Source organism: Phyllostomus discolor, chromosome 12, assembly GCF_004126475.2.
Source record: "Phyllostomus discolor isolate MPI-MPIP mPhyDis1 chromosome 12, mPhyDis1.pri.v3, whole genome shotgun sequence".
NCBI lineage: Eukaryota > Metazoa > Chordata > Mammalia > Chiroptera > Phyllostomidae > Phyllostomus > Phyllostomus discolor.
The window spans coordinates 67,335,571-67,407,659 of NC_040914.2; positions in this window are offsets into that span (position 1 = coordinate 67,335,571).

The window sequence follows — 72,089 nt, forward strand, 5'->3', positions numbered from 1 at the left end:
AACAACTGATTTTGCTACTGATAACCATGTAATGAAAGTTGCACCTGTGAGAGTAAAAACCTTGCCACCATCCTCAAGCTTAAGACTCCATGGGTGACACCAAGTGCTTTCTCAGAGGTTACCCATCCAGTTCCTTGTGACAACTCTCTACCGTTAGCAGGATATTCTCGTTTTCCTTCTACAGATCAGTACAATGGGGCTCAAAGTCAGTTAACAGGCCTGAATGATTTCATACGGAGATAACATAGCAAGGAGTAAGACCCAGGCCTGCCAAAGCCAAATGCACGGTTGTTTATTCTAATTCCTCCCTGCCTCTGCAACAAAATAACCAACCTTGCTGGAAACCTTTCATCCAAGAAAACGCTCAGTGAGCACCCAAAAAACGCAGGAAACAAAATGAGATCAGTGAGTGTTTCAAAATCTTTTTAGAGAAGCATCATAGATAAAACGGAATAAACCCAGATAATTACTTCTAAAGGCTAACGGTGACCAAGCAAGTTTTACAACCTCAGTGTGTTTGGGAAAGGCTGCCAACATGAGTACTTTCGTAGCTTCAGTGATTTATGATTATTATTATTACCATTTGCCTCTTATCTTCTTACTTCAGGCTAGAAATGTTTTAAATTGGTTCCCTAGTTTTTCCAACTCATGCCTGTCTTCCTGGGCAGCTCTTGCCCTGCTCTTCGACATTCTGTCAGGCTTTCAATCACACAAAGATTCATTATGTCCTCACTGCGTAATTATTCACTGTGCAATTTGTGTTGTCGGTGGCTGTTCTGAAGTATCTGCAATACATGTACTGTTTCCCCTGGATAACAGATCTCAATCAGAGCACATTCTGATTAGGGTATCACTCAAGTTCATCGTACGCCGAATAGATGTTGAGCACCAAGTAGCACTTTGCACGGGGGCATGGTTAATAAAATGCCATAAAGCCTCTGACTTCAGAAAAACAAGGCAAGCCATAACATAGAAGATTAAGCACTTATTTATTTAAAAAGCACTAATGTAGCAGCTACCAAAGGACTTACCATAATAATGCATTGACTATACATCAATGACACACTTTTTGACACTTCATCACAAGCCAAAAAAGGCAAGTGTACAAGACAAGTTGTTGCGTGTATCCTCTGTGCCAGGCACTGTGAACAGAACATGAGAAACAAAAGCATACAATCCAATAGAATGTCATCCCTGTCTTTGACAAATGTACCGCCAAATTGGGGCCAAACACACAAGAAGAGAGTATTTCAATATAACACCGCCATTGCTCTGATGGGGATAAATAAGGATGCTTTGGATGTGGAGTGAGGAGTAGTCCAGGAAAGCTTCCTGGAGTGGATGACACTCAAACCGAAATTGTAAGAGTGAGTGAGGATAGACGAATAGCAGTGGTCATTCCACAGGCATTCCACAGGTCATTCCTCTTCATTTCCTCTATGAAGAAAAAATTCTTCATAGATTTACTCTATGAAGGTTCTAGACATTTTTTGCTTCTAATGTCAAGTTAAGAATGCCTATTTCCTCACACTCAAACATATACACACAGATACACGCATATACATATACAAACCCAAACTGGGTACTTCTAAAAAATTAAAGTTGTCATATGAAAATGCTATCTCATTTGGGTTTTTAGAAATTTTTATTTTATTTTAATTGTTGTTCAAGTACTGTTTTCTGCCTTTTACCCCCATCTCAGCCCACCCCCCAGCCCTCCCCACCTCCCTCCCATTTCCACCCCCCTTGTTTTTGTCCATGTGTCTTTTATATTTGTTCTTGTAAACCCTTCCCCCTTTCCCTTGAAATTCCCTCCCTTCTCCCCTCTGGTCACTGTCAGCCTGTTCTCAATTTCAGTGTCTTTGGTCAATATTTTGCTTGCTTGTTTGTTTTGTTGATTAGGTTCCTGTTAAAGGTGAGATCATATGGTATTTGTCTTTCACTGCGTGGCTTATTTCGCTTAGCATAATATTTTCCAGCTCCATCCACGCTGTTGCAAAGGGTAGGAGCTCCTTCTTTCTTTCTGCTGCATAGAATTCTGTTGTGTAAATGTACCATAGTGTTTTGATCCGTTCATTTACTGATGGGCACCTAGGTTGCTCCCAGCACTTGGCTATTGCAAATTGTGCCGCTATGAACATTGGGTTGCATAGGTTCTTTTGGATTGGTGTTTCAGCGTTCTTAGGATATAATCCAAGCAGTGGAAATGCTGGGTCAAAAGGCAGATCCATTTTTAGTTTTCTGAGAAAATTTCATACTGTTTTCCATAGTGGCTGTACCAGTCTGCAGTCCCACCAACAGTGCACTAGGGATCCCTTTTCTCCACAACTTCTCCAACACTTGTTTGTTGCTTTGCTTATGATGGCCATTCTGACCAGTGTGAAGTGGTATCTCACTGTGGTTTTACTTTGCATCTCTCTGATAGCTAGCGATACTGAGCATCTTTTCATGTGTCTCTGCATCCTCTGTATGTCCTCCTTGGAGAAGTGTCTGTTCAAGTCCTTTGCCTGTTTTTTAATTGGGTTGCTTGTCTTTTTAGAGTGGAGTCATGTAAGTTTTTTATATATTTTGGAGATTGAACCCTTGTCTGAGGTATCATTGGCAAATATGTTTTCCCATATAGTTGGTTCTCTTTTTATTTTAATACTGTTTTCTTTAGCTGTGCAGAATCTTTTTATTTTGATGAGGTCCCATTTGTTTATTCCTTCCTTTATGTTCCTTGCTCTAGGGGACATATCAGTGAAAATATTGCTGCGTGAAATATCTGAGATTTTTCTACCTATGTCCTCCTCTAGGACTTTAATGGTGTCACAACTCATATTTAAGTCTTTTATCCACCTTGAATTTATTTTTGTGTGTGGTGTAAGTTGGTGCTCAAGTTTCATTTTTTGGCATGTAGCTGTCCAGCTCTCCCAACACCATTTGTTGAAGAGGCTATTCTTACTCCAGTTTATGCTGCTGCCCCCTTTGTCAAATACTCATTGACCATAGAGACTTGGCTTTATTTCTGGGCTCTCTTTTCTGTTCCATTGGTCTATCTGTCTGTTTTTATGCCATTACCAGGCTGTTTTGATTACAGTGGCCTTGTAATACAGTTTGGTATCGGGTATTGTGATCCCTCCTACTTTGCTCTTCTTTAACTTACTTCCAGTTTTGAGGGAGATGTTGGGATTGTTGAGAAGAATGGCTTGGTACCTGTCCATTCTTCCAGCGGTGAGCCACGTATTTCCCTTTTGCTCCAGCAGGCTCAACACTTGCAGGACACATAACTGGTACATGCTGTCCCAAGGAAAACTTTTTTAGCTTCCTGCAAGAGCTTATAGGTGGCTGCCACTCTCAAGCAGGCTGGCTACTCCTGGAAAGTGTGACCTAATTTCCTCGACAATAATGTGATGGGCTGCAAATGTTACAAAGCATTTGGGTGAGGAATCCTAGTGCACTGCCCTGTGTCTCACACACATGTCATTGAAAGGGCTTCAGTAGGTTTGAAAGCCCCAAGGCTGGTGCAGAAGCCAGGTGCACCTTTAGGGATTCAAAAGCCTGAGTGCACTCCTTTGTCCATTCTAAAGGGCTATCTATATTCAGAGCCTCAGACAGTGGTTTAGCAACAAGCCCAAAGTTTGGAATTCAAATGCAACAGTCTCTTGCCATCCCCAGGAATCTCCTTAACTATTTCCTGGTGTTGGGAGGGGTCCTCTGTGGACTTTTGTCATAAGGCCTGCACCATGGTCAGACTTTTCTGCTCAGGGATGCCTTTCCCCATTCCCTCAAGGAGGCATCTTTTATAATGCTCTAAGAGAGGAAGGCCATCCCCATTAGCGTCCTGGTTGAGCTCTGTTAGAGGTATTGCCCTGGGAAGGCCCAGAGCCCCATCTGGATCTTCTTGGTGTAACCACACCCCACAGCCTTTCATTTGCCTTATCCAACACCAGCCTCTGCTCACCCTCGTTATTGAAGCAAAGAATCTAATAAGGGCTGTATATCTGCCCAATAATAGCCAGCAGGCTGGCCCTCTGGCCCTACTCCCACTGAAAGTCTCGGAAAGGGATATTGCCCTGCCCCGTAGGGGCTTTTCCTCTACCAAATTTAGTTCCTTGACCAATTTATGACAGTGATGCCAGTTTAGATGCACTTTCCCCATTTCACTGGCTCATCATCAGAGTGGATCCCCTGGGGCTGCGGGTCATTTGGGTTTTAATATGCAAATACAGAACTCTGAACTTTATCGATTGCATTACTTTAGGCGAGTTAGAGGAAAGCTAAGGCTGTAATCACTAGGAAAGCAGATTATAACTGTATGGAGGCTGGCAGCCAAGGAGCAAGGGATCTGAGAATGTTCTTTCCAAATCCAACATCTTACACAAGTCTGGGGCTTAACCTTACCCATCAAAGGGTGGCGAAGTGGATCTAATAATGAGCTTTCCCTAAAAAAAATGAAAGATTTTTCATAGCAAGCTAAATATCAAAACTGCAGATTTTATAAACTTAAAAATGTTTATTTTAGGCTGAAGAATTATATATACATCTATATTCTAATATAATTGTGCTATTTGAAAAATTAGATTTTCACAAACCTATATTCAGTAATAAGACACGTTTATAATGATGGAGTGATAAACATCATTTCATAGTAGAGGATTTGAATATTATTAATTCACTTGATTATCACTTTAATCTTCCTGAAATTCTTTAGTCATATTCTGTGAATTAAAAAATCAGACTTTATCAGTATAATCAATTCTAGGTTTACATAGATTATCACAATCAGTGAGTTCAAGTTCATTGTGCAAGTATTGACTCTACTACAAATAGTGTAATATTGCTGAAAACTCTGAGGGTAAGTATATGAATTGGTAATATATTAGGCTGGAAAGGTAGATAAAGGCCTGATCCTGGAGAGCCCATGGAATCAGACTCTATCCTCAAGGCAGAGTGGAACCAAAGCAAAGTGGGCCAGGAGTGGGATAAGATTTCAGATCGGTGTGTTAGAATGACTGACCTCATTGCAACCTGGAGAATGGGCTAGACAGAGTAAGAAAATCCAAGAGCGAGACAGACTATTTCATCCATGAGAGTAGCAGTAAGAATAGAAGGGAGGGTAACTCAAGAGACCAAAGGTGAAAAACTGAAGGGATTAAGGAAGGAATCGAGGGGAAAGATCAAGAAGGCCACTGTGTTTCTGCTTGACCTCCTTGGGCAATGAAAATGCCATCCACCAGACGTCCTTTCACGAGGCTGTTGACATTACATCCAGGTCTTAAAGGCCGAGGACGGACTGCACATGTGGAAATGAGGAAGATGACAGAGAGATGAAGAGAATAGTCCCTAGAAGGTGCAATAGAATGGAAGAAACGCAGTCTTCTGATGACTGATACGTAGCTAGATTTGAGAACCATCCATAAGCCTCTTAACTCAATTACTTTGGACAAGACACTAAAATCCAAGCTCTCAGAACACTCCACTGTGAAAGAAAGGGTTGACAAGATGCTCTCTCAGGCCCCACGCAGCATTCACCCTGTACCTATGCTGCTACCTGACTGTTCCCTAAGTCTTTTTTCAATTGGGAAGTCAAAATTGACAGCCCATCAAGACAGCCACAAGGATGAATTCCACTGAACTCAATTATGAAGGACTATGAAACCAAATGTGGGGACTGTTACTGCGCAAGGGAGAAACAGCGGCACTTAGACAAACAGAAAAGATTTGGTTCCTAGAAACTACAGAGACATAAGAACTTTGAAGATGAACACAGTCTCCTGTGAAGAAGTGCTCTTACAATTAGTCATGTGAAATTGCCAAGGTACATTTTCAGCAGGAGCCCACAGCTGCCCCATCGCAGCTCCAGGGAATGTTATTTTTATTCTTACAGTTACAGCAAGATTCTAATTACCGAAACTGCCGATGTCACCTTAATTACAGTTTTATTTAATGATCACATTGGGCACTGCTGTATGATGGGGAATTTTTTAAAGTAAAATATGGCAGAGAAGTGGAGGAGGAGTGCTTAGCTCCCAGTTTATTGTTACGCAGCTCACTGGGGGGCAGTCTTAAGAGAGGTTGACAAAAAGCTCCAATTTACAAGGAGTGTTAAAATTTAAATTTGTTATGTGTTATTAGAAGGGTAAAAAATAGTGTGTTTAAAAAATGCAAGTTCATACTTTTCCAGCAAGGAATTATTGGAAATAATAATCATTGATATTTCATATTTCTCAGTACACAGAACTCTATTAGAACACAACCAAATTATGTGGGGAGGTCTTACCCGTGCTAATGGTTTGCACATCCCCTGAGTGCCCACTGTTCTGGGCAAACTCCAGAAGCCTATAATTTAGTAGTGGGAGTAAGTGACAAAGACATACATTAACTGCACATAAACAGCTGGGTGCTAAGCAATCTCTGAAACAATGTGAGTGACTAGTGATTGTAGCTGGTGCAGTTAATCAAAAATAGATTTCCTATTGTAATGGGAATAGTAAAAAGCTCAATATGGAATCCACCTTAGAAAATATCTCTTTCATCTTCTTCATTCTATTGGCCAGGAGAGAGGCTCCCGGCTGTCAGGGCTTTCCCACACTGCGCAGGAAACCGGTGCCAGAGCTGATGTGGTGACCTAGGGGCTCTGAGACTCAGCGCTGCCCAGGGTCAAGTTCTGATCAGTCTTCAGAAGAAGCAAATGGAGAGGAAGTGTGTGTGTGTGTGTGTGTGTGTGTGCGCGCGCGCACACGCACGCACTGGAGATGGTAAATGCAGGGATATCCTTTTGCAACTACTATCTCCAACATGTCCGAAGACAGAGGCTTGAGTGTGTGTCACCATTTGTCATGTAAACAGGAGAGTGACACAGGGGATGGGAGAAAATAGACAATTAGGATGGTAAGGGAAGTGGACTAGGGACAGTTCATGGAAAACCACATCCAGGGAACTTCATTTCAAGAAATAATTGGAAGCCATTTCAGAATTTCCCCCCCAAAACTAATCAAAACATATTTTGTTGATAAATCTTGCTTCTGCAACTAGGGCAGATTAAAGACGGGAGCAGCAAGGAAGCCAGAAATAGGGCTGTCACTGTTGACTGGGAATCAACTAACTGTCTCACTGCGAAACGGGAGGGAGGCAGGAACCATATGGGCATCCGGGCGGGGGAATCAATGAGTGCAGCTTGGGGAGTTTACTCAATATTCAAGGACAAAGCAGTATTTTTTAAAAATCTAGAAATACAAGTTTGTGAGTCAAATAAAACATCAATAGTGAATATGTGGATTTTGGAAGAAGAAAATAAACTCCATCTTTCCTGTACTTTATTTAAGATGGCAGTAGGTCTCCCGGGTGGGAATATCACATAAAGAAGGAGAAACAAAAATCCAATTATAACATTAACAGCCAGGGCCAGATACAGAAATGTGAGGAATAGCCATATACTGGGGAAAAAATTCTCTTCAAAAGCCTGAATTCCTCTATCCATTAAAAATATAGATGGTCAAAGCTTAACTTGTCAAATAGAGAAGAAGTATTTAGGTCAAAGTATAATTTATTTTACACTGGTAGCTTTTAAAAATTGGAAAATAAAACAAGCCTTTCCTACACTAATCTGATCCTAAGGAATCATCCTCAAGATGATCCGATATCGCCTGTAGCTCCATGAGGCTAATGTTCTGTTTATGGGACATAAAGCTGCCTTAGCATCAGGCTTATTACAGAAGGCAGCTTGAAGAGACATATTTGCCCTGCTTAAGCTTTTAAAAACTTATAAAAATAGCAAGCGCATCTCATCTGGCTCTACTGAAATAACATCCCTGAGAAGAAAAAGCATTTCAACGAGTCTGAAAAACAAGTGCCTCCCCAGAGACCTGGCCTCTCTTGGCAGAGACTTTTTGTCAAAGCTCTTGGGTAGTTTTATGTAGAACCAGATGGGGCAAATTTTTTCTTTTATTGTCTTAGCCTCTAATTGATGGGTATCCAGAGAGAGCCTGTCTCATAAAGTGCATGAAGCCATCTTTATCCACACATCCTTAAGTTCCTTTCAAGAGGTTTATTTTCCGGAAGTCTACCCCATTGACAAGAGTGGGGTAGACTGCAATTAAAACGAACAAATCACCTTGCAAATCACCACCTCTATTTTCTGCAATGAGCCACCTCTTAAAATCCAAGAGGGTGTTTACCGCAGTCTACTTTTCTCCATGGAATTCAAATTGCTGCAAATTTGTGAAAGTTTAGATAAAAGTTGGAGACAAATCCGGCCATTAGGATCAATGAGTGAAATTACCCTTAAAGTCCAACCTTTGTCTCCAAATCCTACCTTCAAGGACAAATGCTGCCTATTTCATTGTCCTTCCTCCCTATCACCGGTCACAGTGGCCTGATTTGTAATGTACTTCCCCTCATCCTCATTGTTCAACTCAACCTGTAGAGGAGATGTAAATAGGAAACCGCCACGTGAACATGGAAACATGGAGACAGGGCAAATGCGGTCTGTGGCCAGCTCTTCTCCTCGGCACCTGCCACTGCAGCACCTGCTGAAGGCATCCCATTGCGCTCGGCCCCTGCAGGGAAGACTAAATGAAGGTGTTGGGAAAGCAAGGGTGGAAGGGAGTTGGAGGATAAATATCTCATCTTCATGGTTCCTTGGCTGGATAATTCTGAGGTCCGGCACTGACTCCCAGAGGTTACTGACAGGACTCAGCCTTGGTGGCAAGTCACTCCATAAATGCAGCCTTTATTGGCTTCCTTTCCTTCCCTGTCTCACTTCCTCGCACCCCATCCATGCTTCCTGGAATTACCTTCCAAATACACATTGGCATTTAAAGTCTGATTTGGTCAACTGAAATAGATCATTACAGTGTAAATACATGGAAGCTTAGTTGATGAATAGATCAGGGAATACAGAGCCTACAGCACCTCTAATAACTCCTCTGGCAGTGGAATCCTAAATAGGCAAGAAGCAATCCAGAATGTGATAGCCCATGAATATGTGTGCTGGCCAATTAACTTTCTCCGTTATCCAAAGAATCCAAAGAGGATTCTTGGGAGCATGGTCTGGAATTTCCTTTGTCCATTCCTTCCTCTGGTCCGGGTGTCCCAGGTAATCAAAAGCGGGCTGTGAGAGTGTTTTCACACAAATCAAAGCCAAGCCAAGTGTTTTTGCATGATAGCATCTTCTTATGGGAGATATTTTCTTTGTGACACAGTGTAAACTTCAGATGTGATCCTCAAATCATCCCATTTTCCTGGGACTTGTCTTACCAACTTTCATAGTAACTTGATGCTAAATAAGATAATTTGAAAACTTACCTTAGCTGCCATTTTATATTTGCACATACAAGCCAAAGTGTGTGTAAACATCTAAGCAATACCCTTTGCAAGTTTCAAAGCAAATGAGTTCAAAGCACAGAAACTTCATCAGAAGTTAACATGAAACTAGAAATATATATAAGCCAGTCTTCCTTATAGAGGTGAGTTTTTGGAGCATTGTTTCCCATCGCCATCTGGATATTTACCATTTGTCACAAAAATGAGACTGCTTTCTAGCTGCTGGTCAACAGAACGGACCGCGGAGTAATTCCAGTCCTAGTGCCTGATGATGTGCTCGTCCTCAACAAGGAACTTGGATGCTCATGGCTATGGCTTCTTCCTCCAGCTCTTTTCCCCTCTGGCTAAACTTGACAATCAAAGTAAAATGTATCTGCTTAATTTAATACCTGCTTTGCTCAATTCATTTATCAAACTTTGGCTGATTTCTTTCCAAGTGGCAGATATTTGGGCGTAAATATTTTCTATTTCACATGTAATATGTGGCCTGGGGTAACTTGCATCAGAGATGGCATTAAGCTGTGTGAAATGATGGACTGTTTTCCTTCGCATTACCTTCCTCCAGGTATACTACCTCGTAGATTAGTAACAGGTTTTCCTTGATTTATTTTTGAAGGTTACTCCATATTCCTTTACACAATACTTTTCTATGAATTATGCATGCTGTTAAGGTCCAACACCCAGCAAAGGCTGTGGACTGTAATTTCTCCTCTTGTAATATACATTATACCACCAGAAATGACTTAAGCTTCTAAATTTTTCATTCAGAAGATAGATCTTGATACTCAAATGGGAGATTTTGGAGTTCTACCTGATAATATTGCCGTTTAGAACTATTAATTTTGTTTCAAAATTGGTTATTTCTGTATGTTTTATTATAAATCTGATATGCAAACCAAATATAAACATGTAAAACCTGCACTGACCCCAAAATATAATATATCTAAAAGAAGAGCATTGTAGGCATACCTTGGAGATACTGTGGGTTTGGTTCCAGACCCCCGCAATAAGACGAGTACAGAAATAAAGTGAGTTTTAATCTATTTGCTGGTGGAGTTTCTTGCCTTCAATATGTAAAATGCAACATCTGCACAGTGCAATAATGCAAAGCACAATAAAACGAAGTATGTCAGTGTTTATTTCTTTTCTATCTGAAGCAATAAGGCGAGCTGAGAACAAAAAAGGAGATATGAATGGAAAAATGAAAGGGAAGAAAAGAATCTGAATGCTAGAGATGTTCGTTTTCATCATCATAAGTTGTCCTGTTTTATCAGTCGCATCTAGATATTGTTTTGTTCAACTTTTATCTCCTTTATTGCTTCAGTGAATTTTGTTTTAGGTTATTTCCCATGTTTCTCGCTGTGCATGTAATTGTCTCCTTTAGTTCTTAAAACTGTAGCCTAAAAGAACAGGAAGACCTTGGAGAACCCCAACTTCTGACCAGCGCCATTAGCATTGCTCCTCCCCTCCATCCTCAAAACTCTCAGGGTGGGAAACGTCTTTGTAATCAGTCCTCCAGGGGAGTGTGACGTGTGTCCCTTTGCCATTTCCCCAGAGTAATTCCATCCTGGGCACCACCTCACGCTGTCCCCGCTCATCTGTTCCACCAGCAACTGCTTGCAGGGCAACTGCTTCCTACAAGTGCCACCTGGCAACACCTTGCCTCAGCTGCCCTATTCGTGTTTTGCTTTCCTCCTGAGCTCCAGCCACGTGGGATGTCTTTAAAGACCAGCTTATTCTTTAGATTCCCACAACATGCTGTCTGTATATGGGGCTGGTTAACATCCCATTGGGCAGCCTCTGACGGGTGCAGATGAGAGGTGGCAGACATTTCTGCTCTTGCCCCTTAGATGGAAGTTCTGCGGCACATGCTAAATGCTCCCCATAAAGTGGTGGCCAGCTCAGAGGGAGACCTTTTACTGGTCCATCCTCTTTCCTTGTTTAACAGCCCCATCTGTCTCCCCCTTCCCTAAGATCACTTCCCAAAACAAACAGCTTACACATGTAGCAGGGTGGAGGAAATCTAGCCTAAGAAGTCAACTCTCTTATTTTAAAGATGGAAGAACTGAATGTTGCTGGTGTTCCTGTTTAGGTGAGCCTACCAGAAAGAACTAGAAAGTTTTTTGGAGAGAAGGAAGAGAGCCCCATAGCTTCCACTGCAGAGATTTGGATTGGTTGTGCTTTTGCGGTCTTATCACTTCTCAGGGAAAGAGTTGGTTTAAAGTGAGCGCTGCATTCTACAATAAAGCAAGTAGAGAATTGGGTATAATTCCAAGTACATCAGTCTTTAGCAGTTACTGGGATATTTGTGCACTGATCTATAAAAAAGCTGAATCTTTCCACATTTCAGCTGGCAGTAGAGGGTATCAGTAGCTGTATGGTACCATATGAGACTCACTGACTCCACGAAGCATAATTTCCAGTGTTTCGTGCACATGTGTACATGTGTGTTCAGGGGGGATGATTCTTTCTGGGGATGGAATTCACTTCCCCATCCCCAAAAAGAAAGTGAATTCCAGTAAAAATTGAACTTAACTAGGAACAGGAAAAGCTCTTGTAAATCTTGCTAATAACTAATATCACAAAATGATTTCACCTACATGTTTTGTGCCTTATTTTCTAATACTTGTGGTGTAATAATAATAATAAGCTTCCTAGAGAAAGATATATTTTTCCTTCCTGACACTTATTTTTCCCTCAATCATGAATATTGCTTCAAAATTCATATTTATATTTTATTCTATAATTTTTCCAAATACTTTTCCAACCCACCTATAATGCAAATGTTTTAAAATAAGCACAACAAAAAACATTATGTTCAAATCCATAAGCTAGTGCCACTAAAGTAATATTCTATTATTTTGCTTTTTTCATACTTATATATAAATTTTTAAAATACACACAGTATCTCTGAAAGACTCACTATTCTTGTCTTCACTTTTATGAAGACAAAGTTTTAGAACAAAGAGTAATTTTACTTCAATAAATTATACATAAATTATGCATCCCAATAAATTTAAATGTTCTCTTTTTTAATGTTTTTCATGGAAAATATTCCACTTTTTTACATGTTCTTTAAATCAGAATTAAAGGATTTAAATTGCAATTTTAAAGTTACAGGAAAATATAATCATTTAAACCTTTAATTTCTTGTTTTTTTTTAAATTAATAAAAAATATTTCCTTTCAAAGCAGCAATTTTCAGTTCACATACCACAAGAATTTGTAGAACATGCAGCAGCTGACCATGCAGTCAGGGGCACTGACCTTTTTTCCCTTAGGTTGTCAAATAAAAAACAACAATAGCCGACACAGTAGCTGTCCAGTGTGAATGAATTGAAATTACACCTAGTATTTGTTAGATCAGCAAAAATAAATACAGGAATTTTTTAGTGTGCTGCAGAATTTTAGGAATTAGTTTACGTGTGCCACAAGATGAAAATCAGCACTGTCTGGGAGGACTTCACAGTGAATTTTTAACTCAAACGATAGTCTTTGGAGGCATCACCCAAAGGTTACAGAGTGTTCTTTCTCTGTTGTATAACCACTGAATAAGTATGTGGAGTTGTGACTGAGTCTCCACTGGCAAAGAAGTTGGGAATCACTACTGACACTTGGGAGACAAATGAGGCTGGTCGTAGGCGGCTTTGTGCAGATGGGATTCAAACACGACTTTCTCATTTTCCCGGCTAGAGAAGTTCCCTTCAAGTGTAGTCAGAGGTGTCAGAATGACTCATATATATTTTATAGAAGCCAAAGAAGCCAAGTGGATGTAGAAGTTAATTATACACAGACACACAAATGTGTGTGAATATGTATCCCTTACTACTTACAAAAGCTGTTTATGAAAGTTTACTTCCATAACAAGACAAAGTTGAGTTCCTTTGTTGCCACAGATGTTATAAATCGAATCCTGTCATTTTAAAAAACATTATAATGTTGCTCAAACACCTTTGTTAAAGGTGTAGGCTTGGTACATCCATACAGTGGATACTACCAAGCTGTAAAAAAGGAAGGGACCCTTGATTCACACAACAATATGAATCAATCTTATGCATTTTGCTAAGTGAGAGAAGACAATCCCAAAAGGCCTCATACTGTATGATGACATCCCTATGACACACTGGAAAATGCAAACTCTAGGGAAGGTGAACAGATTCCAACCTGTGGCTGCCAAGGGTTGGTTGTGGAAGGAGGGGTCGTCTACAAAGTGCCTGCGCAGGGGACTTCAGGGTGTGGAACTGTTCTGCATGCTGCCTTGGTGATAGATACACAGCCTTGTGCATTTCTATGACACAAGCAATGATCTGAGCCACGTGTGGTTCTACAACAGCTCCACTGATGTACGTAACCAATACACAAAGAACTGTACCTTTTTAATGTGTATAATTTGATAAGTTTGAAGCAGGAAAATGCTCATGACACCGTCACCACAATCAAGGTAGCAGACATGTCCCACACCTCCCAAACCCAAGGAAATCAGCCTAGATATTGGGGGAATCCTCCATGGAGTGCAGATGGTGACAAATGACTCGAACTACACTTGGTAAGCAGAATCCCAAAACGGCCCCTACACGTCCTGCCCTAGTCCCAGGGGCTGTGAACATGATGAGATCTCACACCCATGACCATAGTATGTTATATGTCAAGGGGGAATTTTTCAGATATAATTAAAGTTACAAATCAGTTGACTTTCAGTAAACCCAAAGAGAGATTTTCCAGATGGGTCTAAAGAACAGTTCAAAAGCAGAGAGTTTTTTCTCCAGTTGGCAGCAGAAGTTAGGTTCTCAGCAGAAGGATTCGCTGCTGACACTGAAGCGTGAGGGAGCTTATATGAAAGGACCAGAAAGTAACTTCCAGGGGCTGAGAGTGATCCTGGCCGACCTCCAGCAAGGCAATGAAGACTTGACTCTTCCAGGTGCAAGGAACTGGCACCTTCCGAAAGCAGGAATAACCCTGAGAAGAGGGTTCTCCTCCAGAGTCTCCAGCTGAGAGCCCCACATCACCACCATCTTGACGTCTCCCCTGTGAGGCCCTAAGCACAGAGCCTGGCGGCATCTACCTGGGCTTGTGACCTATCCAACTGCGAGCGAGTAAATGAACCCTCTTTTCTGTCACTAGGCTGTGGGAAATGAACACGGTGAGGGAACGCCAACACAATGCATTACAAATGTGTGGCACATCCTCGCAGGGGATGGTGGGGAAAAGGATGAGCTGACCTACATCCCTTTGGAAAACAGTGTTTTGAGAGGACATTGAAGATTAAAGACAAAAAGAACTGCACATGAACATTGTTCTCTAATGGATAATTTTGTTTCTCACAGGAGTACAGGCCAGCCACTCTGAAATTACTTTATATGCATACTAGGATGAAACAAGGAAATAATTTTTACATCATGGGAACCAGGTTTCTTACTATCTCAGAAAGAAGTTATTCACAGAAAAGCAAGGGGGAAGGCTGGAATGTGGACTCAAGCATAGATACAAATGTCAGCTCGTGTTCACAGATGGACCCAGAAGTTAAAACAGATGTGTATGCGCACGGGAGTTATAAAGTATTTCCGAGCTCTGTTCGCTGGGTGAGCCTAGCATCAGTGATGCCCTGGTGGCAGCACTGAACACACCCGGTATGCGAACCTCTGCTTCTAAATCCACTCTCCAGGGAAAGGAACTCGGGCTCTTTGGAGAAATGGTTGATTTTGAACTGAGGCAGGCAATATATACAATGAGCCTGGAAATATAGTGCCAGAAAATAAGAAAGTGCTTAAACTAAACAAGAATTAAGGAAAAAATGGAGGAATGTCACAAGAAACAGGAGTCAACTGAAAAAAATAATCTCACAGTGGCCGAAATTGGAAAACGTCAGCAGTAAGATAAATGTAGATATTATTGGACTAAAACCTGAGTCATAAAATAAATATCCATGAGACTATACTGATATTACTAAATGATTGAACAAACACATAAATAAAGGAAAAGAAACAATCTACCTCACAGAAGAATTCTGGGTAATAAATGGAGAAGAACTGAAGAAATTAAAGAGCACCATTAGAACACCACAGTAGTAATTGCTGCAGGTAAAAATCCACGAAGAATGTGAAAATTAGTGGGTAGAACTTTTAGCAAAAGCACAGTGCATGCATGACCTCCAAGCATCTTCAATAAAATATTAATTATTGGAGTGGTTTTAACCTAAACCCACGAAATCGTTAATGCTCTTCCCTACAGGAGGTAAACCCTGATCATATCCCTGTGACTGTAGGCTGGACTTGGTGAACTGCTTCTCACAGATTATGGAAAGGAAAAAAAATAGTAAGTATAGCCGAGAAAACCGGCAGGTACCACTTTAAACGGATGATTGAGGTAATGCTATTTGTTTCTCTCACAATGATATCAAAGGCTCTGGCTCTAGTTTTCACAGAGACCTAGCCTATAATGAAAATAAAATAAGGAAGAATATTTTGAGTATCCCATGTTGACCTCCTTATTGTGATGGTTAGTTACATGTGTCAGCTTGATGGGGCTAAGGGAGCCCAGGTAGCTGGTAAAACACTACTTCTGGCTGTGTCTGTGCAGGTGTTTCATCTGATTCGGCAGACTGAGTAAGGAGGTCCACCCTCATCGAGGCGAGTGGGCATCATCCAATCTGTTAAGGGCCTGATGGAACAAAAAGGTAAAAGAAGGGCAAATGCTCTCTCCTTGTAACCTGAAGTGTCCATCTTCCCCTGCTCCTGGACATCACAGCTGCTAGTTCTTGGGCCTTTGAATGACGGGACTTACGCCATAGACACCCCTGGTCCTCAGGCCTTAAGACTGAATCATTCCAATGGCTTTGCTGGGTCTCCAGGTTTCAGAGGGCAGATTGTGGGATTTCTCAGCCTTCATAATCATGTAAGCCAATTCCTATAATAAGTCTCCTCTTGTATGTGTCTCTCTATATCCGACTGCTTCTGTTCTTCTGGAGAACCCAGTCAGATACACTTATTTTTACCTCCCACCTTGCATGGTCTTCATTTTCCTACATCCTTATAAATTTGGATCCTAGAGAAAGAGATCCACAGCTTGAGGCTGTGAAATCACAGGCATCTTGCAATTACTGTGGAAACATAAGCGTATGGGCATATTATTTCTGAAGTGAAATTTCATTCCATCTCAGTCCAGGCATCAAACCTCTCAAAATGTTAAAAAAACAGTAGTATTGAGGATAGCCATTTTTTGCTTTATTTATTGCTGTTGACAACCTGGTGTTTTTGTAAAGAAAATACTTGATGCTTATGTGGAATAAATTGCTAAATAAATGAAAGCCAGAAAGCAGTTCAATTATTTGGCCCTTTACTGAAAATGATGATTCTATCTGGATTTGAGAAATAAATGATTCTCTGATCATTGGGGCTTTCAGGTAAGGCAAAGCAACAGTAGCTACCACCAATTATGGGCAATTTATGTATAATTGAATATAGAACTTTTTTATGTATAGTTTTATCCTGGGAAAGAGTAGCCAGGTGTCTGGTTTCGCATTCGCTCTGGATTTCTTATACTTTAAAAAGGCATTATTTTAATATTTGTACTCACATGGGGCTAAGCTGGGTTTGGTAGAACTGCACCGTGTCCTCTCAGCTTCTGCCAGTGCCTGCCAGCAAAATGTCTGAGTCCCAGGTGCCAGAAAACAGCGCCTACTGAATTATGTGGTTAAATCTGCAAGACAACTGGCTATAACCTGTCTCTCTCTTCCAAGCACTTTACAGACACAAGGCAATTAACACCTCTTTCTCAAGGACAGCATGCAGGGCACTTGCTGATACAATTCAGTGCTCTGTGACAGGAGCAGCTAGGGACAGAGGGGAGAGCAGGGTACCCTGCTCCCGCTGGTCACTCAGTGTCCCAGCTAGCTGTGTGGTGGTTTGCTCCACAGGTTGGGTGGAGGGCGCAAAAAGCCACTGGGCAGATGGGGGGCAGTCGGAACACAGAAAATTAGGTTAGGCCAGAGACTTTTTCATCTCCTGGCACACATAAACTAATTACTAAAATTCTGCAACACACCAAACAATATCTTCTAATTTTTGCTGATCTGACCAAAAAAATAGGTATAATTTTGATACAGTTACACCAGATGGCTACTGTTGTGTGGGCTGTTTCATTTTTCTTTTATTTGACAACCTAAGGGAAAAGAGGTCAGTGTCCTTGACTACATAGTCAGGTGGTGCACATTTTAAAAATCCTTGTGGCACTCCCGGGTGCCTGCTCCGGCACCCCAGCTGAAAATCGCCGGGTTAGGCAATTACAAATTGGATATACGAAGTGGCTGTGCAAAGATATAATAGTCTGGTGCTCTCGCTACAGAGACTTTGTCCTTTATTGTGTGTATAAATCTATGTTATTTCATTTATGTATTTTACTGCTTTTTGTTTGGCTTATAAATATATTTGACAAAGAAAAGTATTTTATATGCAGGCAAGGAGGCAGTGTCTCTGGCAATATTTGCGCTGAAATATTTATATGTCTCAATGTGAAACAAACAGACTTGAGAACATCCTCCATTTAGCAGAATTTGCCCTGATTTTACCTGATGACTAGGCACTTATTTTTCCTCAGATTTAAAAATATGATGGTTTATGGAAAAGAGTCACTTGCACCTGCAAATACCTTCACATTTATTAACCATAAAATGCAACTTTGAAAAATGCAGGCTCTTTTGTTTTTAAAAATTTAGGTGACTTTTTAAAACAAGAAATCAGAAAATACCAGCTAGAGATAGAGCCAAGAATCAGACTAAAACACATTCCCATGAACAAAGAAACATGGTCCCACTTCCCCTTTTCAATGTTTAGGTAATTAACATAAAGTGTGTTTTTTTTGCTTACTATACATAAATGTATTATTTTCAATGTTATACAAATTGTCTTATTTAAGGAAATAGTTTGGAATAAAACAATAGATCCACAAATAAAATGACCCAAATTTGTCAGTAAATAAATAACATTAAAAATTAGATAAGCTTAACTATGTAAAACTTTTACTTTACTCTCAGAAGTATCATCCAAAAAGTTTGGGTCACCAGTTATGATGAGAATAATAACTCTACAAGAAGAACATAATAGGGATTATTATTTGTGTGACTACTTATTTACTCCCACAAAATAAGGGGAAGACCAAAAACTACTGACAGATGAGAGCTAAAATGGCAAGTAAATTTTAACTTTATTCTTCCATAATTGTGTTTCAGGATATCCCAAGTCACTCAGAACAGGGGAAGGTCAGGATTTGAGCCCAATCTATGGAGAAGCATTCAGTGAGAATTTACCATCGAAAGAGCAGCACACCATGTAAAAGAAACATGGACATTGTTTTCGATCTGCTTCATCTATTTAGAGTACAGAAAGAGAGGGGAAACAATTAAATAATATGGAAGTTCTTAGGAGATCCAAAATACCAAAATTAAAGCTACAGAACCTAGAACAATGACATACAGAATAACATAGCACTAACTGGAAAAGCCTGTGAGGAAGGTCACTGTTTGGGAAATTTCTGAGCCACATTTTGTTAAAGAAGGAGACAAGATGTCCATTCCAGAGAGTTGGGCTGGGGCATGTGGCTCGGTGGGTAACTGTGTGGATGCAAAAAGCAGGATGAGCACTTCTGTAGGAAACTGAGGGTTCATAACAACCAGAAGATCACAAGCTGCAATCACTAAGTGGAATGCTACATTTTAAAGGTTGTATTAGAGAAAATGGGAGTTTTTCAGCTTTTTAAACAGAAAAGTAAGATGAGATCAAATTTGCCTACACTTAGGAGCTTCCACTCGGCAGCAGCATTCCATTCCCTGTAGTGAGGCATTCGCTGCATTCAACCCAATGTGTACCATGCACCAGGAACTGCTCTATGCAGTGAGGACAACAATAACCAAAATCCCTGCCCTGGTGGAGAGCTAGTAGAGAAAACAAACAATGCTTTACATAAATCTTAGATAACAATACAACGTACAAACATAATGAAGAAAAGCAAGGCAAAGTATGGGGATTTGCGCAGTGGGGTACGACTTCAGATAGGGTGGCTAGGGAATAATAAAGCTAATGCTTACATACTTCACTTTGTATATGTAATAACATTTAATCCTCACTATAATTGTACAAGGTGGGTGTGCTATTATTTCCCTCATTTCACACATGCAGAAATAGACACACAAGGTGCCTTAGAAACCTGTCCAAGGGCATACAACTAGAAAGTGACATAGTTATTTCAAAGTCAGACTGTGTGGCTTGAGTCCATCTTGCTAATCATCATGTTAATACTGCTCCATGACTTTGAGGAGGTGACTTTGAGCTGAAACCTCAATTAAGCTAGTGAGGCAGCCAGGTGACGATCTGAGGAAAGCCTGCTCCGGAGGGAACAGCAGGTGCCAAAGGCCCATCAAGGGTATGCTTGGCATGCTCGAGAACAGCAAGATTGCCCACCACAGCTGAAGCTCAGGTAGCAAGAAGGAAAATGGAGTCAGATCACTGATACCATGGTCTGTTGAAAGGAAGTAGACAGTTGAGATCTAAATGTAAAATCAGAAAGACCAATTGGCATAACACTACCCAGGTGACAGGGGATGCTAAGGTGTCAATGACAGCAAAGGTCTTTTTGTCTGTCAACTTGCCTCGGCTACAGTCTTCAGTTTTCAATCAAACATGAATCGATTTCTGTAGATGTGATTAAAGTCTCTAACCTGTCCACTTTAAATAAAGGATATTAACCTAGATAAGCTGGGTGGGCCCAATTTTGCCAGTTTAAGGGCCATAAAAGCTTCCCTAAAGAAAAATAACACCCTCAGCTTCAATCATCCCTAGTGGCTGGCCCTACACATTTCCAACTTGCCTGTTCAGTCCTCACAGTAACATAAACCAATGCCTTGCAATAAATCTCTCAGTACATAGCTCCCATTTCATGGTGAAGGGGCAGACACTGGTTGGATTCAGATTACACGCTGAAGGTGGCATTAAATATTGGAGATAGTATGGGAGAAAGAGAGAAGTGCTCTCTGTCAAAAATGCAACCCTTCAATTCTGCTCTCACTGTGAGGTTAGAAAACCACAGAGTGATCACCTTTTCTTAACCCCCCCTGGCATTGTCTGCACATACTCTCATGTCTCTGGGCAAAAATGTCAACAGGAACACAGCCAGCTGCTCTGCTGCCTATTTGCATGAGCTGATCAACATTCCTAAGTTTGTTCAAAATACCTAAGTCTGTAAGTTCACATGACATTCAGAGTTCTTCCCTCAGAGTAGAGACCTACTAGATATAACAGAAAACCAAATAAATGTCCCCAAATGGCAGAATAGTTAAATAAAACTTGGCCCATCCACAAAATGTAAAATTATCAAACCATTAGAAAATGATGTTTGACAGAAAAAAATGAAAAGGCAAAACAACTATAGTATTTTACTGCTCAGGGTGATTCTATGTATTTCGGACAGTAATTCAAGCTTTTATGTAAATAAAGCTGAATTTAAATCCTGGCTTAAACCCATGTTACCAGCATACCCTTGTCTACTTGTCAAAACTCCCTGAGCCTCCATCCTCACTTTTCCAGATCAATATTGTGAAAGTGCTCCACTGCCAACAGCCAGTACAGAAGAGATCCAGTTACCTTCTGTAACAACTAGGATACCATTGTGCATTTGATGTGGTTTTTGTGCAGGTACATGTATGAAAAATAAACACTACAGTATAAATAATATAAGTATACACACACACACACACACACACACAGAACAAGGTGTTTATGTATTGTTAATTCAACTAAAAACACACAAAAGTCTTTTTCATTTTACACTGAATACAGAATGTGAATCTCTGGTTGGATATGTGAGTTCATTTTATTTAGGCAATAAATATTTACCAAGTGCCTTTATGGTCCAGGCACAAAATGCTAAGTATAGGGGAAAGAGCAGTAAATATAAGGGGTTTTTAAAATAATTGTTTTTGTTTACTTGCCAAGCTTTCTATAATGAGTTTGAAATACTTTTTAAATACATAAAATTATTTTTGAAATATGTTTTATCGATTATGCTATTACAGTTGTCCCATTTCCCCCCTTCACTCCCCTCCGCCCTGCATACCCTCTCTCACCCACATTCTCCCCCTTTAGTTCATGTCCGTGCATCAAACTTATAAGTTCTTTAGCTTCTACGTTTCCCATACTATTCTTACCCTCTCCCTATCTATTTTCTACCTACCACCTATGCTACTTATTCTCTGTACCTTTTCCCCCTCTCTCCTCCTCCCACTCCCCTGTTGCTAACCCTCCATGTGATCTCCATTTCTGTGGTTCTGTTCCTGTTCTAGTTGTTTGCTTAGTTTACTTTTGTTTTTATTTAGGTGTGATTGTTAATAATTGTGAGTTCACTGTCATTTTATTATACAAGTTTTTTATCTTCTTTTTCCTAGATAAGTCCCTTTAACATTTCATATAAGGGCTTGGTGATGATGAACTCCTTTAAGTTACCTTATCTGAGAAGCACTTTATCTGCCCTTCCATTCTAAATGAAAGCTTTGCTGGATAGAGCAATCTGGGATGTAGGTCCTTGCCTTTCATGACTTGGAATACTTCTTTCCAGCCCCTTCTTGCCTGCAAGGTCTCTTTTGAGAAATCAGCCAACAGTCTGATGAGAACTCCTTTGTAGGTAACTGTCTCCTTTTCTCTTGCTGCTTCTAGGATTCTCACCTTATTTTTAATCTTGGGTAATGTAATTTATGATGTGCCTTGGTGTGTTCCTCCTTGGATCCAACTTCTTTGGGACTCTCTGAGCTTCCTGGACTTCCTGGGAGTCTATTTTCTTTGCCAGAATGGGGAAGTTCTCCTTTATTATTTTTTCAGATAACTTTTCCACTTGTTGCTCTTCCTCTTCTCCTTCTGGCACCCCTATAATTCGGATGTTGGAACATTTAAAGATGTCCTGGAGGTTCCTAAGCTTCTCCTCATTTTTTGAAATTCTTATTTCTTAACATTCTTTTCTGGTTGAATGTTTCTTTCTTCCTTTTGGTCCACTCCATTGATTTGAATCCCAGTTTCCTTCCCATCGCTATTGGTTTCCTGTGCATTTTCCTTCATTTCGCTTAGCATAGCTTTCATCATTTCATCTAATTTGTGACCAAATTCAACCAATTCTGTGAGCATCCTTATCACCAGTGTTTTGAACTGTGCATCTGTGATCTGGGCTGTCTGTTCATCACTTAGTTGTATTTTTTCTGGAGCTTTGATCTGTTCATTCATTTGGGCCATTTTTGTTTTTGTCTCGGTTTACCTGCTACATATAAGGGGTAGAGCCTTAGGTGTTCACTAGGGCAGGGCAACCTACATCACTACGTTGTGACGCTGTATGTGGGGGAGGGGTCTGAGAGGGAACAATGGTGCTTGCTCTGCTCTCTGCTGCATTTAGTCACTTATCCTGCTACCCACAAGCAAAGTGGGCCCTTCTGGTGCTGATTCCCAAGTGGGTGCACTCATGTACATTCTAAGGCCCTGTGGATCTCTCCAACGAACTATGCTGTGAAGCTGGGAGTTCCTCCCACTGGGGCCACAACCCCCACAGGTGTTTTTAATCAGTGGTTTGAGGCTTTATTTCCGTGTGCTGGGACCTGAGGTTGCGAGGTGTGTCTCGCTCCCCAGGTGTTCCTCCCGGTTTATCTGCACATGAATATGGGACTGCCGGCTCCACAATCTGCCACCTCACTGGGTCCACCAGCCACTGCCTTGCCTGCCCTAGTCCTCTACTGCCACTTTACTGCAAGTCCCCTCTGCCCTGGCTGCCTGTCTCTGCCCCTCCTATGGTCTGGATGGATGTTTCTTCTTTAAGTCCTTGGTTGTCGGACTTCCATACAGTTCCATTTTCTGTCAGTTCTGGTTGTTTTTTTGTTTCTAAATTTTTGTTGTCCTTCTTTTGGTTGTGTGAAGAGGCAAAGTGTGTCTACCTACAACTCCATCTTGACCAGAAGTCCACATACAATTATTTTTAAGAACAGTTACTTCCCAGCTATTATAAAAAGAATGTGAAATGGATTCTATCTAGCAGTGGGTGTACAGAAAGAAAATGCCAAAAAAAAATACCTACAAGGCCCCTGGCTCCCCCCAGACAAGAAGAAGTCACCCTGAGCCTACTCCCACTATACCTGGGATGATTTTCTCCTGCTCTGCATACATGCTTAAGACTCAAACTTCCTTCCACATCCCTTGGGTGAGTCCTGCTGTCACTTCAGGGAGCTGTTATGGTTGCATCTCCTTTTACAATAGCCTTCAGAGTCTCCTGGACAGATTTCTGCTGGCCTTAAGGCTTCCTGGAAATGTCTGCCAGCAGGACTTGGCTTTACAGAAGCTGCCTCATCTGTGCTGAGAGAAAGTGTGTGTTTGGCTCAATTACCCCTTCCGCCGCTATCTGCTTCCTGGCTGAAAGAAGAATTATAGGTATATGATCTGTGCGGCTCTCCTATCACAGACACCCTCCATGTCCCCAATTTCCGTCTCTGAAAAAGGAGCACAGTAGTGGCCACCGTGCTCATTTCCCTAAATGAAATACATCAGCAGTTATTAAGTGGGTGTAGAAATGCAAACACACCATTCTGACATGAAAGCGTGGCATAAATTGTGTGACGTGACTATGAGCACGTCTCCTTCGAGCAGTTTCCTCTGGGGCACTGCTTCCACAGCTTACAGAAAGGATACTACCTGGACCAATTTCACGTAGCTATTAGAAAGAGCATCTAAAATGTTATTTTAAGCTACTGGAAAATTATCCTCCAAAAAAATGTCAGCTTTAGAGCTCGCTTATCGATAGTAATTTGAAATACACAAAATGTCAGGGTGAACTATGTACTCCTGTCCTCACAGATAAAATATACTACATGAGTTCAAAAGCATTTATTCAAATACCTCTCCTGAGAGGTTAACAGGGCTGCTGCTGCTAGAACATCGGGTGCACTGGATGCGGAAACCCCAGGGAGTCTGTGGCTCTGCTGGAAGATTAAGGACTCTCAGCTCCCTGTGTCACCGCCAGCTCCCAGCGTCCTCATCAATCTCCCCGGCAGGCTGTGGGGGTATTGCTTTCTCGCTGCAGTTTTATAAAGAGGGGGAAGTAAGCTATTGTTGCCACAAACACTCATGCTTGACTACGAAACGATAAAATACTTTAACTCATAAGCTTTAGAAAGTAAAAAATCTGGCTAAACTCCAAGAAATACAGAAATTAGGTCACTGCATACCCACAGGAATTGGTTCACAAATAATCAAGTCCCAGCTTATTTTCTAAGCCCCAGATTGCTGACTCTCCATGGTGACATCACACAGACATGAAGGGACACTTCAGAGACGGACACAAAGATTATTCATCAATAAGTATTATTTATTGTTAAAGTTAGTTTTTGATTCCACTGATGCTCTACTTCTGCTGCTTTCCTTTGTGTAGAGCATTCATGCCAGAACTAATTATTCCTCTCCCTGCGCTCTCGCAGCAGGCCGGCTGTACCGCACTCTGTCTGTGTTGTCACCAGATTGTAGCAGCTAGTCTCGATCCGTCCTGTTCCCTAACCCTAACCCACACCCCCTGGACAGTACCCCACATAAGATATGCCCCATGGGTAGATCCATGGTAGGGTATTGTGTCCACTTCAAAAGTACAGTGTTTTCAGGATTATTTTGAATCCCCTCTGATTTCATTTTCTAAAAAAATTAATAAGAGTTCACAAAATACCAGCAAGGATGGAAGAACTGAACAACACCATCAACCAAGTGGATATGATTTACATCTATAGAACATGAGGAGCAGCAGAATAAGCCTTCTTTTCAAGTATACATAGTATACTCACCAAGATAGAAGACACCTGGAGAAACCCAAAAGAACTGAAACCATAAAAAGCATTTTCTCTGACCATAAAGAAATGAATCTAGGAATTAACAGAAATATAATAGGAGAACACACAGATATTTGGAAGTTCAAACACACAAATAATCCATGTAAGAAAGGGTCAATCTCCAAAGAAATAAAAAAATATTTCAAACTGGATAAGAATGAAAATATAGCATACCTATATTTTTGGTATACAGCTAAAGCAGTCCTTGGAGGGAAATTTTTGCCATTAAATGTTTACATTAGGAAAAAAAGGTATCTAACTGATAATCCAAGAAGTTAGAAAGAACAAAATAAAGCCAGGGTAAAAAATCCCACAACTCTATAGCTGTCACTATCTTGGCACCTATACAAACTCTCCTCAAAGAACATCTCCAATGCTGGGCTTTCTGTAAAGGGAGGAGGTGTCTGGCATTTCCAGAGAAGGCACTCCAGTTGAAGTGGTGAATTTGCACAGCATTTACAGAACTCCACTGTGAGTGAGGTATTTTCCCAGGCACAGGAGGGTGAAAAAGGCGTGTTTCCTGCTCTCACATGTTTTCAAACCCATGTGAGGCCAGAAGTTAAAAGCTAAAACTGATGTTTAAAATACAGTGGGAATCATTAAATTAACATAGAGGGTAGAGTGTTGAGGTCAGGCAAGTCCATGCTGACTAGTTTTCTTGAAACTTGTTAGTCATACTATATTCTATGAATTTTTCTTCTAATAAAACTGTGTAGTTAAAGCTTATAACTCATCAATCTCCACTCACCTCTAGTGCTATTTCGACCCCCACAAGAGAATGAGGAGAGACTAGGTGGCCATTATTGGCCCTGTAAAGTCAGTGTAAACTGAAACCTGGAGGTCTTACTCATTTTCAAGATTTATTAATATTTTCAAGGACAGAGACAATCAGAGGTTTGGAGAAAACAGAGACCTGTATGGGACGCCGAGGAAGGATGCCTCCAGCCCTGCCGGGTTCTCCCTTCTCCTTAGGACGTTCCTTCTCTGGTCTAGAGAAGATGATGTCTCTGAGGTGAGTGGAATTACCTGGCTGGGGGTGGGGGATGGGGAGATGTTTAGTTATAGAGCAATTCCACTTTATCCTACCATCTACCTGATCTTTTCCAAGAAGCCATACCTCATAAAGTCATAGATTCTGGGAATATCTACCATATGCAGCACTTGACCAGCGACATCCTTGGCTGTTAAAAATAGTCAATAGATTCAGAGAGGCTAATAATTAACTACGTCACAGACACGTAACTTACTTTATTTCACTCCTGCAATGAGTATTCGAGGCAGGCTTTGTTAGACCCATTTTCAAGATGAGAGAACTCAAGTGCCAGTAACTTAAGTGATTTGCCACATAGTTTAACCCCAGGCAGGGCTAGGGACCCCAAGGCTGGCAGATTGTGTCTGTGTCACACCACAGTTTTATTATAACTGCGCAGGTCTCTGTCATCTGGCAGTGACCCCACTGGCTCTGGAGCAGGAACTGAGGCAGGTCTCCTACAGAACCGCCCCCTGACTGGCCACTGTGAGGCCTCAGAACAGGGGTGCACAGAAGTGTTACAGGAATTCGCTGTCACTCTCTCAGAACAATCTGGTGTCTGTGCCAACACAACAGTGTCAGGCCCTGTGGGCCCCTAGGAGTTAATGCATACGCATCCCACCCCCACTGAAGGTGAACAGTGAGAAAACCTGCATTAACCTCCTTTGCCCTTGAAACGCATTTTATAAATTTAAAGGAGATTCATTATAATAGTTGTCTATTAAGGTGCCAGATTCGGGCTACTAGCTTTAATTTTACTTGGTAGGTCTTGACATGAATTTTGGAATCATACTCATTCCAAAGATACAAGTAATAAAGAAAAGGTCATATGTCCTCTAGAAAAAAAAATAACAAGGCTGGGGAGAATTTTGTGATACCAGTCTTTAACAGTCTTAGAGCTATTCACTCTGTGGAAAACTCAGTGGGACTTTTTTTTCCCCCTTTTGATGTGGACCATTTCATTCCGTGCTCTTTTTTTCCAACTCAGTGTATTTTATAATGATATCCATCATGTCTGTTTGTCAGTTTATGGCAGCTTAAAAAAATTGCCTCAAGGCCAGTAATGAGAAGAAATCTTTCCCACTTCCTCTAGATTGTTTTATTTGCTTCACAGTTTTCTGCACCAAATAATAAAAAATAACGCTTTCGACACTGTCCTTTATCTTGCCATTTTTCTTCTCTTTTTTACTCCTTTATGGTTTGTTTATACTTCCTTAACTATGTTTATTCTATTGTGCTTTGGTCATAATTAACAAGACATAAAAGAGGGTATGGTCTGAATATGGAAAGTCTTTCAAAGGCCTTGTCTCAGCTAGCCTTTAATCCAGCATAAAGGAAGCCAGCTGGAGAGATAGATCGATACAGACATGGATACGGATGTAGATGTAGGTGTAGATATACAGCTATCTATCCACCCTTAACAAACAATCCAAACTTTAAGAGCTATTCATTGAAATAGGGAAATCAATATACGCCAGGGATGAGGGTGAATGCTGAGCTGAGTTCTCAAGAAACTGCTAGCTAACTTTAATACGGGAAGAAACTTTTAGTTTCCTTGGTTCAATTATATTAGCACCTGGAAGTAGACTGTGTCTTGGAAAGATCAATTGTTTCTGCTATTATTAGAAATATGTTTAGAGGATATTCCTGGGTGGCATGTCTTTTATTCAGTGTATTTTTTTTATCTTAAATCCCTGTCAATCTAAAACGTCAAGTTGTGCGGTAATTCCATGCTTGGGTTACCATTTACAGCGCTTGGCATTTCACAAAACATTATTTCCAGTGCCATTCTATTACACAGAAGCTTTTAGCTGCCTTCCGGAGCCAGTAGGCAAATAATACAATATTCTAAGACCAATATTTTCTAATAAATATTCCTGCATCTTCCCTTTACTGAGAATTGTCTATAGTTAGCATGCTTCATCAACTATTGATTCTTGATTACCCAGCATTTATCAGGGGATACCTGGAAAATCAGTCTTTCATAACTAAAAATGGTGAATAAATAAAATTTATTTTTATTTGCTTTAGAACTCAAGCTATGTTTGCTTGAAGGAATGGATGAATGAATGAATGAGTAGATCGATGGATGGATGCATAAACAGAAGGACAGATAAATTAATAGATAGATGACATAGGCTTGACTACTCTTCTGAGAAAAACTCTACTTTTCAACTACATTGCAAAGCAAACTGATATAGGAGAGCTCCAACCCCTCCTAACACTTCTCTGTTCTGTTCCTTGAAAGGAGCAACTGGAATCATCTGTCACCCTCATGTAGCACACTAGCCTAGGCTAAACTTTCCCTTTCCTTAAAGCCAATTTGCTTTATATTCATTGCTTTACTGATTTGCTTACATTCTCCCTGGGATCAGGGAAGAAACCTTAGAGACATGTATGTCTTTAGATGCCCATTAAACTATCTCTACAACTTTGAAGAACAACAAAAAGAGAGTAGTTATGTAACTGTTAGGAAAAGAGCCATGGTATAAGGAAAATAGAATCATTTTTAAAAAGCAGTTAAAAAGAAAGTTGATACAGTCGAAAAGTCTGAGTTGCAAGTCCATGCACTATCTGATTACCTGTTGAGATACAAACTGCCCTCCTTGCCAAGGCAGAACAAGTGTCCTGTATAAAAATATCAATAAAAGCCCAGATGTCTAGGGAAAAATACCCCCCAGAGGTACAATGACTTTTGTGTGGATCTAGATCAATTGGTTTCTACAAAGATAAAGGGAAGAATCTATGCTTGCTTGGAAGGACTCTTCCAAGAAAAGAAAGAGAGAACCAACATATAAAATATATTATTATATTGTTGGTACAATTTATTATTATGCCTGACATCAATGAGAATATAAATATATGTGTGTGTGTGTGTGTGTGTGTGTGTGTGTATTTGTCAGTTCTGGCTGGTATAACAAACTGCCATAGTCTGGGATGCTTTAATACAAACACTTATTTCTCACAGTTCTAGAGACTGGGAAGTCCAAGATCAAGTTGCTGGCATATCTAACATCTCCTAAGAGCCTGTATCCTGGTTTGCAGGTGGCCACCTTCTAACTGAATCCTCACATGCTCTCTGTCTTTTTCTTATAAGGCATTAGTCCCACTCATGGGGGCTCCACCTACATGGCTTAATTACCTTCCAAAGGGCCCACCTGCAAATGCCATCACATTAGAATTCAACATACGAATTTGGGGTAGGGGAGCACAAAAGGACCACTACTAAAACATGATACAACACAATACGATACGATACGATACAATACTAAACAATATATAAAGCTTTTTACCATCAGCTCTCAAACATTATGGGGAAAACGTGGCTGCTTAGTTACTCATATCCACTTATCATTTTTAAATACTTCTTTGCCTGCTCATCCTTTTCCTCTGTTATCTTTCATCTCTATTACCTACACACATGCACACAAACTACTATTCATATATTTTATCTTGTTCCATAAAAAAGGTGTGCTTGGCCAAAGGGAAGGTGTGCATGTGTGTGTATGTGTGTGTGTGTTTCAGTCAGTAGTTTATTAAAAGGAATTGTTTAATGAGAAAATGTTGACAGTTGGGTATGGGATTTCCTTGAGCACAAACCAGACTCTCATGGAGAGCCTCATCAGTCACTGTTACCAGGGAAAGGTGATAACAAGCTAAGAACAGGCTGCACACTGCCCACAGCAGCGGGACATAATAAGCCCCTCTGTTGGATGCTTTTGCTTACACTGGAAAAAAAAGTTCTTAGGCAATTTTTGACTTTAGAAGACCAGCATCAGCGATCTACCATGCTTTGGGCTGAATCTCCTTCTGGATACCGATGTTTTAGGTGCTGGTGGTATAGTGATTATATTCGGGTAACCAGCTCCTTGCCCCTCCCTGCCCTACAACCACATGGAACCTGCTCTACATGTCACAAAACCACCCCTGCTGAGAAGTTCCTAATCTCACCCCAGAAGACTGATAGGTATAGACAGAAAATGTCTCCATCGTGGAAATGTTGGTACCACGGGATTACAAAAAGTGAAGCAGATTATTTTCCTGAATTTCTGTCTTTATACCTCAAGGCTCCAGAAAAGATTTGTAAACTTTGCTTACCCTTACTGAAATGAAGAATCCTTCATTTGTGCATTATCTCATGGGTTCAGTGTATTTGCAATAGCACTTGTAAAAGGTGGTACCTCCTAAAGGTATTTATGTTTTAGAATATCTCTAGATAAACACAGCAATATTCTATTGGGATACAAATAATAGATATCATTGAGAATCTATTTTATGCAAGACAATGGTGCTACGGACTACATGATATGGACTGAATATTCATGTCCCCCCACTAATTGCCATGTTGAAACCGTAATTCCCAATGTAACAGTATTTGACGGTAGAGCCTTTGGGAGGTAGTCAGGATTAGATTAGGTCATGAGGGTGGCCCTCGTGGCGGGATTAAGGCCCTTGTTAAAAGATGAAGAGATATAGAACCTACCCTATCTTGACCCCTCCCCTCTTCTCTTTAATGCAGCCAGTCTACAGTAATTTGTCATTCCGCTTAAATGAAGACTCTGTTCTAAGCAGTTTCATTCTCACAATGAGATGTGGGCTATCTCCAGAGAAAGGATATAATCCTGAGTGGCACAGCACCTTTTAGTGGAAGACAGGGCTTGGAGAGACACAGAGCTGGGAGTCGCTGGCCGCCAATACTCCCAGAAGTGGGAAGTCATGAGTCTTACTTCAGTGAAGGGTGATCTTGGTGGCACACCAGTGTCACCTGCACATGGGCCATGAATTGGGAAAATTTGCCGAACCAAAGAGATTTAAAACAGGTGTTCCTCAAGAAATACTGATAGATCTGAATCCACAGGAGCAGCGATGCTTAATCAGGCAAGCTCATCAGGAAGAGGAAACATTAGGTGCACATACAGATTAGGGGAATTTAAATTGAGGAATTAAAAAAGCCAGCGTGGCTGAAGTAGACAGCAAAGTGGGTGCCTGGTGTGGAATGGGACCACATTATGCAGAACTTTGGGGCAAAAGTTAGGACGTCACTTTTGTTCAAAGAACAATGGAAGATTCTTGACCATTTTAACTTCAGGGCTGACAACAGGACTGTGTTTCAAAAGACTCCTCTGATCCCGGGTTGGAGGCTGAAGGAGAGGTTGAAGACATTCAGGCAAACAGGTAGAAGGCCGCTGCCGCCCTCCAGGCCATGGAGACGACGTCTGCTTCAACATGGTGGTGGGGTGACGGCGGAGATGGAGAGGGGTGCGTACCTTCGGATGATATTGACAATGAAACACAGGGAACTCAGTGATTGGACCTAAGGATAAAGGAGAAGATGCAGTTGAGGATGACTCCTCAGACCCTAAGTTGTGCAAGTGGGTGGATGAACATGCCTTTTGCTGAGATAGGGCATTGGAAAAGGTGACCTTTGCTTAAATAGTGAAGATTCGGGGTTACATTGTGAACAAGTTGATGTACTTTCCTTGTGAGATAACTGGGTAACTGGAGCTGTAGATCTGCGTTGCACGGGAAGTCTAGATTTCAGGTACAGAGCTGAGTATTCTGTATGCAGTTCACAATCATAGTCATGTGCGTGCATGAGGCTCGTGAGAAAGAGTATGCAGAGTGAGAAGAAAAGAGGCCCAAGTAAGACCCATGAGGAATATTGAGAGATATATGCAGAAGGCTGAGAGTATCAAGGGTGCAAAGATACAAAGGCAAAATGGCAGGAAGAAGCCAAGGCTAATCTGTCTTAGGGAGAAAGTGGACATCAGTGTCAATTATTGCTGAAAAGTCAAGTAAGATGGAATTGAAAACGCCCACTGGCCTCTGTGACACCAACATCATTGGTAACCTCCCTGCTTTGATGAGCACGGAAGACAAGGTAGCCTGGGCTAGCTAGTGAATGGGCCTGGAGAAAGTGGGAAGCTCAGTTCAGACTGCTCACTCAAGGGGAGTGGATTGAAAATAGGGCAAGGCTCTAGCAAGAGAGTGGAGTGTGGAGTAGTTCTATTTTTTCTGTTTCATGTGAAAAATCTGAGCACATTTAGAAGCTGGAGAAGAGTCTGATCGAGTGAGACAGGTAGAATGTATGAGCCAGGACAGGGTTAATGAGTAGGCTAAGACATCTCGCAGCACGAATAGACGGATTGGCACTGAGTGGGGAAATGGGTGGTTCCTTTAGCCTAACAGGAGAAAAAGAGGACACAAATGAAAGGAAGTGTGAACATCTGGGATCCAGATGTGAGTGAGTACCCATCGGATTTTCCTCGAGGAGGGGGGTGGAGGTAAGGTTGACACTATAAATGCTTATTTAACTCGACTGCATTGCACTGGATTGGACTGACTTCCCCTAGAAGAGTAAACAGGAACATTAAAAGTGTGAAGAAGCACCCGAGAAGAACCAAATTAACTGACCATAGAAAGGTACAAGGAGAGAGGGTCAACCCTGAACACTGCTCGAAGCTCCGCGGCACCACGTTTAAGAAGCAGAAGCCTGCTGTCCGCTGGCTCACACCGGGAGTGAGACCAAACCTTAGATCATCTCCCCCAACTGTTGCAACTTCTGCTGAAAACTAAATCAGCATTTCTTACAGTAGCTAGTTTTGAAAGACATACGATAAATTGTTCTCCAGGGCCTGTTTAAGAATTTGGAAAAAATATAAGGCAATTTAAAAAGCAATAAGCTACTTTACTCAGCAGTCTGGCCATCTGAAAATGCATCCTGCTCCGGCTTTCAACTCTGTCTCCTGCCTCTTTGATGTTTATCACTAAGAAATAACACTGCAATTCTTCTCTCCAAATGAATACATTCCTGGCAGTGTCCAAAGGGGAGAAGAACAGATCAGAAAATACATAAAGCTTCTCTGTATTCTTCTGGGTGCCCCATTAACATAATTTTCACAATTAAGAGCATTTACCTTTACCCAAGAATTTAACACAAGAAAGCATGCAATGAGATTAGTCTCTTAATGAGAAATAAAATTTTCAAAATGCACCAATACTTATAATCCAAGTATAACTATTATCATTATAAATCTAATATTTTATTTATTTTGGTATTATGTCATTTCATTTTATGACTACAATCATATTTCTCAGTAATAACGTTCTCCATTTCCAATTAAATATTGATTCATAATTTTAGATTATTTGTTATATATTGGTGCATTCTGAAAAGTTGAATATAGTGATTACTACTTTCAGATTTCTATAGAACTTAAAAAATTTTTTAAAGACTCTTGGAAATCACTTTATTTTTATCCAGAGTAAGTGTGAATGTTTAAATAAAATATCTAAGATGCATTTGTTAAGCATTGTGTTGTAAATATCTTGGTTCACACAAAAAATCGTAGATTATAACGTTAAACAAAAACAAGCAAAACAAATGTAATGGACTGAACACACAGAAATACTTGGATCCCTTCCCAAATTTCATTAAATGAGTGTGAAGCTATTTTTAGACATGGAGACATAAGAACCGAGTGAATGGGAGAAGGAAAAAAGAACAACCCTATTTTAGAAGCCAGGAAACAGAAGAATAAGTGTTCCCCCACTTGGACTCCGGTCTCATTGCCCAGATACTGAAAAAAGACAGGAGAAATGTAGGAGGGAAGTGGGAAGGAAAAAATACAGGGTGGGGCAAAAATAGGTTTTTGGTTGTGAGTACGTGAAACACAGCGTTTATTCTTGTATCATTATTTATTAATTATTGTATGATTTTCCATATGAACACCTGGACAACTACTTTTGCCCCACCTGGGCTGTTTCAGGGTTGGGGGACAAGAAGGGTAAACCCCAAGGCTGGGGGTGCAGGGAGCAGAGACATGTGCCTAGAAAATGAGACTGCAACTAGATGACTTGGAATATCAAATGCTTAGCCCTATATTTCAGTAATTTTTTTGAGTTAAATTGGCTTCTGGAGGCCTAACCACCATTTTTAGCATCTGTTTCCGTGGGGAAAATGTGTTTCACATTAAAGCAATCTATTAATGATCCTATACTTTGAAAACTCACACTTGTAACATCTCAAAGCCCATTCATTCATCAGTCGGATGGCAGATGTTCACTCCTACAGATAAGCCGTTTTTAATAAATCAGGGTTAAATCAGACTGGTAAGGATGGCTCATAAGTCTTCAACATATCTCTCCCTGCCTAGTGCCTTCTTCTTGCCAGTGTTCTGATATATTGCTTTGCTTTCTTCACTCCTGGCTTATCTCTTGTGTAGGTTATAAGCACAGTGATGGCCAGCCAAGGGCCGAGACTCACACTCCTCCACACGCTATCCCCTCACAGGCTGTCTCTACACTCAGTGTTTAATTTCCGATTGGATTCATTTCACCAGTTTGTATCCTATGGTGTAGCAAACCTGAGTTCCTTGTGGCTTCTCCTCAAAATGCTTGGGCACATCACGTGCCTTACACTGTTCACTTCTTGGTGGGCCAACATGCACTCTAATCTCATAAACCTGGGGTGCCTCAACTCTAGAACTTGTACCTGCTTTAAACCAAGATATCTGGGACCCACCTGAAACACACTGCAAAGCTTAGATAAGAGTTCTTTTATGGCCCAGAAAAAACATCAAAGTAAAATAAGCCATAGCAGAAGGCAATGGTAAGTTTGGAAATTCCAGCAACTAGGCCGTGCCATACAGGAGATATCTGAAGAGCGAAGTTAGAATCGCTGTGATTTTCTAGGGCAGCCTACAGGGATCTCTTGGATTCCACGAACCCAGACAGACTCGGGGGAGTGTACTAAGTATGCAGAGCATTTGAGAGTCAATTGTTGCAATCCAGGCACGAAGAGCTTTTGAGAATCTGGACACGTGGGAAGCCCCCTGGGGATTCATGGGCACCATCAATGAGATGTGGTTCTGGGCAGAACTCCTGTTTCAGAAGTTCTTCAAGAACATGGTGAGACAATAGAAACAGTCCCATAAATTCCCACTTCATCTGTCCTCATGTGTTTGGTTTTTAGTGCTCAGCAAGTTGCCCTCATCTGTGCTTTGCTCACTGCTTCATCTGCTCTCAGTCCTATCAGTTTTATTTTACCCACTGGGTCCTCAGCACCAGTTTTTGCTTTACATTGGCCACAGTTGCCAGCCATCAATTGAACGTGGCACTGTGGAGAGGGAAAGGAGCGTGACTGAGCAGGAACCTCATCGGGTGAGGGTGCCAAGAGCAGCAGAGGACGAGCAGCCTGGCAATTACATAGTTTGAGAAATTCATCAATGACTTCTGAAGTGATCTGTAGATTACAGCCTCCTGGTTACTTTAAAAGAATATGCCACATGTTTAAAAATCAAAATGCATGCTTTGCAGCATGAACCTCTCACTGAATCAAAAGTGAAAGGCACTATAAGCACATAAAAGCCAGGCTAGAGTTGCTTGCCAACAACGATGACTAAGATGAGTGAGATCTTTGTACATGGTCCTCAGGACCTGAAATGACTGTGAAATGATTCAATATCTTATTGGATGAGGGAAAGGCAGGTCATGGCACTGGGTGCTCTCTGATTTGAGTTTATATGATTTATAAAACTATATTAGATAGTTTCAATGATGAAGTATCAACTTGGTTATTTAGGTCTGAGTTGGGAGCATTTGTGGGGATTGTGGGATATTCCTTGCACGTGCATTTAGAGTAGTTTCCAAGGATATAACTTAAAGACCAATCTTGAGTATTGTGGGAGTATTACTTGAAGTTGAGTTGTAACTAAAAGTTTTATCTGCAATATATATTTTGTCGCTCAGAGCCAATTTTGTATCAGAGACAATGAGTCCCAGACAACATTGCATAAAAGATGATAGCCCCTTTCCAAAATTTCTTCAACTACTCTTTGCTCACCCTTCACCACCTCCCCTGTTTTCTGACCCTTTTCGTGCATGAGTTTACTGAGATAGGGATGTCTAATTGACTAGACATGTCTCCAGATCACTGGGAAACAAAGCGGCTCGGACACTGCTGGAACACGATCACAAATCACCTGGGTAGCACGGGATCAATGCCACTGGCGAGGTGCACGCTCTGCTGACATTCAGGTGAGGAAGAGGGGAGTTCCTGCTGGTCCAGTAGGGAGGCTCCGGGCACTTCCTCTGGGCCTTGACCTTCACCTGGGGGGAAATCAATAGGTAAACTTAAGTATCCAAAAATTTTAATTTTTGAATTAATTTATGAATGGTTAAAGAAACCAGATACAGTCTGTTATGGGGAGAGAAAATCTATGGAAAACAGTAAAATTGTCATCAGTAGTTGAAGGACTGCCAAGTTGAGAAGGATACATATTAATTTTGAGGTCCTCTGCATAGAAGAACCAGCATGCACCAGGGGAGGTATGCAAGGAGGCAAACTTAAATTCCACAAAATAAATTATTTTCTAACAACTTAGAACTAGAAAATGTTGCACTAAAAAGTCAATCTTTTCCTTCAAAAATCAACAAAGATCAAAGAGACCAATATGAAAAGCATAAACAATGACTCCACCTAGATAGTTCCTGGAAAACATAAAGTATTGAATATATTTTTATATATATGTTAACTATAAGTGTTAAAGACAAATGCCCCCTTAAAATATAGAAATGTACTGCATGGTGGTTGTTTTCCTCCCAAAGACACGAGTGAGTCCTGCAGAAGAGAAACTCAGCCAAAAGTAATTTGTATAAGCATGGATCAATTATGAAATCCCACAGCAGAATAACAAGAGAAAAACTGAATTCAGATGATAACAAATATGCCATCCGCCGCTTTGATGACAAATTCAGTATAAATACATTAAGCAACAGGGAAGAGTGCAAAGAAAGAGCTTGACACATTTTGATGTCCCCGCTGGCACACACATTCTCCAGAACTCTCGAAAGACCCATTTCTCCATAACTAGGTTAAGTATCATCGACAGGTGTATTTCAGAAGTATAGTAAAGGCATTGAGATTTACAAAAAAACACAGTGGATCTTATTCCTTATGTCACAGTGGAGCTGTGATATATTCCAAGGGCAGACACACGCTCTAATCATTTGAAACAAAGGGACAGAATCATTCATCCAACTAATCAATATGAATTCCCTGGTCCAGAAAAGAAGTATAAATCAGCAGCTGCTCCATGGTCAGTTTTCTCATCTGCCCCTCCACCAGACCAAAAGAAGGGAAAAGTGGAACATGTGTCAGCAGGAAAACGACCTGGACTTTTCTATTGACAGACACGCCGCTGGGCAGCAAATTCTCCATGGCAGCTATGCTTAGATCGATGTTGCTGAAGGTAAGGAAGGGAAGTTGGTGGGGCTTGGGTATTTATTGCTTTTTTTTTTGCCTGATCACTCTTTGGGGTATTGCAGAAGATGCTGTTGTTTGTTAGAAAATGTGGAAGAAGAGAAAAATCATGCCCAGTGCGCCTCTGCCCATCTGGCAAGGTGCGCATTCACTTTAAGTATTTGGCTTGTATATTGTTCTGTTTCAAGTTGCTCAATTCCTATATTTTTCATGAACACCGAATACATATCAGACACAGTACTAAGCTGCTCCCCTCCTCCCATGATAACTTTCCCCTGTTCTCAGGGTAAGGAAATGACTTCATGACTTGATAGTGAAAACTTTGCCTGCTGGAGAGTATAGTGTGGCTTGGCTCTCTGCCTCCCTCCCTCTTCTTTCCTCTGCGTGTTACTCATCCATCATACATCCTTAGCAGTCCGTCTACTCCTCAGTCACAGCACTGACCCAGGGAATATATTTGAAGTTATAATAATTTCTAGCTCACTCACCAGGCCAAGGGCTTTGCACATGGAGGAACAGCTTTCTTTCGCCCTTCTGATGGACCCTGAGATGCCCTGCCATATCACCCTGGAAGGGAAAGCATATTGCCCCAGTTTTGGGGAATGCTGTCAACCTTTAGCGACTGCCTCCGACCAATACAGAGCTGCCTTGGCTAAGGTCACACCTCTTCCTGGGGTGGCCTATATCTAATGACTGATTGATGCAGGAGTTTAACATCCTGGCCTTCCAAGCTCAGCTTGGGACAATCCTGAATGGCCATTCCAGCCCCAAAACCCCCCATGGGTCCAAGCAGGAGTGTTGCTGGGCCAGGACTACAGCTCAAAATCTCCAATTCCTAGCTTTTCCCCTCCCTTCAACAAGTGTTGATCCCAAGGTCGATCCTAGTTAAGCGTCCTGCTTACTGAACTCTATCTCAGAGTTGACCTCCCCAAAAACCCAACCTGAGACAACTGTGTTCACCTCACTGAAGTCTCTACCCAGTGCTGTGCTGGCGAAGGCTGACAAACAGCTCTTGGGCAAAGGAGCCCTGGTCTGCACTGCTTGCAGATTCCTGGGGTGTAAACACTCTCAGCATAGCTGATGTCAGGCTACTGATGATGGCTTACCCACCAACACACTGAATTCCTGAAAAAGTAACCACCGTTTCTCACAAATGAGCCAGCTTAAGCACCTCACTGTCTTTAATCTATGGCAGATACATAATACATTTTCAATGAATTGAAGAATTAGTAATTGTCAAGCTCTTCACTTTTTATGTTTCATTTAATACTCCTGGCAACCTTGTGATTGCGTATTTTCCATTTTACAGACAAAGAAACAGAATTTCTGAAATAAGTGCTTCCACAAAACACCAAGACTTGCCTTCGCTGCCAGAAATGAGCAAAGACATTAAGTTTTTGAAATATGCTAGCATCCATTTACTTCTTCAACCATCTATTAACTCAAATGATTATTAATGAGTATTTCTCTTTTTAGCTGAGCCTCAAAAGATGACTAGGATTTAGGCCATCTGATAATGAGGGCAAGTGTTCCAAAGTCACAATACTAAGAAACTGGTGGGAGGGGCAGGGGCTGTAGAAAGCAGGCCACTGTTAAGATTGAAATATAGGGTACAGATGAGGAATTGGAGGGGGGTGAGGCTAGGGAGAATAGCCAGGCACAGACCCCTGGCCCTTCCACCATGAGGTTATTGTCTTAGGTCAACATTCAACCGTGGGATTGTACTGGATTAACCACTGAGCCTTGTATAAGTATGCAGGTGGCTGATCATAGTGCTGTTATCTTATGCATATAGGGAATGCTTGTGACCAAAACTCACATCCCCATAATGTTAGAAATTGCAACATTAGGGGAAGGCTGGGAGCAAAAAGACTGAAGCACACACTTGATGTAATACATGCATTCCTTCAAACTGAAGCTCATGATGTAAGCTGGTCATCAAACCAATTTAGTAAGTATGCACCAGCCTTTTATAATAAAATAAACAGTAGCCGTGAAGACTTCCTGTGGGAATGGGGAGTGGGCTGCGTAGAGGGGAGCAAATGGGCGGAAACTGGGACAACTCTAATAGCATAAACAACAAAAATAATTAAAAGAAAGAAGTCTTAAGTTTGATAATGAAGAGAATAAATGAATAACAGAACAAAACTATCAGAATTCATCAGCTGATATTGTTTTATGAAGATTTCACTTCACGGGTTTATGTTTACCTGCACACAGACGCAAACACCACGGAACGTGCAGAGAGGCATGAGGACATTAGCCACGGTGGGACCGTGTTTCGACTGTCGTCGCCGCTCCCAGAGTGAAGACCTCTCTGTGTGGGTACGTGGGGCCCTCAGATTTAGCTTGAAAGATTGTTTTAAAGATTAAGCCAATTCGTAGACACCCTGGAACTGAGTAGTTACTCAGTAAATGGGGATGAGGCTTTATGGAAATCATCCATTATGTATGAAGAAATGGCCTTTTATGTTCCAAAATGTTTAGCACATGAAAGATGCAGTGCTGAAGAGAAAGGGGAACACTGCAAACGGTTGTACTCAGGGAGATTTCTTACTGAGCCCTGAAGACGTCACAGGGTTGGCAAGAAGACAATGCGCGGAGTTAGGGACGCAATGCAGGGTGTTGCCCATACTAATGAAAGGATAATGATGGCCATTTAAGTGGCCTCTCCCTGCTTTTCCAGAGTTTGCTCCTCACCACCATCTCCCGCTTAGCCTTCCCCTTCTTAAAGAGTTAGACGTTTGGGGGAAACTTTCCATTTGTACCTTTTGGCTCACAGAGAAAAAGAACAAAAGATGCAGATATCCCCAGTGTGGGTTTTCAGGAAGTTTTCTGTGAATGCTGTTTCCAAATGCCAATAAGAAAGAACTGTGCCACTTAAATCAAACAAAGTTTTAACTTTGGGGGAACTGTCATTTCTTGTTCTAAAGTTAGAATATCAAACCCTAATCAGAGAGAGAAAGAGAGGGAGGGAGAGAGAGGACTACTTAGAATCATGAGCATTTTTTTTTTAAATTTAGAAATTTAAAATACTTCTAAAAGTTCAAAGAAAGTTTTAAGTATTAGAAAAAATAAGAAAAATCTAAAATATAGTAAGCTTTAGAAAATGTAGAAGGCTTTGGTGTGGAAAGGGGAAAGAAATGCATAACAGGCAAATAATCTCTAACAATAAATTGCAGTTAAAGAAATATTAAGTACAAAATTTGGTAAAATGCGCTTTAAGAGGGAAAATACATTTTAAAAAATTGTAGGTATTTTCCTAATCATTGACTGACACTTGGCCTATCTTTCCGAAACTAAAGAAAAAACGTTATAGACATTTCATGGCAATGTTACAAACAACACTTACTCATCTAGGAACTGATTCCGCACAGCTTTTTTTTTAAAAAAAATATATGCAAATTGAAATACTTGGTGAGGGATCAGTCCAGCAGGGAAAAGTTAAATGACCCTTGCCCTTATGTGTTCTCTGGGATCTCACGGGGAGAGTGTTGCTACATGCGGGGGCAGCTCTAATTACAAGAAATAATTGCAGGTGAACACAAGGCAGTTCCTATCTCAGATGATAAATTATACTGAGACAAGGACACCCTGAACGAAACGCTAATGCTTCCATCTCCATGACATTGTAAGGAAATGTCAAGTCCAAAAACTAAACCCAAGAAAAAGCATATTTGACAAATACCTACAAACAGGGGCTGGGTAGTCCACCTGTAATGGAGTTTCAATCAGTAAACATGTGGTAGATTAATACCCACATGTATACTTATTTGCTAATATGTTAAGTATAAGTCTCTAAGATCAGAGAGTACGCTGTAGTGGGATGGGATGGGGAAAGCATCTTTCCCCAGTGCTACACAGCTGGAGGGCATAGCCCAGACCTGAGACTTACTTGTCAAGTCCATACTCTATAATTCCTCGTGACTGATGAATGCCCACTGTGAGTAATTTCTAATTCCATTAGTCTTTAAGGCATGTTAGAATCACCCGGAGAGCTTTAAAAATATTGATGCCAGGTTCTACTCGCAAAGATTATTAATCAATTGGTCTAGACAGTAACCTGGGAATCAGGATGGTTAAACCTGTCTAGGTCATTCTCATCGCAGCCAAGGCTTGAGTGCCACCACTTTATGGGCACTTAAGATGTAGCCACTCCTCCTCTCCCTTAGATCTTACTGATTCTGTGAACACGTGTTGCCATGGCTCTTCCTCACTCACTCATTCCTTTGCAATTAGTTCTGAGGCTACGAGCGGTGTCTGGCAACTGCTCCCAACTACGAAGCAGTTTCTGATGTTTTGCCTTCTCTGGATCCAGTGCTACCAACCTTGAGACAGTGCTTAGTCCTGGGGGAGCTTCCCTCCCAGAAAAAGTCACACTCTGCCTACCGCCATTGTCCTCAAGGCCCCGTTAACTGTGCAAAACCTCCCACAAACTGTCAGCAGAGTCCCCAGGCCCTTGTATACAGCACCCCACGGACACTTCATTTGGAAACGGTTTGAGTCCATGAAACAAGCTGGTGTTCAGACATTCAAGAGAAATCCCACGATAGTCCCCAAACCCCCCTCATTATCCTCTGAACCTGTTTAAAAGCGCAGCCTGTATTTCACTGTAAATTTGCTGTTTGGATGAGTCCCCAGTTAATTCTTGTCTCCTCAACTTCTCATTTTTCTTGATTCTCCCCACCTATTTTATGAGCACATATATCCCTTAAATTCCAATGTCAAGAGCAATTCTGCTTCTGTAAGTTTATCCTATAGAAATGCACATACTTTTGCATAATATTATATATTCAAAGATGTTCACATGCAATGTTATTGGCACTGGCAAAGAATTGGCAAAAACCTCAATGTTTCTCAATAAGGCAATTGTTAATAAATCCAAGGTGTCCCCATCCTATGCGATATTATTAATACTAAGTGGAAGAAGGTGTCTCTATTTGTACATACATAGAAGTTTTGTGACACATTTTAAATAAAAGGAAAGCAAGTTGTAGAGTAATATACTCACATATAGTATACTCCATCATGTAGAAAATGAGTTGTCTGTATAGAAACAAAGACACACACATGAATACATGCCTACATACACAAATGCATTAAAAAGTAGGGCAGAACCCTCTGAGCTAGAGCTAATAGTGAGCAGATGTAGAGAGGACTGCAGAGTTGAGAATGGGGTGGGATGAGGCAAGCTTACCCCTCTACTTTTAACCACTTCGACAATTCCCGCATTTCATACATATATGTATGGATTATTTTTGGAAATTACTTTAAACTAAACGAGAAAATTACCACAAGATATAATAATTAAGTCACTGGTAAACTCAGCAAGATATTTAGTGCAATGGTGGTGGTAAAGGTCAGAAGACAATGGGTGATGGGGAAATTTTCCCCAAACCACTCTGTTGCACCATTTCATTATAATAAATCTATTATCACACACCCAAAGGTGGACCTAGATTTTATAGAATCTGAAGCTTATATAGTTTGGGAATCCCTTTAAAAAAGAACCCAGAAAACTATTAATATAAAATTTCAGAATTAGAATAAGAAATACAAATATCAAAAAATCATATTTTATTATTTGCCTAACACACTTTCCATTATAATTTTCCAAATATTGGCATCTGGCTCTGGGCATTTCATGCCTTTCTTCCCTTACTGCTTACGGTGCCCGGAGCTATAACGTGCTGCTCTATGACCACAGAGTTTCCGGTCCAGTGCTTGCACACCATGATGCAAAGTAGGTCAGCGCAGCGAGTGGTAAGGATGTTCCTGCAAGACATTCCTATACTGGTACAATTAGAAATAATTTAGAAATAGAAGAAACTGCAAACTATTCAACACATGATATTAACCCTAACCCTATGTATCTCTGAATCAGTTTCTCTTTGTCTGGTTTCCCAAAATGCTCATGATCTTTCCAGCACTCTGTGACAGGAAGAGAAGTATGACAGTGAGTGAGACCAGACTGTGTGTGTGTGTGTGTGTGTGTGAGAGAGAGAGAGAGAGAGAGAGAGAGAGAGAGAGAGAGAACAAGAATAATCTTGAGACTACTAAGACCATGATGGGGGAAACTATCAGGAATACAGGAGGAAGACTTTGAAATGAACAAACATGGTAACAGGACATTTTCTCTGGTGTGCCCTTCCAGGGGCACTACTTATCGAGTGTGAAAATAACCCAGATGTACTGGTTGTATCACAAGTCTTGTCTAGCTATTTAGCAGCTGGGATATTTCAAGACACCACATCCTCACTGTGTCCTCTCTATTAATATGTGATGGCATCACTCTCTGCTTAAAAACCTGTGACTGCTCTTAACTACTCCACAATCGAGTCCTGATTCCAAAGCTTGATGATCAAGGCTTTCAAATTTCCCATCTTCCCATTTACCCACAGGGTGTCCCCACACCACGCACACCCATCTACCTACCTGAGAGATTATTCTCCAGACAAAATACCCTTCTATTTCCCACTGACTTTCCCGAATATTTGTCCTTTCTTCCTCTTTTCTTCAGTAAAAAGCTTATTTACCCTGTAAGATTCAACTCAAACAATGCCATATAATTTAAAAAGCACATTCTGTCTCATTGGAATTCATTGCTTCCTCTTCAGTCTCTCAAGACATTTTGCACAGGACTCTATTATTACACATAACATAACACACAGCATAGTCGGGCTTGGAGTTATAATTGTACCCATGTGGGCTATACGGGACCCAAGTGGATCGTGATCTCTGGTCTGTGTGCACAGAGCAAGCAATCAATAAGTCTTTGTAGGCTTGAATTAGGCTGGATAATTGCAAAATTATGTCACTGAAAGTCAGTCTTGTTAAAAGCCTGTGAAATGCCAAGTGTGGCCTTTACTAAAGGTTGTGTAACAGAATGACTAAGAGGCAATCGTATCCTAGTGTTAAAAGCTATTTCTTTAGGGGGGGGGGTTAAATCATGACTGTCATACAAATATAAAATGAACGTTTGTGAAAGATTTTTATTTAATTTATTAATCAAAAAGGGAACCAGTAAGAACTTAAAATTTGTCCTAAGAATCCTGAGAATACATGCTACAGGAATCCTGAAAAGAATTTACAAACGGATATAAAACTGGTGAATAGCCACAAGATAGCGATCAATTATATGGCACCAGGTAAAGTTTATTTACATTTTTATGGGCAATAATCACGGGCATTACTATCAGTTTTCTACAATGTATGGAGTTATAAAACAGCTCCGAGCCGGTGAAAAGACACTCATGACCCAGAAGGGTGCATGAGAAAGGGCATCCGTTTATCCTTTTGCTCATTTCCAAGTCTTTCACATTTCCTAACAGCCTCCCTCCTGTGATCATAATTATTTCAAAGATTACTCTTGTTCACAGAAAAAAGGCAGGTCGCATTTAGATTGGCCTAGCAGCTCACTACATTTTAATTGCCTCTTTACTTGTCCATCACTTCAATTAAAATGCCATCTTCCCAAGGAAAAACACCACACTTCTTTATTTTAAATATTAATTCTTGCTTCAATAAATTAACATTATTCGTTTTTGTGATATTGTGGCCGAGTAAAGCCATCATAATATGTCTTTTCCTTCAAGTGGAATATTTGTGAACTGCAGAAACTAATGACATATATCTTTTCCAAGTATGTCTTTATCTTGAAAAATGAGTTCTTAGCATTGGGGAGCAATGACCTAGTTTGCTGTATTGTTGCTATCACTGGGCTCAAGCACTAAAGAGCATGTAATAGCTCTGATTTACCTTTGAAAGTCAGACACATCACACGACTAAATCCAGCTTGACCAGTGGCCTAAAGAATTTCAACCACGTTAATACCCCTGTTTTTGACATCTGTCAACAGTTTCCTGTTTATAAAGAAAGCAATCTAAAGACCCAATGAAGAGATACTCTTTGTGTTTCTATAAATGTTCAACACATAGATGGACTCTACGTTTGAAAAAACATTGTTATGTTAGTTATAATAGAAAACATTGGAAAACTTTTAAATGCCCAAAGGGATAACATTTTTGGAAAAGGTGATTCGTTAACAACGTCTACTGTCATGCGTTTTTTAAGTGATCATTTTTAAAACTATGTTTCCAAAAGGAAAAAATATGTAATCCATTTAAATGCAATAGAACATAATGATTTACACCTACTTAAAATATGTAATCATTGGAACAAGCCTTGAACAATAATGATGCATACTGAAAAGGAATGGGTTACAAGACACATTTTCTATTTCTGACATTTCCTCTGTATTGTTTCATCAATGTGTTACACATTTAAAAAAAAATAAAAGAAGAAAGAAAGGGTGCTCTGTAAAGTCTCCTCCGTAGCCTGTAATTTGGGTCCTTGTAATAGAATAAAGGGTTTCATTATGCTTTGTTTTGAAACAGACGTCTGATGTCCTTCTCCTGGTGTGATTTTCATTATAGCTATTTTCAAAGTGCTTGAATTGGGATTAGTTACTTAGTAAGAGGCCTCTTGTTCTTCTAGTCACTAGCACAGTTTTTATATGGCCAGAAATGCAGAATTCATCACTTTGTTGTGTTTTGTAAGAGCTGGGTCACCATGACCTTGAAAATCCCCAAAGATTAAGAGTTGCACTCTAACGATACCACCGTTTGAACAAGAGGTCTGAGATTCATCATCAGCCTCCAATCCTATAACTTTCTCAGGGCACAGGATCTAAACAGATTGATGCAATTTGACATGGCTGGGTTTTAGGAGGCATGTTAATAGACTGAAGTCTTGCCCACTTGCCTTATTCGTGGAAATTGGCAGGAGCCGGGAAACAAGCTCTGGGGCGGTTTTGTGATCTTATTACAATAAAATCAGCCTCATGGAAAATATTCTACTGGTTAAATAACATTATGTGGCAAAAGGAATATTCCCAAACACATTTATATTTTGTGAAACATATTAAACTCCCACTTTATACATCCATGACACATTCTGAGAAGCAAAATCATATGATGCAATACATAACAGTTCATATTTATAAAGTTCCTTGGTGGGTTTTAAATGCATATATTCATTCCCTCGCCTCCTCTCACATTCCAGATAAAAAGCTGAACTGAACTTGCTGCCTGAATGGAGGAGGCTACAATGCTAGGGTGTTCTTGAACCTATTGTTTTTGCTTCTACATATGCAATAAATATTGTATGAGTATCATATGCATAAAATATCATATTAATTGAGTCTGGAGACTCAGGCTTTGGAGGGTGTTATATTCACCCCTCAGAGATGGATGGATGCTCTCAATCAAAATTTGGTTCAGGTGTCGAGACTCATGACACCACACACTCATGGACAGATTTACTGCTCACACACAATGAAGGTCTCTGTAGAGAGCTGGGTGGACTCCCAGGCACCGCTAAGAATGCCTTGAGAGAGCAGAGAAAATAGAGTGACTTGGAGTTCTGGGTTGGCTAGAGGGTGGCGGTTGGGGTGAGGACTACCACGTTTGGGGCAGGGCTTGCATTATTTGACCTTCAAATTGTTGCCAAAGAAGGGAGACTCTGGGCTTTCTTATCACCTTTCCCAAATGTGGGCAAAAGGGGAAGGAAAGAAGAATGGTAAGAATTAGAAGCTGTTGGCCATCAAACATCAAAAATGGAGTCAAACACCATAACAGAAGTAGGAATTCAGAATAAGTGTCTATTCCCTTACTGTTCTCCCATTAACCTCTTACCCCCGCCCCGAACTTTTCCCTTTACAGATTCTTGCCCTCTCAGAATTGTAAACTGAAATTTACAGCACTGTGTCAAATGGAATAAGTAAACCGATCACTATAATTACAGAGAAAGAACAAAAGGAAATATATGTACCATTAACTAATGGGAGCAGGTGAGAAGGTATGAGTAGGACTGGGGAAGGCAAGCCCGGAACAAGGTTGTGAAGGAGCAGTGGAGAGCAGTAAGGAAGATAAGAAATTTATGACCAAGAAAATAGGCTGTGCAAAGGCCCTGGAGAAAGAGAGCACAGCACACTGAGAAAACAGTCAAGAGATCAGGCACCGCTGTTGTGTAGAAGGGTACTGAGAAATGAGGCTGGAGGTTTCCATTCAGACCACGTCAGGGACCACCGTGAGAATACTATCCTAGAAAAGTGTGGCCTTAAAGGGTGTTAAATAAGAAAGCAATAAGATTACATCTGTTAGAAAAACCACCTGGCAAGCCAACCGAAGGATAGATAAGAAGGAAGGAAAGCAGACTAGAAATAAGGATGCTTGTGAGAAGGTTTTGCACTGAAATGAGAATGAGATGAGAAAACTACCTACACTGGTCAGCAGCAGGGCGGGTGCAGAAATGAGAAGAGGGATTTTAAAGAGACAGCTGCTTCAGGACCTAGGGGCTGGTTGCATGACTGTGAAGGGTGGGGCGCCAAGCAGAGTAAGTAATTAAAGGGCAGAGACAATTAAAGGCGACTCCCAGACTTCTGACTTGAGTGAGTGGGCAGAAAAAAACTGTTTTGAAGAAGTTGAGCATGAGGTGTCTCTGTGACTTCCAGGCAATACGCAAAGAGCAAGAGAGGCCATGAGAGTGAAGGCGGTGACACCCAGCCACTCTGGGAGCAGACAGGGGAGGCCCCTTCGCCTTCTACACTTACAAAAAGATTAAAGTTACACCTCATGATACCTCTCAAAGTAAAAACCTTGTCCTTTAGGATAGTGACATACTCAAGAGCCTTTATATGAGGAAAAGAAAGTTTAGAATGCACGAGGGAAAAAAAAGCTGAGAGCAAGTATTTCCATACTATTTCATGATGTTTATTTTAGGAACCAGCTTATTACTTGTCTTTCCTGGAAAAAAAAATCACATCCATTTAGTGATGTCAGCCTGGTGGAATATAGAAAATCATGTCCGAAACAGTCAGGAAACACAAGGCTGAGCCATACACAATTACTAGTTATTGCTTAATTGAAAAGCAGCGCAGGCAGAGCCACAAGTGCAAACAGCATTAAAAGGACATGAGGAAAAGTAGGTCACCCCCCGCCCAGCCAGAACCCCAAGTCTCCTCTCCAAACGCAAGTGCTGCCAGCCTCTGGTGTGTTTTCCAGAAATCTGAGTCACTTTGCTGTGAACATGGAACTGGCTTTCCACCTAATCTTTCTGAAGGATTGACCAATTGAGAAGTCCACTCTCCAGTTTCAAGACCCACAAAAACTGTCTCTTAAGCAAATTAAGCAGCTGAGAAATGGATCAAAATAACCAATGGTTCTTAGAGCTGGTGGAGTCAGTTTTTACAAGCTGAGTGATTTATTATCTGCCTTCGTCTCCTGCAAAGTTTCAGTTTTTCCATCAGGCCCGTGGCTCCAGGTGGCCCCATCTCGCCTTGGAACCAACCAGCAACAGCACTGCGTGCATACGAGGGACAACCTAGGGCTGCGAGATGGATGCCCGAGCAGAGTTCCTGTCCTCCTTAATTGGGGGGTAAGAACGGTTGCCAGGAGAGAAAATACTTAGGGAGGTATCTCTATTTAGTAACGTCCATTTCAGAAACAAAAGATTCAAGGACACAAATCATGACCACAAAATATTTCAATCCTGAAACACCTTATTGTTATCCTATGGTCCTTTTAAACATGAGATGCTTAAATAAAGCCAAAAATTAGATAACTTTTTCTGATTATAAAATATATTGACATTTACAGTAGAAAATATGGAAAAATAGAAGATTAAAATAATCATTGTCTCCACCTGAAGATACCCATTAGTAATGTCAGTCTAGCTATAATTCCTTTCCTACACATTGCAGTTGTATTTAAGATCTTTTCTTGAGGTTTTTTCCCAATACACTAAATTTCTGCCATAGATTGAAATCAAAAGAGGTAGCTCATTGCAGCGGGTCCTTGTGTCCTTGGCCCCAGGCAGGAGCCAGCTGTGTGGGCAGGTGTGGGAATGACGCACTTCCATTGCAGCAGGTGTCAGAACATCCCCTCCCTGCACCTTCTCTCTCCTCCAGGGCTGCCCTGAGCAGCAGAAACTGTTCTAAAAACCCACTCTGTAGAAGGCAGGGATTAAGCAAGAATGACTTGCACCTGTGAGAAAGATTTTTTGTTTAAGAGTCTCTTTAAATAGTGGTTAAGATAGATTTGCCTGGGAGCACTGTGGGTTCGGTTTTAGCGTTGGAAGAAAGCTCAAAGGTAACTAGGGGAGATTATCTGTGCCTGTTTGTTTACTGCAGACTGGCTTGAACTTCCCCAGAATTCAGATTGTATGTTTTTTCCCCTGTAGGTTAATTTTAAAAATAAAAGAGGGGAGGAACACAAAGAGCCTGATATGGTTAGAAATCTTCCAGTTGCAATTTCATACTCATCAAGTTAAAGCTACTTTTAGAATATAGTTCCTAATGGAGGTAGAGTATTTATCACTGCCTTGAAGGATACCAAATACATATGCTGCTGCCATCGATAACTCAGGGTATGGGTCAACGTGGGAAGGGCAAATTACATGGTTAGGCTAGAACACAGCACCAAACGTTCCCATCAAGTTACACTCTATGCTTAAAATCAGTCGATTTCTTTTTGCATCAACAGACATTTCTGTATTGCTCTTTTAACAAAGTGGCATTGATGTTACTGAACATCAGGCAAAACTAAAGGTATACGCCAGTAAGAATAGTAAATATTAAAGGGAAATTCTGCTAAAGACACTGTTCAGTGTAGCAAAATAAGCAACAAGGTATTTTCCATCGAAAAATAAGCATTGCAAATAGACTCAAAATGGAAAACACCTTTGGTTATCATATACTCTATTATATTATTTTAAATATCCTAAGATAGATGTTAAGAGTATTGATTTTTACCACCATCTTTCATAACTTAGGCTATGTTGAAAAATCTGTAATGACAATAAACTTTTCTACAAATGTAAAATTAATCATTTTGGATGTGTTTGGTTTTATTTTGCATCGTGGCTCAAGTCTAAGGATCTAGTATGGTAACCTTCTGGTTTCAAAGGAAAAATAGAAGTCTAGAGAGTAACAGAATAGTCCAACCAATTAATTGGAGAGTCATTTAATACTGCCTTTAAGGAAACTAATTTAGGCATAACATCTGGACTCTTGCCCTGCTCCCTTAACCCGGGAGACCGAATTGGGTGCCGGGTCTCCCCGGCCAGCCATCACTTTCCACGCAAATCCTGTAACCAATGGGCACTTTAACCTCAGTCCTTCATGTGTCTCTTGGTATCTTTGGGAATGTATATTCTTCACTCCACCAATGAAGAAGGGTGAACAACTGAAATTTGATAGACTCCCATTGTTGTCGACTACCTGCATTGGAGAGTGGATTCCAGTTTGAATTTACAATTATCATAGTACCTACGTTTTTTTCTAATTTGGATCCTGTTAATCCACACCTTCCTTAATCCTGTGCATCCTCACTTGCTCCTTCCAATTAATTTAACTACATTTTTTAAAAAGTTACATGGTAACCTCAAAAACCACAAACATGCTTAAAGAAGAAAATTCAAGCAATAGAAAACTGTATGTGCTGCAAGGTATCACTTGCTGTCCCGCGGGCCCTCTCCACAGCAGCCACTGTCACCAGATTTGTACCTCCTTCCAGAAATAGCCCCAGATATGGGTGCACACAAGTGTGTTTATGTAAATGGGGAGCCTTTTTTCACAAAGTGGAAGCCTACAGTACATATTGTCAGTGTTTTCCTTCTCCATACAGCACAGTTAGTATAACGAGGTATGTGAAGAATGCTATTATATATGTCTCTATTATTATGTTCTTATATGCATCCAAGGAGATTATTCAAGCTTGTCAAGTTCACCTTCAACTAAAAAATCTTGAAAGTGTCACCTATGTTTTCATCTAGATGTTCAAGCACAGCCCAAGAAGAGAGGGAGAGGTTACAGCACTCAGATTCTCCCCACCCAGCAAATACTGATTAACTCTCAACAGGCTATGAACCCACACAACGGTACTGTCATCCTGCCCACATTATTTCATTTCAGCACCCTGGGGGGTATGCCAGAAGCAACGAGAAACTTGAACATGTGCAGAGCCATTTCCTCAGTTACCTTGAGTTGCCATTTGTATTGATTTTCCCCCTACTCCTTCAGGCTTAAAGAGAAAAAAAAACAAACTTCAAAGCTTATACTTTCTTATACGCAACATGCTATGAACAGTAAGTTCTTACTTAATGAGAATGTTGAGAACAGTGACAAAATAAAGGTAGTGATGAGATTAAAATCTATGAGCCAAAGTAGCAAGATTATCATGGACCACAGCTTCTCATTTCTTTCCAGGGGACTTCCTACATGGCATTGCATACCTGGGCGCCACAGAACAGGCCATTCCTGTGGGTCGCACCAGCACCGTGACCAGATGGGTCTCTGTGAGCATTTCTTCCCATGCATCTTTGGGGAACGCTGCGACTTCTACATGGAGAGATCTCACTTTCCTGCGTGAGAACTCACTGCTGCGAAGCATAATGAATATATTCAGTGGATCGTGGCACTTTTCGCTGCTACATAAACTTTTCAGGGAGTATGTACCATATGTTTTCCATTTCTTAAAGCTTCTACTTCTGGTTCCTCTTGAAGGCATATCTCACTTGGCATATATGTCTGTGCTTTCCAGTAAGTGAATAACCCAATAAAAAGAATTGCCTTAACCATCATCTAACCCCATGCTTCATGCTGAATCATATACACCATGGTCTTGAGAAGTCACAATATTTAGTCTGGGGACAACTTCCCATGACACACATCCTTTTTGAAAGAAAGTATATCAGAACCACTTTGGGGAAGATATGAATACAAAATTAGGCCACAGATGGTTTCAAAGCTGGAAACAGAGTTTATCAAAGATACATATTCAATCACTGGTGAAACTGAAAGCGTTCATTTATAAAATGTAGAAAGAGGAAAACAAGTTAGTCATAATTTAATTGTGGATGTTCTGCATTTATAGGTACACTCCCATTTTTGTGATATCTGTACACTTCAAACTTTTGTGAGAATGTCACTTCAAACCGTATTGTTCCCTTATACTGATGTCACACTCCCTTTCTCACCCTCATGTCACTGCGTGTCTGCTGGACGCGCCGGCTGGGGGCTACCTGCAGCAAGAAAGCACTGCCGTGGTTACCTGTGCACATACAGCTAATTTGATCCCTTAAAGGAAAACAAACTGATAATCAGATATTCTAATTATATCTAATTATTCTAATAACTATGGTTATTTGAGATTTCTAATGATGTGGATCCCTGGATGCAATCTAATATACATTTTACATGTGTGTTCACTTTTCCTAACTAGATATTTAACATCTCTTCCTTTGATCTTTTCATACCCTCCAAAATGTAAGATCTACAACTTCAAACATTTGAAAACTTCTATTTTATAAAATTTCGAAGTTTTTATCCATTTATATCTATATTAATCAATGATGCTATGATAGTCATATTTTTCATTTAGTGAATGTACAGATACATATTACATATATATCTGTAATATGATTTTCATATTAAATGCATTTAATATGGCATGTAATGTCATATTAAGTATGATAATCATATATAAAAATAAAATAAATATATAACAATAACAATTAAAATAAATAAATAAAAATATAAATATAAATATAACAACCTTGCAAGTTCCCAAACAAAGTGGGAACCTGACAGCCAGGGAAGCTATGTAACAATATGCCCACATGGTCACGTGGCGTGTGGAAGCCAAACCTACTGCAGGCAAGCTCTGACTACACGCTAAGGAGTGAAGTCAGGGCCATAGGCTTTTACTGTTGTTGTCACAAGCAACAACAGAAGAACCAGGAGAAATGCTCTATCTTTGGCTCTGTTGTAACAGTCCCAGTGAAGGAATATGATTAGTCTAATGGGGCATATGCCCACTCCAGAACCAATCAATCACTTTGGCCATATGCATATAATGTTACTTTTGGCCAAACCTGTGGTCAGTAGACAGATAACTGAGTGGCAGCCCCACCAGCATCCTATGGACTGAGTGGTGGTGGTGAAGAAGTCCATAATAGAAAGATGAGTGATCTTACCATACTGGGAAGGGTGAGGGTGCTACATCAAGTACACAAACACCCCCCCTCCACAACTTCAAATCCCTTTAACATGCCCCCCATTGAGAAATGGATCTAAGTCCCTGGACTTGAAGCAATCCTGTGGTGGGAGTGATGCTATCCAGTTTCCAGTCCTAAGAAGTAAGAAACGGGCAGCTCTCCTGTCTCTTGGAATGCTTACTCTTGGACACTGGCCACAGTGTCACAGGGAAGTCCATGGGAAAGCCCATGCAGAGAGCATGGGAAGCCCAAGGCCCTCACCCCCAGCTCACCTCCCAGTCATCAGCCAGGACCCCACGGCCAGTCATGTGAGTGAGCCATTCTCTAGTTCATGCTCCAGCCCCCAGGCAACCTGGCCCAGCTGGGGCTGCAGACACAAACCTTCCCTGCTCAGCCCTGCTGAAACTGTGCATTTGTGGTCTGATTATTTTTGTTCTTTGAAGTCACAGTGTATTGGAGTATCTGCTATATGAAAATAGATAACTAGAACCAGTCACCAAGTGTTCATCTTTCCTTTGCATTGAACACACAAACTTTTGCTCAGCACCTGTTTCATAGTCCTCTAAGTACACACACTGGGCTAAGCATACTGTAGTTGTGCTATAAATATTCATGAAATAATTGAATTATACATTCAGAAGGCACTATCATCTCTTTGTAAATGGATAAATGGCACCAAGAACTTAAATGAATTGCACAAGTGGGTCTTAAGCTAAGCTGGAAATAAAAGATTTTCATGTGAATGCTTTATCTGTTAGGACCCTCACAATCGTCTCTTTCCATTAAGTAAAATCCAACTCTTCTTTTTCTCCTGAACAAGATGATGGGTGGCTGGGAATGCTTTCTGAGCTTTAGAAATAAGCATGGTAAAACATCTGCAAAGATGGGCTATAAACCATTAACAGTAGTTAATTTTGGAGAGTAAGACTTGGAGTTTGAGGAAGCAATTATTTTTACCTTCTGTGCCACTTTTATTTCTTACAATGAACATGCATTAATTTTTTACTTTTAAATGACATTAAATTAGATCTAGTAAGGAAATCCACCAAAATGTTAACAGTAAATGTCTTGCTTATAGGATTATGAGAGTTTTACATGACATTTAATATCCAAGTGATATATTGATAGTGAAAATGTATTCCCCTACAGTTCTCAAAAAATTTAATTTCAAATTCTTGTCCATTAAGATCCCCAAAGTAATATAACAAAAAAATTTCATTGTGCATCACCTGGATGTGCTGCACAAAATCCACTGTAACACACCACAAGCTCCAATTTGCACATGGAGAAGAGGACCGCACATCTGGCCACCTGCCCCGCAGGTACCGGGAACCATTACGGGACAGTTGTGCTCTCATAGGACATAGCACCAGTAAGAAAATTGCAAGTCCCTTCCTAATTAAACCATTTTACTCTTGAAACCTTTGTCTTGCCACTGCATTTTCTAGGAAAGAAGTTTGAATCACGCCCTTTCTCAGCATTATGGTTAAGTGGGAAGCCAGTAAAGAGCCCATCTGTGTCTAGCTTTGAGGCTCAAGCACCACTGCGGGACACTAAATCTTTGGTACTTGCGAAGCCTTCACACTTACATAAAAGCTAGAAAAATCGTTAATATGGTACCCCAGATTCTCCTCAATTATAACTGAAAATTTTCTCTGGGCACAAAATTGCAGAGAACTCACACTTTGTTTCTTGATTTTCTATTTCTCTAAGTAGACTGAGTCATTTTCAGCACACATTGCAAGTTGTCAAAGACCAAGTCTCTTATTCATTCATTTACATAGTCAACCTACAGCTAAAGAGCAGGCACCATTTGACAGGCAATATACTGAAGAGATATGGAGTTGAGAGATATATAAAGAATAATTCTTACTCTTTTTAAAAGACTTTAGAGAGAGGGGGAGGAAGAGATAAAGAGAGGAAGAGAAACATTACTGGGACACAGAAACATCCATCAGCTGCCTCTCTACGCACCCCAATGCGGGGACCGAACCCACAGTCAAGGCATGTGCCCAGGCTGGGAATTGAAGTAGTGACCTTTCACTTTGCAGAACAATGCCCGACCAACTGAGCCACACTGGTTAAGGCAACAATTCTTACTCCCAACTAAATATCCAAAAGAAGAATCTCTTATCTGCTGCAGGCTATGTTTACTTGCCTACCCTGCTATAATCCCTATTCTACAGAGAGTGGAATGGTGGTTACCAGAGGCTGGGGAGCAGGGACGATGAAGAGATGTTAAAGGATACGAACTTTCAGTTAGAAGAGTGTTAAATCCCAAAGGTACATAATGTTGACTATAGTTAATAAGAATGTATGGTACACTTGAAATTTGGTGAGAGAGTAGATCTTAAGTGTTCTCACCATATATGCAAAAAATGGTAACCATATGAGATGACAGATATGCTAATTAGTTTAATTGTGGTGATCACTTCACAATGTGTACATGTATAATATTATCATATTGTATCCCTTAAATATACAAGAATATAATTTGTATGCATCAATCATACCTCAATATAGCTGGGGAAAAATGGGCAATCGACTTAACAGACACCTCAGCAAAGAAATACAAATGGAAAATAAGCATATGAAGACTTCCGGCAAGATGGAGGAATAGGTGGACACACCGTACTTCCTCGCACAACCAAGATTAGAACAACAATAATTTACCGATAGAATAACGCCAAGATCCGGCAGAGGATTTATCTGAATGGAAGTCGGGCAGCCAAAAAGTTGAAGTAGACGCGTTCCTCCGGACTGGTAGGAGAAGACGAGCCGGGCGGGCGCGGGGCTGGCACGGGTCGGCGGCGCGCGGAGGTCGGGGAAAGTTTGGCTCAAAATCGGCGCAACAGCCATCTGGCGCGCAAGAAGGCAGCGGTGATCCCTGGGTACGCAAGCTGTGGCTGGGGGACCCAGTGAGGCAGTGACTGTGGACCAGGGCAGAACTCGCAGCCCAGGAGCCCAGACAAGGGTCTGAGTCCAGGAGAACGGAACTACCGCCGTTGTTTTCTCCCATCCCGCTCCCGCCCCGCCCCCACATATAACATCACAATCTAGCGACTGGGGTGCCCAGCCCCGGTGAACACCTAAGGCTCTGCCCCCCACCATAACAAGAGCAACCAGACCAGAAAAAAAAAAAGGAGAGATAGGGGAAAAATATGTTTTCAACAGAGCAGATCAGTCCCCCAGGACTCATCCTTTTGAGCGACCAAAAAATAGCCAATCTATCAGATGCGCAGTTCAAAACACTGGTGATCAGAAAGCTCACGGAATTGATTGATTTTGGGCGCAATATAGATGAAAGGATGTAGGTTACCATAAAAGAGATGCAGGAAGATACTCAGAGGAGAGCCAATAGTGAAAGGAAGGAATCTGAGTCTCAAAACAATACAGTGGACCAGAAGGAAGATAGAATCAACCAAGCAGGAAAGCATGATGAAATAAGAATTCCAAAAATCAAGGAAAAGCTTAAGAACATCCAAGACACCTTTAAACGTTCCAACATCCGAATTATAGGGGTACCAGAATCAGAAGGGGAAAAACAACAAATTGAGCACGTATTTGAACAAATAATAAAGGAGAACTTCCCCAATCTGGCAAAGGGAACAGTCTTCCAAGAAATCCAAGAAGCTCAGAGAGCCCCAAAGAAGTTGGACCCAAGAAGAAACACACCAAGGCACATCATAATCACATTAGCCAAGGTAAAAAAGAAGGAGAGAATCCTAGAAGCAGCAAGAGATAAGGGGACGGTAACCTACAAAGGAGTTCCCATCAGACTGTCAGCTGATTTCTCCAAAGAGACCTTACAGGCAAGAAGGGGCTGGAAAGAAATATTCCAAGTCATGAAAGACAAGGACCTACATCCCAGATTGCTCTATCCAGCAAAGCTCTCATTTAGAATGGAAGGGCAGATAAAGTGCTTCTCAGATAAGGTCAAGTTAAAGGAGTTCATCATCACCAAGCCCTTATTTTATGAAATGCTAAAGGGACTTATCTAAGAAAAGAAGATAAAGAAAAGACATGTATAGTAAAAGGACAGCAAACTCACAAATATTAACAACCACACCTAAAGCAAAACAAAAAGAAACTAAGTAAACAATTAGAACAGGAACAGAACCACAGAAATGGAGGGCACATGGAGGGTTAGCAGCAGGGAGGTGGGAGGAGGAGAGAGGGGGAAAAGGTATAGAGAATAAGTAGCATAGAATGTAGGTTGAAAATAGATAGGGGGAGGGCAAGAATAGTACGGGAAATGTAGAAGCTAAAGAACTCATAAGTATGACACATGGACATGAACTAAAGGGGGGAAATGTGGGTGGGAGGGGGGTACAGGGTGGAGGGGAGAGAATGGGGGAAATGGGACAACTGTAATAGCATAATCAATAAAATATATTTTTTAAAAAAAGAAAATAAGCATATGAAAAGATTTCCAATATTGTATGTCATTAGGGAAATGGAAATTAAAATGAGATACCACTATAGACCTGTTAGAATGACAAAACCCGGAACACAGATACCAAATGCTAGCAATGACGTGGAGCAACAGAAAGCCTTATTCATTGCTGATGGAAGTGAAAAATAGTACAGCTACTCTGAAAGTCAGTTTGGCAGTTTCTTACAAAACTAAACATATTTTTACCATGCGATCCATCAATTGCACTCCTTGTTACTTACCCAAAGGAGCTGAAAATTTTGTTCACTCAAAATTCAGCTCAAAGATGTTTATGGCAGCTTTAATCATCACTGCCAAAACGTGGAAGTAACCAAGATGTCTTTCAGTAGGTGAATATGTAAGCAAACTGTAGTACATCCAGAAAATGGAGTATTACTCAACACTAAAAAAAGTGAGCTATCAAGCTATGAAAAAACATGGAGGAAACTTTAATGCACATTGTTAACTGAGAGAAGACAATCTTTAAAGGCTATATACTGTAGTATTCCAAAGATATGATGGCCAGCGATTTGGGGAGAGGGAGGGGTGAATTCGCAGAGCGCAGGGGATCTTTATGGCAGCAGAAGTATTCTGCATGATGTCACAACGGTGGATAGATGCCATACATCTATCCAGGCCCCTAGAATGTGCAACACCAAGAGGTAATCTTAATACGAACTATGAACTTCATGCGATAATGATGTCAATGCAGGTTCATCAGTTGTAACCAATGCACCATTTTGGAGCAGGGCATTGAAAGCAAGGGAGATTGGGGGCGGGAGGATAGGGAGAATAGGGGAGTTCTCTGTACTTTCTGCTCAATATTTCCACGAACCTAATGCTCTAAAAAAATACAGCTTATTGATTTTTTAAAAAAAGGAGTAGAGGAAAAATGATGTTAAGAGTTATCATCCCTAGGCAATAAAAATGTGGCTACTTTTTTTTAACTTTTCTATATTTCCAAAATTAACCACTATTATAATTCATTGGCTGCTTTACTTTTCTAATAAGCAATGCACATTTACTGACGATGTCTGAAGGTTTTGCCCTTCTCTTAATTCCCAGCATTGCTATTCTAACTTAACCTTCAATAAACTCATGCCTGAACTAATGCCACAGGACCCAAACGAGATCCCCCATCATCACATCTGTGCTCAGATCAATCCCACCTGCATTACCACATGTCATTCTCCCTTCAGTACCATTCCACCGTGCTACTTATCACATTCTTTGAAGTCTTTGGTGTATGCATTGTCCTCTTCTTAAATCCCCCCCACCCATCCAGAGCTGGCTCATGCTCCCTCCCCACATACACATTCCTCCATTCGTCTTCTTCAAATGCTCCGATCCACAGTGATTGCTTTCATTATTTCATTTCATAAAGCAAAGACCAAAGCTTTAGGAAACTGACTGTATACCACTGTGCACCATGCATTGGTTTTATGGTCTGTGGTATATGGTGGTATCTCTTCAACCAGATGGTGAACCCTGTCACGTCAGGTACCATGCATTACACCTGCTTTCTCTGTCATCAACTCCACTTGATGGGCAAAATGACACCATATATGGAAAGTGCTTGAAAATACCCTAGCAAAAGTACAGGTGGGGGATAGATTTTTTAAAAAATGAACACAGTAATGTAACCGGAAAAGACACCAGTGTTTGGGCTGCCTGTCACTACCAAATCAAATAAGCAATGATGGTGATTGAATCTTTTATGGGTGCTTTATTCAGGTGGCCAGCGATCCGAGATGGTGGGTTCATACCCTAACAAACCATCTTCCCTTCTCTTTCCTGGCCAGATCTTTTATAAGGGGGTAGGGGAGGACAAACAGGTGCGGTGGGGGCTTTGAGATTCAGGGAGGATTAGGTGAAGGAAGCTACAGCATTCCTGTTCTCAGGCAGCTAGCTGTTCCCAAGTGGGCGGGGGGGGGGGGGGGGGGGGGGGTCACACAAAAGGCCTGGATGCCTCCAACATGTCCCCAGGCAGTAATCTCTAGCCAGTGCCCCAGGAGGTCGAACTGCTTTTCTCAAGAGCCAGGATGAGCCTTATCTGTAGTTTCTGAAACAAAAGCTTAACATACACATTACTTGCTAGATTTATAACGTTTTACCTTAAGCTAAAATTTTCCAAGTCTTGCGTCCCCTATCAGTCATACGTTGATATTTGCTGAATACAGATGTTAATTACATAGGAATTAAAAATACAATTTCCCTAGTTTGTGTGATTTTTGAAATTTTTCATTATAAAAAGTCCTGAAAAAGAACTATGAAGAGTTTAAGACTATTAGATTCCATTTCAGAAACTGAATTATCAGAAAGGCTTGCATTCAACGTAACTCTCTAAGTCATGTCTTCAAGTCTCTTCCAAATTATTTACATAGTCGAATCCATTCCTTTTGCACACATACGCTTCATTTTTAATATAGACCATTTCGCTTATACAAAAGTTTCTATTAACTGTTAAGTCCATAATATGTGTTTCCATTTATATAAATAATGTGAAAATGAAGTAACCTAAAAATTAATTTGGAAAATGAAGTTCCTGACTGGTGATATCACAGTTCACTGTCCAAAGGCCAGGCGGACCCCACCTCTTATTCTGCATCATTTTCATACACTGGCCTGAATCTGGGTTAGAAAATGGTAATGTTATTGCATACTTAATTCACTTATTTGTTTATTTAGTTTATGAATCATTTTCATTAAATAAAAACATCAGGGAAGTTGAGCCCTCCCATTTAGAGCTTTAAAAAAGGTAAAATGAGGTAGAAAGATTATTTTAATCATGGAAAAAGTGCTGCTTTTTGAAAGAATTTTTTCATATTAAAATCGCAATGAAAAACAAACAAAAACCTGGGGGCTCCTCCCCCTGTGTGACCTCTTCAGCTGTGATAAACAGAAGCTTATGAAAGTGTTCCAGTCCCTATTCAGCAGCTCAGAAAATGCAGGCTTGCACAGTCTTGGTGGAGGCGCCCAAGCCTCTTCTTGTGTCAGCCCACAGCAGAAGCGAAAGCAGAAAAATGCATGGGAATCCGCGCCATGTAATGTGCCCACATGCGCCTTCGAATAGGTGGGAATGTCTATCACACAAATGACTCCTCATCATCTCTGTTCCTGTCGTGCTTTTCAAACACCCGATAATATGGTCTCTAGCTTGGAATTGCACACAGGGGCATACCTTCCCAGTCCTCATTTTCCTCACTTATTAAATTGAGATAATAACATACATACCCCACAGAGCTGTGGTTATTAAGTGAGATAATGCATGTGAAATGGCCACAGTGCCTGGTATAACAAAGTCTTAATGTGGAAATGATAATAGAACTTTAAAAAGTAGGTATGGAATCATTTTCTTCTTCTATTTATTTTCATCACGCAAGGTTTTGGGTGTCGTTACAGACAGACACCGTGACACTGTAGGTGGAACTTTTGCTCTCATGCCCCTGAGCCACCCTCTCTCCTAGGCCCCCATCAGCTCTCTAGAACGAGGATCTGGTAAGAGACGATTCCAGGGACCTGTTGTGGTGCCTAACCTAAGGAAAAGAACGTAAGATGACAAATACAGAATTCTTCAAAAATGCGTGTGCTTATTTAGAATGAGAAGAAAAATCACAAAAATTATCTATAAAAGTCTGAAAAATACCACCATCATCGCAAAACCCAGAACACACATCCAGAGCATATGCTCCTACTTTCCGTAACCTACATACTCTTTGGTCACTTTCTTACATGGAAACAATTTGGTAACTCATTTTCTGTCAGAAGAAGAGAATGTTAATTCAGTTGGATTAAGTTTTCTGTTTTGGTGGTGTTCATAAAATGCGCACCTTGACACATCGATGTACTTTCTGTTTGCGGTACTGCTACAGGATAGTGCCTTACAAGTGGAAGTCCTAAAATATTCTATTTTGTAGTTTCCATAAAAAATGTAGTGTTATTTATAATTTTATATGTTGCATATATTCCCATGAAAAATAAAATATTAGAGAAACACGCCTGGGGTCATACTGCTGGCAGGTTGCTGAGCTGGGGTTCCACTCCTGACAGCTGGCGTTCATCACTCCTCACACTGCCACTCAGCGCTCTGTGTGACAGCTCCAGCCCAGTCCAGACCTCTGGCGTCCTGACCAACTGAGAGGAGGGGAGAGAGGGAGGAAGGAAAACAAACCAGTATACACTGAACATTGCCATATGTCAAGCTATTTTTTTATTTTATTTTAATTGTTGTTCAAGCACAGTTTTCTGTCTTTTACTCCCATCCCAGCCCATCCACCCAGCCCTCCCCACCTCCCTCCCATTTCCACCTCCCCGCTAGTTTTTGTCCATGTGTCCTTTATACTTGTTCCTGTAAACCCTTCCCTTTTCCCCTGAAATTCCCTCCCCTCTCCTCTCTGGCCACTGTCAGCCTGTTCTCAGTGTCTTTGGTTATATTTTGCTTGTTTGTTTGTTTTGTTGTTTAGGTTCCTGTTAAAGGTGAGATAATATGGTATTTGTCTTTCACTGCCTGGCTTATTCTGCTTAGCATAATGCTTTCCGGTTCCATCTGTGCTGTCGCACAGGGTGGGAGCTCCTGCTTTCTTTCTGCTGCATAGAATTCCACTGTGTAAATGTACCATAGTTTTTTGATCCATTCATTTACTGATGGGTACCTAGGTTGCTTCCAGCACTTGGCTACTGTAAATTGTGCTGCTATGAACATTGGGGTGCATAGGTTCTTTTGGATTGGTGTTTCAGGGTTCTTAGGATTATGTCAAGCTCTTGTGTTTGTCCCTTTCCTTATCTCATTTGCTCCTCAAAGAAATTCTGAAAGATCAGTGTCACTTCCCCAATTTACAAATGAAGAAATTAATACTGTGAGAAGTTCAAGATTACAACTCTAAAAGAGAGGGAACTATAGGTTGCCAAAGTCCTTGTTCTTTCCACTATGTAAATCTAATTCCTTGCAAATGTGTAAAATCATAAAATGAGACTTTAAACTGACTTTTTAATTTATTTAACAAGTACCCTTGTTGGCTCCATCCTTTCTTGGATTGTAAACCGTCTAAGGAAAGCACTTAGTATTTACTGCCCCAAACACTCCTCGATGATGGCCAATCTGATGTGGAACCAGTGGCTGACTGATGGGCACTTGGCAACCCATGTTGGTGAGGAAAGGAAAGAAAACACTGGAAATACACAGTTACATATTTTGGCATTTACAACACAGATACATTTTTGCCTCATCCCTGCAATGTTTAGTGAAACACCCTAAAAGAACTTCCAAATTACTCACAAACCATTCGGCCACTTTTCATCTCTAACAGTACTAGCACACTATTCAATACAATGTCCACAATACTAACAAAACCAAGAATCTCCTTGTGAAGGCTTCCTTGTTCTTGTGGGGCATTTTGGGTTTGGTGTGATTTATTACGGTGGGGGAAAGGACTACCTTCTCATTGTATATATATATATATTTTTAATTGTGGTCGGATACACATAATAAAAAATTTACCATTTTTTAGTGTACACTTCGGTGGTATAAAGTATTTTCATATTGTTGTGCAAGCACATCATCAGTCTCTTTCAAAATGAAACTGTGTAACTGTTAAATATTAACTCCCCACTGCCCTCCCCCACCAGCCCTTTATACCCTCCTTTCTGTGTCTATGAGTGTGACTGCTCTAAGCACATCATATGAGCGGAGTCACACAGTATCTGTCTCTTTGAGAGTGGCTTGTTTCACTCTGCACAACTTCTTCAAGGTTCTTCTATGGTATAGCGCTGCATCAAAACTTCATTCCATTTTAAGGCTGAATGATATTCCATTGTATGTCTATACCACATTTTGCGAACTGTTTTTACCTTTTGGCTGTTGTGAATAATGCTATACAAGGTATGTCCGGGAAAAGTCCAGCCATTGTTAATATAACGAGAATGGTTTGTGCGACATTGATGTAACCTGGCAGCCAAGGAGAGTGGACTGGAATGTGCATGCGTGAACAATGACAACCTCACTGTGCTAGTCAGTGGGGGCGGTAGATGCCATTAAGTGAGCATGGGTACTGTGTGGCCATGGCATTCAAAATGACTGAACAAGTAGAGTGATGAACCTGCATCAAATTTTGTGTTAAGCTTGAACATTCCTCTGTGGAAACTGTTCAGATGATTCAGAAGGCCACAGCTAGGGGCAACTGGTGCTTGGCAGCTTCATCATGACAATGTGCCTGCTCATGCATCACGTCTCATGCAAGTTTTCTGGTGAAACATCAAATTACTCAGGTGACTCAGTCCCCCTATAGCCCAGATTTGGCACACTGTGACTTCTGGCTTTTCCCCAAACTAAAATCACCTTTGAAAGGGAAGCAATTTCAGATTGTCGATGAGATTCAGGAAATACGATGAGGTAGCTGATGGTGATTGGGAGAACTGTGTGAGGTTCCAAGTTGCCTGCTTTGAAGGGGACTGAGGCATCATTGCCTATGTGCAATGTTTCTTGTGTTTTATATCTTCTTGAGTAATGTCTCCATTTTACACATTATATGGCTGAATATCATCTGGACAGGTCTCATAAACACTGGCATACAAATATCTGTTCTATAACTTCAGATAAAAAAATAGCACTGTTAGTTTAAAAATCAGCATAGGTGACCCTTAGAGCTCCACCCCCAGCAGTTGGGTCCGAGGAAGGAGTGAGGAGGCTTCCTCTCTGCGGTTCTGCCAAGTCACTGCTTGTCAGAGGTAGATCCTCATGTAAGAGACTTTGGCCAGCATTACTCAGGCTTATCCCATCACGGTTGTCATGGGCCAGTCTGACAACAATAACCCATCTTATGTCATACACATTCATCCCAAGATCCAGGTATAGTTCCCTCCAAATGCAGGGAGGTGAAAGACTCAGAAAGATAGGCTCATTCTACTAACTTCAGTGGGGAGCTGGTCCGGGGCAACCACACCAAGCAAGATCAGAGGTCATCTAGATTTGGGAGCTAAAATATGGCTAGACTTCATGGGTGAGTGTTCCTTTTAATTAAGGTAAGTATATACTCTTTTTCTGTCCTATTGATTAATCAAGGATCTTAGAATAATTAGATACTATAACACTAATCATAACCTACAAATGATATGATTACTGCATGCAAATATATTATTTTTAAAGATAGGCTTTATGCATGAGTGAATTGCTGGCTCTACATTTATTTCATGTTTAAGCTTCATTAATTGATAGATTTATCATTTTTAGGCTTCTATTTATGATCAGTTTGGCATTATAGATCACCCATTTAGGAAACTGTAAGAAACATTGATTTATGCCCTTTTCATTTTTTTATTGTTGTTCAAGCACAGTTGCCTCCATTTTCACCCCACCACCCCCCCCAGCCCCACCCATCCCTGCCTCCCACCCTCAAACCTACCCGCTTTGGCTTTGTCCATGTGTCCTTTATACAAGCTCCTTGATGGCTCTTCCCCTACTATCCTTCTCCCCCACTCTGGTTACTGTCAGTTTGTTCTTTATTTCAATGTCTCTGGTTGTATTTTGCTCGCTTATATGTTTTGTTGATTAGGTTCCACTTATAGGTGAGATCATATGGTATTTCTCTTTCACCACCTGGCTTATTTCACTTAGTATAATGCTTGGACATTCTAAAAGTATTCGGTTCTTATCACCATGGGAAACTCAACAAAGCATATTTTTTCACTGCATTCAAGTTGGCATAAACTATAAAGGTGAGAAAATATTTCCTAATGAAGCTTATTTTACCTTACCTACTTTTCTTTTTCTTAAGAACAGTTTTGTTATTTCATAGAAAGAATGTTTAGGTGTGTTTTTTTTGCTTGTTTTTCATTTGTTTTTAAGTGGGTTTCCCCCCCTGCAGGCCTAGCTAATAATGGGATTACCATATATTTGAAACAAGCATCCCCAATAAAGACAATAGCAGATGCCCACTTTGCATATCACGCTCTCCAGCGTGCGTCCCTACTGGGATCAGTTATACCCTGCAAGTGCAGAACAGGGTCCTTGCACTGGCAAAGTCATGTTGTTAAACAAGGAAATCACAGTCTATTTATATAATGAGAAAGAGAGAAAGAAGAAGGCTGGGTTAGGATTCTTACCATCTCCTTCACCAGAGCTCACTTCTGACTGACTAGCCGGCAATGCCTGAGAATCTGTTTCTTAATCCCCGAGAAATAAAACAGGGTTTAATGGGGCAAACACTCTTAACTGGGTGCTAATTTTATTGAGCTTCAGGATAATAAATTTAGACCTCCATGCAGAGTCCCTTGACTGATCAAAGAAGAGAGGCCAGGAGGGAGCTGGTGAATAGAAGTGTCCCTGTCTTGTGACAGTCCTGACCCTGTATTCCCAAGATCAAGTACCAACGTGCCCTGGGGCCAGGACAAGAGCCAGGGTGTGGGCAACATTAGGTTACCTCCTTTTTTCTTTAGGATTTCTTTAGGAATGTGGGGAGGCTACCCAGCAATACAGATCACTCTGCATGTCACTGTATTTCTATGATTTGAAGACAGGTTTATACATCCCAGTAGTTCTGAAAGTGAGATATGTCTTATGATTGATCACCGTTCACCAGACAGCAGCTGTGGCCTAATTATTTCCTGAGCATGCATGAACTTTATTTTATCTCTATTCTCCTGAAATTTTCAGGAGTGATATCTGATTTTAACAAATCTATGTTATGTCTACATAAGTAGAAAGGGGCTCTTTCAATAAGTATGAGATTATAGAGAAGGCACTGTGTCATGGTTTAATTGTCAGCATTTTTTTTCCTCTCTGGAATACCCAATAATGGTACATCTTAAAAATGACATTTTTACATTTGATGAAAGTATAGTGATTGATAGAAAAGCTTAATTTATTTCTTCATTCTTACGCTTTAAATAGTATGGGAATTGTAATCTCTTCTTCCCACACCCAGAGGATCCTTTTGTGCGTTTTCAGGGTGCACACATCCCTGTAACAGCCACTTCAGAAACAACTCGACAGGTGATTTCCTCTTGCTTGACAACAATAATACAAACATTGTTAAGAGCATCAAAGAAGGAAAATGATTTGATCTTCTTGGAGACAGTTCCTTCTTGAGTGCGAGCTTTTATCAGAACCGCCCTGCCTGCCTGCGTGGCTGGATGACTCAGGGCACAGCTGAGACGTCACTGGAGACCTGGATTAGCCCACTGGCTAGGTGAATGCAGCTGTTTCCTCCTAAAGTCTTCAAAAACTATCATCAAATGATTCTTCACTTCCCTCAGTTCCACGAAAATCTGAATGGGTGAAATGAAAGGAATATTAATGCAAAAGGAAATCACCTCTTCCTGAATTACTATTCAAATAAAGTGTATTTTGTGCAAAACCTTCTCATTTCTTGCTACTCAAAGTATGACCTCAGAGCCCCACCCCAGACCAGCTACGGCAGAATCTGTACAATGGAATCCTACTTAGCCATGAGAAAAGACAAAATATTGTCCTTTGTGACACCATGGATGGATCTTGAGAATATCATGCCAAGCAAAGCAAGTCAGATGGAAAAAGTCAAGAACCATATGATTTCATTCATACGTGGTATATAAAGCAGAAAGCAACAAACAAACAAACAAACAAGACAAACAAAAGCTCATCGACACATACAACAGCACAGTGGCGTCCAGAAGGAAGGAGGGGAGGGGTGGAAGGAGGTGGTAAAGGGTAACGTGGTCCAAATATATGGTGACAGAAGGGGACTTGAGGGGTGCTAAATGCACAACGCAATATACAGATGATGTCTTACAGAACTGAGCACTTGACACCTGTATAACCTTATTACCCAGTGTCACCCTGTTGGATGTAGGCAGGCCTAGGAGGAATGAAAATCACCATGCAAGAAAATGGCACTGTGGAAAGCTGCCTGCAGACCCTACCCAGGAAGATTAGGGTCTGGGGTGGGCTTATCCAGCATAACAGGATGCAGCTTTCACCCAGCTACCAGCTCTAGCCAGTCAGACTCTAATATCCCAAACCGCAGGGTTTTGCATTTAAAAATCCTGATCTAAGAACAACTGAGCAAGTCCCAACCTCCCTTGGTTGGTTCCACTTTCCCTCTTATTCCCCGCTGATAAACTCTGCTCTCCTTAGCTTGCTGCGTCTGTCTGGTTTCTTGATCGACTCAGACCTGACACACCCCTGTACGTTTAATAAAATGTTTTGAAAAAAAAAAAGATTTCCATGTGACACCGTCAGGTTTGAGGAGCACTGCTCTAGTTCTCATCTGTGTTTGGACTGAATGAGGAAGTGATTTTTTTTTCTTGAAAGAAGTCGTTGCATGTATTCATCTTGGGACTGGCATTTGTATTCTCTTTTGTAGGAACTTGAGTTTATTTTGATTGTGATGAGACTTCCTGACAAAGTCTGACGAAGTCTCTTAGCAGCTCAGCACTGATCTTCAAAGTCCCATTTGCAGTTCTCTCTTTTGAAAAGAAATCTTGAACCTTCTTGCTGAGAGACCAGCTTAAAAAAGTGTGTCCAGGCAAGAGAAGAAAAGCTGCTATTTCAAAGACAGATGAAGTGCTTTCATTCCCTTTTAGATCAGAAATTCCACAGCCTATCTAGTTTGTCCTATGGATTATTATTTTTCCTGATCTGGAAGAACATATCGAGTTATACAGACTAATGGAAAAACATCCCAGCACATGCAGTGTTTTCTTACCCTCTTGCCTTGCTCTCTCCCACAGGGCACCATTCCACCCAGACTGCATCAGAAGAGCGAAAAAAAACGTACTAGTTCAGGAAGTAGCCTCGGTGTGCCTTCCAGGAGTCTGGATATTAGGATCCAACCCTCAGTTCCACAACCAAGAGCATGTTGGCAAAAGAGTCACATCTTTTGAGACAGAGCCCCACCTATTTTAGATATTGATTTAGGACTTGGTGATTTCTTTTTTGTTTAGTAGTAGCGATGCATATATCATTAAGAACAGTAAAAGGTGAAGAAGCTGGACCTCTGCACACACTGTTACTCTCTGAATGCAGATCTCCCAGAACCACCCGCCACCATGGCTGACCTCCTCTGTGTATGCCTCTCTGAAATGTCACTTGAGACCTTGGTTACCTTTACTGAGGGATAATTTCCACACCATAAAACTCACCCATTTTCAGTAGACAGTTTGGTGAGTTTTAGTACATTTTTACAGTTGTAGAATGCTTCTACCACCCCCAAAAGTTCCCACATGCCCAAGTTTTAGTCAGTCCCTACATATCCATCACCAGCCCCTAGGCAACGACGGCTCTGTGTTGTGTCTCCACAGTTTTGCCTTTTCTGGAAATTTTGAGTAAGTGAAATGAGGGAACATGCAGTCTTGCGTGTGTACTTTCACTTAGTGTAGTGTTTTTTGAAATCCATCCTTGTTGTTGTGTATATCCATGGTATGCTGTATGGATATGCTATATTTTGTCAATCCATTCAACAACATAAGGGACATTTAGATAGTTTAAAGTTTTAAACTTTTATGAACAATGTGTAAGTCTCTGGGTGAACATACATCTTCTTTCTCTTGGGTAGATTCCTAGGAGCAGAATAACTGGTTTATATTATAATTCTATGGTTAAGATTTTAAGAGGCTATAAAATTAATATTTTCCTTCAAACTTGGGAAGATATCAGCTATTATTTATTCAAATACATTTTCCACTCATTACTCTCTCTCCTCTTTCTGGGATCCTCATATGCTTATACTGGTTGCTGGAAGGCACCTCACAAGTCCCTGAGGATCTGTTCATTTTTCTTTATTCTTTTTTCTTTCCTTTTTTTAGGCTAGATAAATTGTATTAGTCTATCTTCATGTGTTGTTATTTCTTCTTCTGCTGTTTCATGTCGGATATAGAATACCTTTAGTGAATTTTTCTTTTCAGTTATTGCATTTTCCAACTCCAAGATTTCCATTTTGTTCTTTTTAAAAATGTTTTCTATCTTTTTTATTTAGATCACTTATTAGATGAGTCAATATCCTCATACTTTAATTTTTAAAACATGCTTTCCATTGGTTCTTTGACTTTATGTATAATAGCAACTTTAAAGTCTGTCTTCTAAATCCAACATCTGGGATCACTCAGAGACCATTTATACTGACTAATTCTTTCTCCTGTGTATGGATTGATCACAATTTCTTATTTATTTGTATGTTTCATAAACGCTTTTTTGAGAACTGTACATTTTAGAAAATACTTTGTAGCAAAGCTGGAATATGATGCTCCTCGTGTGGTTTTTGGTGTTGCCGTTGTTGGTGTTTGTTTTTTACTTGTTTTTGTTTAGTTACGCACCAGGACTAACACTGTAGTCTGTCTGGCCTGTGGTGTGTGCACTAATGTCCCTGCTCATTTTTTAAGTCTGGCCCCCTGCATCACCTCTGGGTCAGCATGGCTTAGGGACCAGCCAATGACCAGTTACAGATGCCTTGAGCCAGTTAAGCTCTTAACCTTTGCCAACAGATCTGCGTGTGGGTTGGGAAATGCACTGAAAATCCAGATAGTTTATAAGTCTGCTGGTCCTTTTCATCGCACCTGTGCACACGTGCAAAGTATCATGTTCAGCCAGGGACAGGCGAAATGCTAGGGACCTCGTGGTGTCTCCCAAGCACATGCAGCCTTAATCATGTGCCCAACTGCAAAGACCCCAGGGATATGTGGGAGCTTATCATTGTCCACTTGGCTCTTTCATTCCCAGATTTCCCCATTAAATTTCTGGCTAGCCTGTCTCTCCATTGCTGTCCTCATGCAGGACTACAACATCAGACCAGTTACTATATTGGTCTTCCTTATTATTCATTTGCTACTGTAGCCAACAATTTCCAGGGAAATTTATTTTTTTCCATGCCACACTCCAATTTAAGACAATCATCTCTGATAGCAAAGCTTCTGATTTTCACACCTCACCCGGCCCTTGCAGTACTACTATGCCAATAGAGCTGCAGGAGGAGGGGACAAGAGTACCCTCAGCCTAAATTGCCACAGTCTCCCATTGTTTTAATGCTAAAGTCAATTATTTATCTTTAATATTGTCAAATTGTATTCCTTTGTTTAATTTCCAGAGTCCTAAAATGGTTGTTTTGAATGTCCTGTCCACTTCCATTATTGCTTCTTGAAGATAGGAATTGCCACGCTCCTTACTCTGCCATTTTTCAGACTGATCTTTGTTAATTTATCTTCAATCTTCTTTTTTTAAATTCTTCTCTATTTCTTGGCTTGGATAATTTCTATTTCTCTACTCCTGAAGTCCACTGACTCTTCTGAAACTTCTGAAATATGTTGATGGTTCCATCCAGTAATTTTTTTTTAAATTTTAGTATTGTCATTTTCAAGCCTAAAAATACCATATGGTTCTTTTCTATATTTTCAATTTTTTGATTGAGACTCATCATTTGTTATGTCATTGCCATTATATTATCTTTTAATTCATTCAGTGTGAATTTCTGAACAGATTTATAAGCATTGGCTCGAAGCTGTTGGCTGCCGATACGGTGTCTAGTCCTTACAGAGTGGGTTTTTATCACTCGCACCCCCTCTTCCCTCATGTATGTCTCAGCCATTCATTTCTTTGCATGTTTTCTAGTTTTTGGTTGAAAACTGAACATTTTAGATCATATATTTTAGAAACCATGGATTCTTTTTGAGGTAACATATTGTAGGAGCTGTGGATTCTTTTTATTATTCCATAAGTAATAAAAATGTTGACTATTATTATTATTATTTACTTGCCTAGACTTCAACTGCAAAGGAAATATCTCCCAAATAGTATACTCTCTGTATTCTTATTTCTATTATGATTTCTTGGGGTTGCCCTTATGTCAGTGTAGTTTAGTGGTCAGCTAATGATTTGGGAAAGATTTGTGCTCAAGCACCTTAAGCTGACAATACTCCCACCCTCTACCAATCAATTTGCCTGTATTGAGGAAAGCATTCAAAATCACGGCCAATTCTCCAGTATCCTGTGGTATTCTCTCCTCACTGGACTCTCTCGGGTCTTCCCTGAACGTGTAGATCCCACACAGCCAGAGATGTGCCAAGGGCCACCTCAGCCATGCTACGGCTCTCTCATTTTCAGGGACTCCTTTTGAGTTTATGCACTTTAAGCAAATTCAATTCTATGGAGG